The following is a 60,948-nucleotide window of genomic DNA, read 5'->3' on the forward strand; positions in this document are numbered from 1 at the left end:
TGTATATGTATATATATATATATATATATATATATTTAACTGCCACCGTCGGCCGGTATATAATGCATTAGACACCCTGCTCATGTATGTACATGTGCATATAGCAGACAAACATGAGCAGGATGCATAATGTAGTACATACAGACCGGCAGCTGTTATATGTTACTATAAATCTGCTGTATATAATATACCCCCTAAGCCTGCTGTATACTACTAGTATACAGAAGGTTTGGAGCCAGGGGGTCTACATACAGCATATATATTAGTCAGGCAGGCTCAGGGGGTATATATTATATACAGTAGTATACCATTCCAATAACACTTGGCTGAGGCATCTCAAAGACAGGTTCTTCCATACTAGTGTGTTCTTATTCTTCGAGAACCTTCTAACCAGCTTCTTTTCAGCATCTAGAAAAGTATACACACATTGAAGAGTAGCAGTTTATAAGAGAAATTACCGGCCTGTTTCACATAAAGCTCCTGTCACCAGAGGTGGTCAGGCCGTGCTCCGTGCGCAATTTCAACTTCCTCTCGGACGCCGTCGCTGCTCACCCACCCCCCCCCCCCTTCTACCTCCTGGACAGTCCCCATGCTTTCTGCTTTGTTTTGCAGTGGATAAAGCGAGAATAGACCAAGCGTTCCAGTAGTTAGGAACTAGCAGTGCTGGATGGGTCAAGAGTTGGGTTTTTCAGTAATGGGTTTATAATGGCACGTTTACAAGAGGTAGGAAAGATTTTCAAAGAAAGGGAGGTTAAATACTTTAGTCCGATGACTAGCGACAGCCAGGGAGAGGGACTGGACGAGGTGCGAGGGGGATAGGGTCACTAGGGCAGGTAGGACGAGAAGAAAGCCTAGAGACGACTTGTCATTGGGTCAAATGCTAAAAGTGAAGAAGAGGGAGTGAAAGGGATCAATGTTACTAGGGGACTGGGAGATAGACGGTCTAGGAGTTGCTAAGCTTTAATGGCATGTAGATTTCTGTATGTCTGATACGTAGGCATGTTCTTAAGAGGCAGAGCATTTGTGATAGTCAAGGAGAGAAGGTTGTAATCAGGGAGCGGGAGAGAATTATTAAAGTCAGAAACTGAGCAGAGACTGCAGAACACCAGGTCAAGTGAATGCCCATCTTGTGTGTAGGAGAGTTAGTAAGTTGTAATAGACCTAGGGAGGAGGTTACAGATAGAAACTGGGAGGCAGATGAGGAGATTGGGTTTCAATGGGGATGTTAAAGTCACCCATGATGGGAGTTGGTGTTTCAGATTATGGGAATTGTGGAAGCCAGGCAGCAAAATGATCCAGGAATTGATGTGGTGAGCCCAGGCAGCGGTAGACAACTGCCACTCAGAGGGAGAATTGGTGAAAGAGTTTGAGGGTGTGGACTTCAAGAGAGGGAAATGTGAGTGAGGGGAGCGGGGGAATGACCTGGAAAGTAGTGTGGGGAATCTAGTATGCATACTCCTCCACCCTGCCTGTTCCCTGGTCTGGGGGCATGAGAGAAGTGGAGACCACCATAAGATAGAGCAGGAGGGGAAGAAGTCAGACAGGCGTAGCCATGTTTCTGTAACAGCCAGGAGGTTGAGAGAGTTAGAAAGGAATGTCGTGAATAAAGGTGAGTTTGTTGCACACGGACCGAGAGTTCTAGAGCGCACAGTTAAGAGACAGGAAAAGACATAGAAGGAATGTTAAGAAGATTTGCAGGGTTTCAATGTGTGGAAGGTATGGGGTTGAGCTTAGCAGAAGAAAAGGGAGGACCAGGGTTGGGAGAGATGTCCATGGCAGCAAAAAAGCAGGAGAATGGAGAAAGTCTGCAAAAAGTTCAGCGATTTATAAGAGTGACTTGTGTTGGGCAGTGGGATGAGATGGTTTACGATGATTCAGGAAAGTGAATAGTGCATTGTAAACAAACAGCTACAATGATGAGTGAGGCAGTAAACATGGTGTGATTTTTTTTTTTAGGAACTAGATCTGTAAAAATGTAATAATTACAATGCATGCAAGTTTGTTTCTTTAGTCCACATAGCTTACCTGTCACTTACCCCGTCTAACGGCCATGTCTAACCGCAGCAACACAATGTCGTGGACAGACCGGGGTTCTTTGGGGTCATCGATGTTCATTGTGGCTTGGACTGTTTTAAGGAGCTGATCCACGTCCTCAGCCGGCAAAAGATTCTTTCCACCCCAGTCTTCTTCAGAGGATTCCTTGGAGGAGCCTAGCTCCCCTTCTTCCTCAAACATATAAACATCCTCACTAGAAGAGTCAAATAACCTTATTCTACCATTAGAGGTACTAGGTAACTCACGCTTTCTTTTAAAAGATTTAAGGGAATTCCTAACCTCAGCTCGTACCATAACTTTAATACTAGTGGCGAGGCTAGTGGATTCCTCTGCCATGACTTTATCTAAACATGGCTGGAATCATTTTCTTTTATAAGAAGCTGCCAGTTTCTTGCTACACACAGCACATTCCTTGTTAGGGGACATGTCCGACTTTTTCCTGGGACCCTCTCTGACCTAAGAAACATGTACTATACAAAGGAAGGACAAGCTTAATAAAAAATAAAAAAAAGTTACTTCTACCATGTTTCTAGAAGATTCCATGCCGTTTCAAAGTACTGGAGTGTGATAGCTTAGCGCGTCCTGCTGCTTACATGCTGGTCGCTTAGTGGAAAAGGAGCCACCTTTGTTCAGGCCTAGGATTGGCCGGGGAGGCCCTCTAACTATGATGCACTGTAGCCACTCCTCTCCGCTGGGGTCTCCGGAATATGGCTTCCTGGGACGTAGGCGCGTACGGAAGTAGTCACTAGTGCACCGGAAGCAGCCTCAGATGCTGAGCCATGTGTCCTGGCTCCCACAGCACCATGACCCCAGGACAACCATCTCCTCCCAGAGGAGGTCCCACCCGCGACGGGACCTTGCTACCTCCGTAGAGGGAAGAGGTGACCAGGAGAGGGGGGAGTGATCTTATTAACATGTATAAGTATATGTCTGGGGTTAATACAAAGAACTAGCACATACATTCTTTCCAACCACTCTACAAAGGACCAGTGGACATTCTTTGCGTGTGGAAGAAAGAAGTTTCAGACATCAATATAGGAAAGGGTTCTTTACAGTAAGGCCCCATGCACAACAACTTATTTTTGCAGCCGCAAATCTGCGGGTGAATTGCGGGCCCATGCACACGACCGTGGTTTCCACGTCCGTGCATGGCCCAGGAGCCTGGACCACAAAAAGAACGGACATGTCTTATTACGGCCGTGTTTTGTGGTCCAGGCTCAGAGATGAATGCACGCGGACATGGCCCGCGGATGACACTCCGTGGCCGTACACACCACTACGGTCGTGTGCATGAGGCATTAGAGTTGTCAAACTAAGGAATGCCCTACCCCAAGAGTTAGTAATGGCAGAAACTAAGTCAGCATTTAAAAAAGGCTAGATGATTATTTACTGATGAATGGCATTGAGGGTTATAATTAATCAAGCAATAAGAGACGTGTAATTGAGAGGTTGAACCTGATGGACTTGTATCTTTTTTCAACCTATGTAACTTCAGGTGTACTAAAAGGTTCTAGAACTTAACAGATTTATCAACAATGCAACTTATATGGATTCAGATAGATAATTTGCGACTAGCTTAGTGCTCCAAACAATAGTTATAATTCTAGTACTATTTTATTAAATGACACGTTATTGTTATATGAGAAGTGAAGCTACATTAACTTTACTATTATATGTACTGTGTTTCAATAGGTTTCACTATTTTGCTTTTGCGTGGAACACTGCATTCTAAACTCTCACCCCTGCACAACCCCAGGGCCTATGCTGGAAGTCCCATTCAACAGTAATAATAGTTGAGTGTGGTGTTTACATCCCTGTACTGTCCAGAAGTTTAGCAACACTGTACTGCGACAGAGAGAAGGTATAAAGTTGGTCCGACATGGCCTTATGTCCCTCACAGAGCTACTGCTTTTGAGATATTTACCCGTGCCTGGAACATCTGACGTGCTTGTGGCTATAGCAGCACAGCACAGATCTTTAATTTCTCTAGAAGAAAAGGGATGGATTGTTTACATTGCAAATGTAGAGTGCTTCGCTTTAGCGCCCATCTCACTCATCTGCCCGATCAGGAAAAGATTGATTACTTACCGGTAATCGTTTTTTCAAGAACCTATGACAGCACCCCTGGAGAGACGTCCCATCCGCTGGACAGGAAACCTGAGGATATAAAAATGCACACCTCTCCACACACCTAATCTTTAGGAAGAACTCAGGATGAGAAGTAGTTTCGTTTATATGCTGTTTTGTTTTTTTGGTGAAATTCCCTCACACTATATATATATATATATATATATATATATATATATATTTTACAGAAATGCTTGATTTTAAGATTAGTGATCCAGCTTATGAGGATCATTTGCTACAACCATGGGAGGGTAACAGCGGGGTGCTGTCATAGGTTCTTGAAAGACCGATTACCGGTAAGTAATCAATCTTTTACCTATTCACCTATGACAGCACCTCTGGAGATGTAAAATAGAAACCAATATTTTTAGGGTGGGACCACAGCTTGTAGCACCTTTCTACCAAAGGCCAAGTCATAGGCTGTATGCAGTTGTAGTCGGTAGGGTTTAAAGAAGGTGTGAGGAGAACTCCATGTGGCAGCCTTATATATTTGGTCTAGGGATGCGTCTGCTCTCTCTGCCCATGAAGAAGTGGACACGGCCCTGGTGGAGTGAGCTCCGAAAAACTCTGGGGGCTTGATCCACCTCGCTATGGTGGCTTTACTGGCTGCCGAACCTTTGTTGTGACCCTGAAACTGGACAAACAAGTTTTCTGAGGATCTCAGATCCTGGGTAGTCTTTAGGTACTGGACTAGGCATCTTCTTACATCTAGGCAGTTAAACTGTTCCCTCTGATTTTTTGGGGAATCACAAAAAGAGGGAAGGACAATATCTTGGTCTAAGTGAAAAGGAGAGACCACTTTAGGAAGGAATTCTGGAAAGTTTTTAGGATGACTATCATCTAGCAGTAGGGTATGTGGAGGAAAGGCAGAGAGGGCCTGAATCGCACTCACTCTACGGGCTGATGTAATGGCTAACAAAAATGTAATTTTTAGTGTCAGCATTTTCAAGGAGATAGTCTATTGGTTCAAAAGGTGGTTTTATCATAGCCTGGAGAACAAGGTTTAAGTCCCAGGGAGGAACTGGGGATCTTATCTGGGGTTTAAGTCTGCAGGCTGCAGTTAGGAATCTCTTGATCCAGGGGTGTTCTGCTAATTTGAAATTGAAGAAGGAACTTAAAGCAGAATCTGAACCTTTAACGTAGTAGGCCTAAGGTTTTTATTTAATCCTGCCTGGAGGAAATCCAATATTAAGGGAATATCTGGTTTGGTTAAAGGATTAATATCCCTGCCTGCAAAATTCAAGAATGCCTTCCATGACCTCAGATATATTTTTGAGGTAAATCGGTTTTCTACTGGCTAGTAGGGTGGAGATGACCGATTCTGAGAATCCTCTTTGCCTAAGGATTATCCTTTTAGTTTCCAGGCTGTCAGATGGAGCTTCTGAATGTCAGGGTGTATTACTGGGCCTTGATATAGAAGATCTGACATGTTTGGGAGAACCCATGGTTGGTGTGAAGACATTTTCCTTAACCACTTGAACCATGGTCTCTTTGGCCAGAAGGGGGGCTATTAGTATCACACTGGCCCCGTCTTCTGACCTTTTTTATTACTCTTGGGAGGAGGTTTGGGGGGGGGGGGGGGAGGCGTATCCTCTCTTGACTCCAACACTGGGAGAATGCGTCCATTGCTGTTGGGTGGTCTGAAGGGTTTAGGGAGAAGAATCTCTGGGTTTTTCTGTTTTCTTTGGACGCAAATAGGTCTATTGATGGGGTTCTCCATTTGAGGATGATTTCCTGAAATACTGTTGTATTCAGGCACCATTCTGATTGGTGAAGCCTTTCTCGGCTTAGGAAGTCTGCCACCTGGTTGTCCTTTCCCTTCAGATGAACAGCTGATAGAGTCAATAGGTGTTGTTCTGCCAGAGAAAATATCTGTGAGGATAAGTCCATCAGCGAGGCCGATCTCGTACCCCCTGCCGATTTATATAAGATACTGTGGTCGTGTTGTCTGAATATATTTTTAAGTGCTGACCTGAGATTGCATGTATGGATCCCTTCAAGGCCTGAAGAACTGCTGCCAGTTCCCTGAAGTTGGAGGATCTTTGAGCGGTCTGCTGATCCCACTGACCCTGAAGGAGAGGAGTTGTAATGAGCTCCCCAACCCCAAGGACTCGCATCTGTGGTCATGTTGAGAGTAGGGGTTAACTTCCATGGAATACTCCTCATAAAGTTTTCCCTGTTCAACCACCATCTGAGGGACAGCCGTGCTGCGGAAGAGATGTGTAAGGGCTGGTCCAAGGAGAGACTGCTCCTGTCCCATTGATTTAAAATGTCCCACTGTAGTGGCCTGGATCTGAAGTGAGCCCATAGTACGGCTGGGATGCATGATGTCATGAGGCCCAGGACTGACATAGCTTTTCTGAAAGAGGTCGTATGGCTCAGGTAGATCTCTGATATCCTGCTTATCAGGGGACCGATTTTTTCTTCTGGAAGGAAGGACATCAGCTTGGAGGAGTCCAGCAGGGTTCCTAAGAATACACATCTTTTTGATGGGTTTAGATTTGATTTTTTTACATTTATGTTCCATCCTAATTTTGTTCGTATATCTCGGACTATTTGTATCTGTAGGGTCAAGGTTTGAGATGTTTCTGCAACCAACAGGAAATCGTCCAGATATGGGATCAGGAGTATGTCGTTCATCCTGATGGTCATTTCCACTATCAGTTTTGAAAATACCCTTGGGGCTTGTGAGATGCCAAAGGGGAGGGCTCTGTATTGTAGGTGAAATACAGACCCGTTGAGTGTCACTGCTACCCTTAAGTATCTTTGATGACATATGGGTACGTGATAGTAAGCATCCTCTAGGTCTATTGAGGCCATCACACAATCTCTGGAGAGGAGATTTATAGTTGATGCGATGCGCTCCATGCAGAATTTTTTGTAGGTCAGATAAAAGGTTTAATTTTTTTACATTTATAATGACCCTGTGTTTGCCTCCTTGTTTGTTCACAAGGAAGAGAGGGGAATAAAAGCCCTGACCTGTCTCTATGCTTGGAACTTGGATTAGGACCCCTTTTTTTAATGAGTGACAGAACTTCTATTTCTAGAATCTTTTGTTGGTCTGGGGGAAGAGATCTGAACTCTAGTACGTACCCCGTTTTTATAATTCCTAGAATCCAAGGATTTGCTGAAATCTTTTGCCAATCCTTGGAAACAGGGAAAGACGACCCCCCACTGTAGATCCTGTGGCGTCATTGTTGGTCCCTATTTTTAGGGTCCTTCTGGGGCCTGAAGAGAAAGGACTTATTCTTCCTAGAAAATTTTGAAGGTCTAAAGTCCTGTCCCCTAGGGTTAGGTCTTTTGTTATTAGGAGCTTTGGACGAAAGGAATCTCTTGTTGGCCTTGCTTGTGCAGGGAACCCTTTCTTACTATCTGATGCTTTTTCCAGCAGGTCATCAAGTGGGGGCCCAAAAAGGTAATCTCCTGAGCAGGGAATAGCACACAGCTTCCCTTTGGATCCGGGGTCCCCTTTCCAGGTTTTCAGCCAGATAGCTCGTCTAGCAGAATTTGACAGGGCCGCTGATCTGGCGGAAAGGCGTACAGCATCTACTGAGGCGTCTGCCAAGAAATCTGCGGCCTTGGAAAGCGTTGGAAGGGAGGCTAAGATCTGATGCCGAGGGGTCTTGTCTTTTAAATGTAAATCCAATTGTGCGAACCAGATATTCATGGATCTAGCCACACAAGTGGCTGCAATGCCTGGTTTAAAAGCCCCCGTAGAGGCTTCCCAGGTCTTTTTAAGGTAGAAGTCGGCCTTCCTATCCATAGGGTCAGACAAGGAGCCTAGATCTTCAAAGGGAAGGGAGTGTTTCCTTGATATCTTGGCTACTGGAGCGTCAAGTCTAGGCATGTTGTCCCAGTCCTTGCATGCCTTGTCCTCAAAAGGATACTTCCTTTTGAGAAATTTGGGAATACTTGTTTTCCTATCAGGATTTTTCCATTCTTTTTTTAATGAGGTTAGATATGTTTCTATGGATAGGAAAGGTTCTATTCTTCTCAGGTCCTAGGCCTTGAAACATTATGTCCTGGACGGGCCGAGGTTTTTTAGGATCATCTATATTCATAGTCGCCCTGTTTTTAGGAGTAGGTCTATGTCCTCAGTTGGGAACAGATTCCTTTCTCCCTCATCCTCACCTGAGGAATCAAAGGAGCTGTACTCCCCTTCTTCACCTAGTTGGGGATCCTCTTCAGCTGAGGAATCAGAATCCATCCGGCTAGAAGAGGCGAACGGAGGATCTCTTTTCCTCTTAAGGGACCTTAGCGAGTTCCTAACTTCAGCCCTTACAATATCCTTGATACTGGTGGCTAAGTTTGTAGATTCTTCTGAGATGAAATTGTCTAAACATTTCTGACAGAGCCTTTTGTTATAGGAGGATGCGAGTTTTTTACATATCGCACATTCCTTGTTATGAGCCTTATCCTGTTTTTTCCTAGGACAATCCCTGGCCTAAACATATGCTCAAGAGAAAGGGAACAGTATTAGGTAAGGAAGAGGTTTTTTTTTAAATATCTTACCCCATATTCCTGGCGTCCTCAAGTACCGGACTGGAGGACTTGGCATCCGAGCGGTCAGTGCGTCTTGGTGCTTCTCCTGGCGTTTACATAATGGAGGAAGAAGACTGGAGACCGAAGCTCCTGCTGTTTCTGGCCTAAATAGGCCATGGATTGGCTGGGAGGCCCTCGGCTCCGGATGCTGGAGCGCCTCCTCCCCATGTGGGTCACCGGAACACCGCCCCCTGGAGTGTTGGACGCATCACCGCCCGGAAGTGACGCGTCGCAGCGACCGGACGTGCCAGTGAGGGCGCCGGAAAGCCACCAACGCTGGGCATGGTCCGGCAGAGCCGAACGAGACCCCGGGAATCCGCTCCCCACCAGAGGAAGGCCCACAGTGTGGACCTTAAACCACCTCCTTTTGCTGCAGCAGGAGGGAGGCGATGGACCGGGAGAGGATGGAGTACCTGTACCAGACTCAAGGTTGCTCCCTCCAAAGGAGACTTATACCTTTCAGAGCACCCCTAGTGGAATAAGGTGAGACCTTGCTAGGGGGTCTGCAACCTCGGGAGAAGTGCTTTTCCTCAGGACAATCCTTCCATCCGGAGGACAGGAAACCTGACTGGGTGTGTGGAGAGGTGTGTCCATTTTTATATCCTCAGGTTTCCTGTCCAGCGGATGGGAAGTCTCTCCAGGGGTGCGGTCATAGGTGAATAGGTAAAAAAATATTTTGCCTGACAAACCAGTTTCAAGTCACCTTCAATTGGCTGCAGAACATAACTATTTAAAACTTTGATGGAAGACTTTCTTTAATACGGTTTCAAGGTGTGTATGTTCTTACATTGTACCATACACGTAAGCAAATACACTAAGGGACAATGCAGACTGTATTTTATTTTAATATATCATCCATATTAGAAACGACTGTACAGCTCTACTCCTGTCCCCTGTAGCCAGGGGGGGGGGGGGAGAGGCTGCTTCATCGTGCGTGCGTGTGTTTTAGAAAATAGATTGTATAATGCTTATATAAAGATACACAACAGATGCACATGAATAAGTTACCATATAATAGTTAAGGCAATGCAGTATTTCAATATAAAATATAACTCCGTTCTGCCATTCATATACAAGCCAATTGCTATTTTGATAGAAGATGTAAATAGATCACCATCTAGTGGTCAGTTATACTTCGGACAAACGTATGACCCAAAGTAAATTACTGACCATAGCCAATAAAGCAAGCAATGGTTAAAAAAAATAAAAGAAGTCTAATTATTTCACTACAGACAGTACTGCGAACGCTAAACTTTATTTAACTTTATTTATATAGTTAACAATGCTAAAATTTACCTCTTGCTTTGACAAAAGAAAAATATAGAAGCTCTTTATCTGCTTCTTTCTAAGGGCAAGAAAGTTCATATATATTATATATACATACACAAAATCAGCTCCCATACAGAACAAAAAAAATAGAACAAAGAAAGAGGAGAAAAGTGCTTTACCGCCCAGAGGCTGCTACCTGGAATCCTCTTCACAGGCAAACTGAAGCTCCAATGATACCAACACTACAATAAATGCTATTGGTCCGTCTAGTAGACAAGGGCTGTACTCCAGCATTCATCAGGTGTTTTTAGAAGCAGTTACCCCAAATTGAGGTATTAGATTTTATTATTAAGCTTCACACAATTTAATATGAAACAAACATTTTGCTCTAGTAGCAATAAAGCCAGAATGAGTTTGATTATTTTCTCTAAGCAAAGAGAATCAGTCTGTAGACGTTGTCAATATTATAAAGAACAACCTTTACTTGCATCAGGACTTGTCTATGTTCATGTTTAAGGCTCTGTTCACATCTGCGTTGGGGTCCTGTTCTGACATTCCATCGGCGCTTTCCGTCAGAACGGGACCCTGAACTCAAACGGACAGACGGAAACCAGAGGTGATGGAAACTAAAACCTCAGAACGGGACCCCAACGCATATGTGAACGGAGCCTAAAACCAATTTTTTATATTGTTATATTGTTCCAATTAATCGAAAATAAAAACAAAGCAACTTTGCAAGGTGTGGATTAAAAAAAAAAAAAAAACTTCTACTGTTAAGCATATGCAGCTCTTATGCAAACCTGTGTGTCTATGGTTACAGACTACAAAAAAAAAAACCCAGTATAGTTTGATCCGGCAGTCACGTGTTACTCCCATCTTTTTTTACTTCTTGTTATTGTACATGGGGTAGCTTACCATGAAGTAGGGAGAAGATAGGCAAGCGTATGACTGCAGAAGAAGAATACACAGGATTTGTTCGCCATGTAGATACATAAGTCTGCATGAAAGCTGTACACACATTTATAGAAAAGAAAATAATTTTAGATGCATTAGAGAAATATATATATTTGAAATTAAACTTACTGTGTGTTCCGATAAACTTAATAACTAACCTAGGACACTATTCAAAGTGAAGTCACTCTTCTAAGATATAATGCACCATATTTCTTTGAGGATCACCAACTGTGGCAATGTCCTACAAGCCCATTGAAAATCGAAATTTCCAGCCCTGACTTTGATAACTTAAGAGTGAACCACCCATCACCAAAACTTGGCAACTAACATGACAACACTCCTTGATTTCTTGAGGCCATGTTTTTCTTTTGCTTTTCTCACTTGGGCTCTGCTGCACTGCAGTAGAGAAAACATTGGTTTATCGCTTCACTCCATAATTTATTAGCCCTCCCGTCCCCTGAAGCAGCCTCAGAGGGCAAATAACTGGAGGTTTGCTAAGTGCACTCGAAATAGGGGGAGGGGTTTGGAATAAATATATTTGTATAAAAATAATTTTAAAAACTGCAAAAAAAAAAAATCCCTGCTGAGCTCCGCAATACTTTCATTATGTCTAAGTGTATCTACAGCAATTAAATAAAATTATTTCGAGATCATTCAGGTTTCAGACAGCTATAATACAGTCATATTTTTAATGTCCAAATTAAAGCCTTGTTTTTAAAACCTGGTTCTAACTTAGATCATCATAGTGATGGTGATTCAAGTTTCACTTAGTAGCACTGTGGGTAGAGGCTGTGTTCATATCACCGTTAGTTTCCGCTGAGGGGTTCCGTCAGAGGTTTCCGTCGGGTTAACCCCTCAGCGGAAAATCAAACGGAAACCTCCGCTTCCGTTTCCCTCACCATTGAACTCAATGGTGACGGAAACCTAGCTAATGGTTTCCATCTGTCACCGTTGACAGGGTTTTGTTGTTTTGGATAGAATAGTGCAGTCGACTGTGCCATTAAATCCGTCAAAACAACGGAACCCTGTCACAACGGTGACAGACGGAAAACAATCGCTAGGTTTCCGTCACCATTGAGTTCAATGGTGAGGGAAACGGACGTTTCCGTTTGACTTTCCGCTGAGGGAACCCCTCAGCGGAAACGAACAGTGATGTGAACAGGCCCTAATCCAGATCTTGTGGCCTTAATACTATCCTAAAATGTAACTTTTTTTTACAGCTGTCTGAAACTAGCCGTTGCAACACACGGTTTGCTCCAGTGGTTAGTGAGGGGGGGGGGGGGTCAGCTGTTCACGAAAACAAAAAATAATGTTATAATAAGTATTGCGGTAGATTAGGTGCTGGGAATCCTCATTTCATTATCACCTAGTGGGGACTGTTAAAAGGTGCTTAGAAGAACTGTAGTAGAACACAGTGGCCCCAGTGCTGCCTAGTTACTAAAAAGAGTGGGGAAATTAAGAGATTTTTCAGTTGTTTCGCCTGTGCAATATGCTTTCCTGGCAGAAATGACACAAACATCATTGTGCTGCACAGTAGAATTATTCTGCCAACCAGTTAAAACATACCTCCGAGGCAAGAATTAATTATCTCAGCCTCCAATACCACCAAGCAACCTGGTAGACCAAATGTAAACACACAGGCCCAATTAGAACCCGTGCTTTAAATCAACATGTGCCAATCAGTGAATACGCTTTATAAAGAAAAAAAAAAAAAAAAACAGACAATAAGCTTGGTCAATTGTATTTGTCATACAATGTCTACAGTACATACAGTTACAGATGAGCCTAGTACTGCTTCTCAGAGTCTGAAAAACCGAGGCCTGAACTAGACATCACAGACTGGGGTTAGGCTTTAACTATACTGATAGATTGAGAATATCTTGACAAAGATGCAATTTCAAGCTGTTCTCCTTACTTAAAATTCAGATTAGCATTATCTAATGGCCAAGTAGGGATACATTTAATAATGGATTTGGGCACCTTGGTATCATACTTCGTGACATTCCTCTGCAATACACACAACTAGATGACCCCATTGGGGGCTCATGTTACATATTACTCAAGGTGTTAGGAAAAAAAAAAAGGAGGCCTCAACGGTCCTTTCAGAAGTGATATACTGAACTCCTGCAGCTTCCAAAGCAAATATGAAAGCTCAGGTTCCATGAAGTCTCTCCCCACCAAGCCCAAACACTGTTTTCCGTCTTATGCAGGAGCAAAGAATGTAGAAAAGTTATAGGGCAGTCAATAGAAGGAAAAAAACAACAAAAACTGAGAGCTTTATCTTAGTATCCCATCTTTAATAGCTTGTTCTTTCAGCGGATTCAGAGGGGTGGGCTTGGCTGCCTTGCTCTGTCCATCTGGAAGGATGATTGCCTACTAGTTAGAAGTAGCTGTAATTGGGTTTTCCAGATCCAAGCTGGAGTGGAGATTGTTGTAACATAACTTGCACACACGGCTAGGCTCAAAAAGTTGCTGACTTGGTACAGGAACCTTCTGGTTACAGCAGCTTGAGCAGAAAACATTTCCGCAATTCCTTTAAGAGAAAACAAAGCGTTAAAAACGGACACATTTTTACAATTAGTAAAATGAAGCTTCTAGGGTCATTTAACACACCGGGTCCATCAAATGCAAGTTCAAGGTGCTTTGTATACTATAGGTCCTTAACACTACAGGAAGAAAATGGTGGCAGGATACTTGGCATCTTAATTGCCAAAAGACACCTCATCTCAGACATCACTCAGTACTTTGCAGTTATTGGTTGAAGCTGTACCTCACAGGCGTACTGCTCTTTCTGATCCCTGCATGCACTTGGCATATTATACTGGTAATACTGAGAGCTCTCTGCTCGCTTTTAGCTTCTTCCTGCACCAGAAAGCAGAGAATTACCTGAAAGGAAGCAGAGAGCAAAAACTTATTACCAGCATTCTGTGCAGAACACATGCAGGGAGTGGGGAGAGCAGGAAGCCTGTGGGGTGCAGCTTCAGCCAATAACTGCAGAGCACTGAATTATGTCAGAAGGGGCATTGTTTTGGCCACTTCTCTTGTACAACCTAGCAAGATGCATCCATTTTTATTATTTCCCGTGGCGTTAAAGGGCCTATATTGTATAGAGCAATTTGAAAACTTGCATTTGAGAGACCAATGTAAAAGCAGTAACAGCCCTGGTATGTTACATGACCCCCAGTAGATCCACTTCACTAATTATGGAAATTTTCACTATAAAACGGAAACTGTAAAAAAACAAAGAATGTAGAGCTTCCCAATGGTGTTATTTCATCATTTGTGTCTCCCCGCTGTTGGTCAAGTAGTGACCCGTACATGTTTAGGTTCTTAATCAAAAAATACCCCTGCAAACTGGTGAGACAGCAAGGCTCCTGAGAAGAACCTGCAGTGTCAATCACTTTGCTAGTGGCTTCTATCAATTGTTCTCTAGAGGCTCATAGGGGGAAGATGTGGGGGCATGAATAGATAAAAATAAGTGAGACCTAAAGCCTTGCCAGTACCTTTGACTAAGGCACAAACCATATTCTATACAGTAAAAGACAAAACACAACCATAGCAAAGGCAAACACTGGACAAAAGCCCTAATAAAACACTGCATATCAGAGTTGTTACAGATAAAATATAGCAACAGAAATGTGTTTTAATGGGGATACGCCTCCCCTCTCACACAGGGCTGTTTAGGATTACTACTCTTTTGCATGTGGGATATGTAATGCACTAGACAACACTACAGCTTCTGGTAAATATGCACTAGGAGACAGACATGCAAGTAGGAGGCTCAGAGCACATGCAATTAAGTCAGGGGTCTCAAACTGCCAGGTAAGTGGGCCACATATAGAATAAAATGGCAATAGAATCAAATTGACACAATACAAAATTATTGTTAACCCCTTCGCACTGTGTGACGTACTATTCAGTCATGGTAATCATAGCGTTCGCGCTCCATGACGGAATAGTACGTCACGGGAGGAACGGCCATTTCGGCTGTCTTCCATACATACACACACGAGCTGTGACAGCTGCTGTCTCGTACAGCAGTTGCCGCAGCTCCTATAGCGGGGACCGATCGCTGTGTCCCCGCTGATTAACCCCTTAATAGCCGCGTTCAATAGCGATCACAGCTTCTTAGGGGTTAAACCACCATCGAAGGGCCCGCTACATGAGCAGGCAGCGATGGTTGCTATGGCAACCGGACGCCTAACAATGGCAAAGTCAGGACCCACTATGCTTGGTGTCAGCGAGTAGCTGACAGCTCTAATACACTTCACTACGCATGTAGTGCAGTGTATTAGAATTGCGATCAGGGCCTCCTGTCCTCAAGTCCCCTAGTGGGATAAAGTAATAAAGTAAAAAAAAGTAAGTTGTGTAAAAATAAGAAAATAAAAGTAATAAAAGTAAAAATCCCCCTTTTTCCCTTATCAGTCCTTTATTAATAAAAACAAAAACTGTACATAATTCATATCGCCGTGTCTGTAACAGCCTGAACTACAAAATTATTTCAATATTTATCCCGCGCGGAAGTACTGCGGCATGCGGCACTGATAAGACATCTGAGAGGCCTCCCTAAGACTCTGCTTGGGCAAACACTCAGAAGGGATGAGAGCAGGGCACATTCTAGCAGCAACATATTGTGTGCCAAGTACAAGACGAGAGATGTCCTTGTATTGACAATACATGGCCACACCAGTACACATGTACCTGTACGAGGTACCAGTACAGAGACCCCCAAGCCAGACTGCATCCTGGACTACAATAGGTACATGGGAGGGCTGGACTTGTCAGATCAAGTCCTGAAGCCATGCAGTGTGGTATAAGAAGCAGCCGTGCACATCATACAGATGGCATTGTACACTGTGTACGTGCTACGTCGATGTACAGGCCAGAGTGGAACTTCCCTGTAATTTCAAGAGGTGGTTATCAAGAACTTAATCTTTAGGAACCAAGAAGGGGGGCACCCAGTACTTCTCGAAGCGAGGCCACACGCATCGTACCAGGGCAACACTTTCCAGGAGAATTTCCCCAAACTGGCAAGAAGGGAAAAAGTCAAAAGAGGTGCAAAGTCTGCTATAAGAGGGGGATAAGGAAGGACACAATATATCAATGTGACATGTGTCCAGAAAAACCAGGGCTCTGTATGAAAGAGTGTTTTAAAATGTATCATACATCCCTTGATTTTTAATCTACCCCAGTTTTACTTACCCTGATGCACTCCGCACAGCTTACCCCCTAATCTTTCCCTTCTGAGCCCTGCTGTGTGCCCAGGCAGCCGTTAACAGCCACATTGAGGGTATTGCCATACCCGGGAGCACCCACATTACAGTTTATGGGGTGTATGTCTCCGGTCAAAATGCTTACGTGTAGTTTTTAAAATGGGGTCACTTCTTGGGGGCTTCAACTGTACTGGTACCTCAGGGGCTTCTGCATACATGACTTCACACCAGAAAATTCCCAGTAGGCCAAATGGTGGTACTTTCCTTCGGAGCCCTCCAATGGGCCCAAAAAGCAGTTTATCACCACATTAATAGCGCTAGATTTAAAATTTGATAGAATTCTCCACGTACTTATTTCAACAATCCAGTTTTCCAGTTTAAGGGTCGCTAAATGCAGTCCGGCGGCTCAATTGGCAGACACACATGTCAAGATTGGGCAGCCCCTCCGTAGATGCAGCCACAGTGCCCTCCGCAGACGCCTCCACCCACCAAAAAGGTGAATTGCGCCATTGGGGCTCCCTCTAGAAATTGAATCCCCAGCCAGAGCATTGCCGCCGCTTTGGCTGGGGTTTCCTCTGCTGTTGGAGCCCCTGACATCACTGTCCATACACAGTGACGTCAGGGGATCCTCCTGGACTGGAATGTGATACCAGGGGCAACCCCAGAGCAGAGCGCTAGTATAAGCCCTGCGCTGGAACTCTGGAGAAGCCACTGACATCACTGTCGATATATGGACAGTGCTGTCAGGGGCTTGCCCAGAGCTGGAGTACTGGAGCAGAGCCGCTTCTAGAACTCTGCCTAGGATTCCAGCTCTGCTCCTGACAACACTGTCTATATATGAACATAGATGTCAGGGGCAACCCCAGAGCTGTAGTCCCGGGCAGAGCGCTAGTAGGCTCTCCCTGGGACTCCAGCTGTGCTCCTGACATCACTGGGACTCATGCTCTGGGGAAGCCCCTGACATCACTGTCGATGCATGGACAGCGATGTCGGAAGCTTCCCCAGAGTCCCGGAGCAGAGTCTATACTAGCGCTCTGCCTGGGACACCGCTCTGGGGAAGACTCTGACAACACTGTCCACATATGGACAGCGATGTCAGGGAATTCCAGAGTCCTGGAGCAGAGCATGTACTAGCGGCTGTGTCCCGCGGGCCGCAGATGACAGCCCCAGGGGCCGCATGCGGCCTACGTGCTTGAGACCCCTGAATTAAGTGCTATAGACAGACAACACTCAATCGCTTTAACCCAAATTTCTAATCAAGAAAGTTTTTATTGGGTAGCTGTCAACATGCATGTCTGTTACATAGGAACTTCTAATAATTTACAACTAATAAAACGGTCATCCTAAATTTTATGGGCGGACAACCGACCGGCCAGATAATTTATTTTTACACTTAGAGCTGTGTACAACCCTGGGCAGTAGTCAGCGCAAAGGCTATGACCTCTACACAGCTGTTTGTACTGCCTACTATTAAATACCATCAGTCATGTGTGCAGCTTCAACATAATAGCGAATGAGATTTTTAAAAATATAAATTCAATTTACAGCGTTTCAGATCAGAAAAAAAAAAAAAGTGTTGGAAATACAGCAGGTTTGACCTGGTGTTGCTTTAAAGCATGAGCACTATTGATAAAATTGGATTTTTTTCACTCACCGTAAATTCCCTTTCACTGAATTCATAGGGGACAAGTTTGTACAGAAACAGTAGTAGAAGACAAGTCTCTGGGTCCCCCCCAAAAAACAAAACCAGAACAAAAAGTTCCGGGCCTGCAAAAAAAAGAAAAAAAAGAAAAAAAAAAAAAAAAAAAAAAAAAAAGAGGGCGGAATCGGTGTCCCCCAATGAGAAACATATTTCACGGTGATTACAAAAAACATTTTCTTGCTTATATCATTGGAAGACACAGCACCATGGGGTGTCCTAAAGCAGTCACAGATGATGGGTGACGGGGAAAATAAAAAATAGACATGCGACCCACCTAACACAGCTGCCTGTAGCACTTTGGCCTCCTCTGATGCCAGTCTGGGTCACAAAAAATTGATCTGGTAACATTTTGTAAAGGTGTGCACCGAAAATCCAGGCAGCAGCCTAGCAAAACTGAGCAGATAAAGCTTGATGCCTGACCGCCCAGGAGACACAAACAGCCATTGTGGAATGGGTAGTAACCCAAAAGGGAGAAACCTTTTCCGAAATCACAGACAGAATCCAACAAGCAATGGTGGCCTTGGACGCTGCCAAACCCCTTGTGCTGCCCTTCAAGGAGAAAAAAAAAAAAAAGCCAGAGCATCTAAACTACTCTGATGCAGATTGCTCTTACCAAATAGAGACAACGCAGAGCCCGCTCCCTTGGATGAGATGGGCAAAATAAGGAAGGACTGACCATTTCCTCGTTGATGTGGAAGTCAGAGACGAGACGTGACCGGACAGACAACAACTTAATCCTTACGAATCAGAAAAAGTGACTTGCAGGACAGAGTACAATATCGAAAACCTGTCATCAGGACGTAATAGCCACAAGAAAGCAACCTCCGAAGAATCGAGACAAAACAGTATTTTCCGTAACGGTTCAGAGGGTAAGGACTAGAGAACACCCAGAATCCGGTTAAGATCCCACGGTTCAGTGGGATGATTTGAGGGAGAAACAGCGTGATCCCCTTTTCAAAAGTCTTTACCGGAGAGCAAAAGGCTAGCCTTTGCTATAAAAAGGATAGACAGAGCAGAAACTAGACCATTAAGAGAAGCTAAGCCATGTATCTGATCAAGACCTGATTGCAAGTAAAACAGGATCCTAGGTGTAGAATGTACAATGGGCTGGAAAGACAGCTGATTTAGGTTTCCTGGCCATTAACATGGTTTGGATGACTGGTTCAGAGAGAATTCAGACCTCAAAACAGTCACGCTGTTAAATGAATTTGAGCTAGTGGGGTGGAACAGCGGGCCTTGGGAAGGGAGGTTGTATCACATATGTCACGGGGTGTTTGCAAGTAGATGAACTAGGTCTGCCTACCAGGCTCGGCAAAGCTAGTCTGGAGCCACCAGAATCGCAGGAATGCCCTCTACCTTGAGCCTGTTAAGTACTCTGGGCAGGAATGGGAGGGAAGAGAGATAACCCTGTCCAAGAAGCGACCAAGGCATCGAATGCGATAGCCCTGGGATCCAGTGTCCTGGCCACATAGGCTAGGACATTGTGGTTAAGAGATTCACATCTAGAGTGTCCCACCTCTGTCAAATCTGAATTAAGATTTTCTGGTGAGGGGTCCATTCCTCCAGATCCAGCCTTTATCCGAGTAAGGAAATCTGCAGCCTAATTATCCACTTCCAGCACATGGACCGCAGACAGAGCTGAAACGTGATTCTCTGCCTAGTGGAGAATCCGAGAAGACATCTACAGTGACTGATGGCTCCCGGTGCTGCCTTGATGTTTCAGATAGGCGACCACCGTCGAGTTGTTGGTTTGGAACCTGATCGGACGACCTTTGAGAAGGGCAGGAAGATGGCTCTCCATTGCAGAAGGTTGATTTGCAAGGTTGCCTCCTCTAGCGACCAAGTACCCTGAACTGTGGGAAAGTTCCCAAAAACACCAAGCACTGAGCTATAACCAGGTAGGACCTCTATCAGTTGATGATCCACCAAAATCACTTCAGCGTGTCCAGGGTGATGTAGAAACTGTAATAGTTCTCGTCCTTGGAGGAAGCCTTCACCAAGATGTCATCAAAGTAAGGGATGACAGCGACTACCCTAGCGCCATGAAAGTCAACAGGACCTTGGTGAAGGTCCTTGAAACTGCGGGGAGACCAAATGGAAGGGCAACAAACTGGAAATGATGAGAACAGACAGCGAAACGGAGGGAACACTGATGAGCCCTTGCGATAGGGATACGGAGGTAGGCATCAGGAATGTCGATGGAGTAAAGGTATTCTCCCTGTTCCAACAATGCGACCACTGACAGCAGAAATTTTATATTAAAAAAAAAACAAAAAAAAAAAAACAGAAGTGCGATCCAGTGTCTGAGGTGGAGTACACAAAAAGAAACAACGTGGGGAAGGGTTTGAGAATTCTATTTTGTACCCGGTCATAAGGCTAGGCAATTTTGCCCAAAAATAAAATCTAGATTTTTTTTTCTCAAGACTATGGCCGATTTTTCGATTTAAATCTCTATTTTCTTATTACGGTTAAATAAACTGACAAAAATGCCAAGAGATAATTTAATAAATTATTTTCTTTATATACAGTAAATAACCTAACATATTACTATAATAATTGTACGTAACTTCACAACTTTTAAACCTTTGCAAATACTTCATCAGAAATACTATTGAAAAAATGTCTAAACCAATTATAATTTCTGTTAACCTGTTCCCCGGCAGGGAACAGGTTAACAAAACCTATAATCAATTATGCACTTCATGCACTAACATCCCCCTCTGCCAGTCACCACCTCAGCCGGTCTCCGACATTGCAGGCGAAAGCAGTGTAAATTGCAGCAGGGCCAGGCAGATCGCACCGAGCGGGCACTCTGGGGCGAGATTACATTATAGTGTCTGAAGTGTCAGCAGGACCCTGTGCAGTATTTGCCCCACCATGGGTTTTTAAATAAAGAACATTAAGGCCCGATTCAATCGACCGTGACAAACATGGTACATGTGAACGGGACTCCTGGCATCATAGTCATTTAGGCTACAGTTACACGACTGAAAAAAAAAAAACTGCCATTGACAATTATCAGTTTTTCATGTTCATTTTGCATCAGTCTCCAAATGGATTTCCTTCGTCAGGGTTTTTTTTGTCCCAATCCCTTGAAACCACCAGTGCCCATGTAGATCGTGCCGCAACACTACTTGTAGAGCGCACCACCCCCCCTCATAGAGCGCACCACCCCCCCCTCCTCATAGAGTGCACCCCCCCCACCCCATCCTTCCTGTTAGCAGCCATTGCAGCTGCCACTAGGGGCTGAATCCCCGGCCAGAGTTTGCAGATACTGACCAGGGATACTGCTAGTGGGAGCTACAATAGTGCGATCCGCACGGGGGGGCTGGGGTAGTATCTACAGGTTCCCCACGGAACTGCTGTTCTGCACTATCATTTTGTTCACTACAAAACAGCAGTCCTGTGGGGAAGCAGAGACCGAACTGGGCGCAGCTTGTCAGACACGGCAGACCAGGCAGTGATGGGGCGGAGCACGGCGCCACTAAAGAAACGATTGACATTTCTGTTTTTGACAGAGTCCTTGAGGGCGAATTAGATTAATCGCCCAGCCCTACCCTGTTAAAACCACCCTTCTAAACACTGGCATCGTCCATACGAACAAGTCCTCTCTCCTGAAAGCAAAAGTCGTTCCCCCACTCAGACAGCAGTTTAGTGTGGGAGACCCCTTCAGGTTGAACAGGTCATGGAAAAGGAGGCCTTCTAGAGCCTGGGACGCTGTTGCCAAGCAGGCTTCGGTTTGATAAACGGGCGCCTGGAAACAATAGGATGGCTAGATCTCTTGTCTTACCTCTGGAAGGAGAAAAACCTCTTAAAAGGAAAAGCTAGGAAGGGACCAAAACCTTTGAGAACGGAAAGATGGCTGCGGACATTGGGGTACCGTTTGGTGGCAAAAAAGAATGTTTACCGCCAGTAGCCCAAGAAATTTCATCCAGACGTTTTCCAAAGAATCTGCCCCCAACAAAAGGAAGTCCAACAAAGGATTTTTTGGAAGCCGGGTCTGCCACCAAGATTTTTACCAAATTGAACGTCTGATAGCTATTGAATTAACAGATGCTCTGGCAGCAAAACGGGCTGACTCAAAGGAGACCTCAAATAAGAATCTGGAAGTATGGATAACCTGAGAAGCGAGGTCAACAAATTCTTCCTGCGACACTCCTTCAGAACTACCGCAGTGAAGTGGTTTTGCCCATACTGAGCAGGCCTTGCTAACCCACAAGGCAAATGCTGGGCGCAAGGCAGAATCTGCTGCAACAAAGGCAGACTTGGTTTGGGAATCCAACTTTTTGTCAAGGGAATTACGAAGACTGAAGAAATGTAGCTATTGGAGATTTTATACCCATCTTCCGAAGTCTTCAGATGTATGCAGGGTCACCTCTTCAGTAGCCTCTCACATATAGTGGGGCACTGCCACTCGACCTGGGGATGCAAAAAATAGGTTCGGTGACCAGCGTTGAGGAAAGCAAAGTAGAGGACTGCCTGACTGCCCAGCACCCTCAGGTGGTAGACTAGGCTGGTAGTCCAGGATGACAACCTGCCTGCAAGGAAAAGAAGTAAAACTAAAATAAAAAATAGCAGCAAGCCTGAGCTAATCAGGTCATGTCTGCCTCCTATGGACGCTAGGCTAAAACAGCTAAATGAGCCAGTGTCTGTGGGGAAGTTATGGCCTTCCTGGACGAAGCCAAGTCTTTTCCTACATAGTGTCAGCCTCCTAGTAGCAAGGGCCTATTACCCATGGTTCTGTGTGCCCCCAACGATTTTAACAATTAATGTAGTGGTATTGACTGAAGCACTGCTCAGATGGTGCACCAGTATTAATAAATATTTCTCAAAAAAACAAATAAAAACTGTATAAACCGGACCTTGGGCCTCATACATACAGCCTTAATAGAGCACCCATGGATGTTTTTTTTCCTCACAGATTCTGCATAAAAATCATGACATGTTAAAATCGCATGCCATATTAGCGTTTTGATGCGTTTTATGGTACAAACGCGCGCTGTTTTTACCATTGCCTGTTTAAGAAAGAGGTAAAAACCGCCTGAAAAAACGTGGCAAAAAAAAATGCCTGTGCTGCAAAACCACTTAAAAAAAAAAAAAAAGTGATTTTTCCAGGCACAATTTTCTGCCTGCAAAAAACTCCTAACAGGGTCTAGGAGAGAACAAGGTGCCATAGAGGCAACACAAGGGTCCATGATACAACACCTTTTGTGCCTGGACAGCAAGTGCCAGCTGTAGCCAACAGCCTGCTGTAACAAAATGCCATGGTTAATAGATGGCGTGGTCAATAGTGACTGTGGCATCTAAGTGGTTAGGAGATTGCTCTGTCACCCCATCAGCGTGGTCGCAGGATACACTAGTATTGCAGTATATTATTAGAAGATCAGAGATTCAGACATTCAAGTCCTATAGTGGGACTAAACAAATAAACAAAAAAGTAACACTATTTTACCAATAAAAATACACTTCCGTTGCAAATATATATATTTTACACAAACATGGGTTGTTAAAATTGCAGCAATACCAAATTATATCATATTTAAATGTTTATACCACTGGTGAACAACATATAAAAAGTTAATCAATGCATTATATGTACCCCAAACTTGTATAGTTGGAAAATTTGTTGCGCAAAAAACAAGCCCACATACAACTACGTCGATCAAAAAATAGTAAAGTTATGGCTATTGGAAAGTGGTGATGCAAAAACAATTTTTTTTTCTATGAAAAATATATTTGATTACTTCTGCACAATAGCCAACAAAAATGTACATATACGGTATCTGCTTAAATGTAATGACCGATAAAATAAGAGTTAAAACTATATTTATGTAATATGATGTACGGCGCAAAAATTGTGGAAATGCTTCCCCCCTCCCCCAAAAAAAAAGCAAATACAAAAATGAATCAAACCAATGAGTTAAAAGGTACACCAAAAGGGCACTACTGAAAAATATAACACGTCCTGAAAACGAATGGAGCCCTCATACAGTTACAGTGGCAGGAAAAAAACCCAAAAAAAACAGTTTATGTCTCCAAGGATGGGATGATGGAAAAACGAAAAAAAAAACATTTGATGCGTCCGGGAGGCCAAAATAGGCCGTGGTGTTAAACGGGTTGTACCTGAATGGACAACTATCACCTATCCACAAAATAGATGAGTGACTAAAAGCTGGGGGCCCCACCGCTGGGACACCGCCCACCATCCGGAGACCATTCCTCCTCACTGCACCCAGCACAGTTAAGAGGAGCTTAAATGGAAACAGCCGAGTGCTGTACTGTGCTGTTTGCATCAGTCCCATAGAATTTGAATGGAGCGGCGGTGCACATGCTTGACCACCGCTTTATCCAAAGTCCTCCCCACTGCAGTCGAGGGGTCCCAGTGATCAGACAATTATCACCTATTCTGTGGATGGGTGATAATGATCGATACGGGGAATACGCCTTTAAGGGGTTAACCAGAACAAAGGCTATGGAAAGCAAAATATGTGAAATCAATAAACTATTTTTCCACCTTATTTCAGCTCTAGTTATCAAATCTATAAAAAAATATATATATATATATATATATATATATATATATATATATATATGTTGGTTTTTTTTTCTAACAGATTTACAATACCTCTGAATGCTGCTGCTGTCAGGCTTCATCCCCGATTCCTGTTGCTGCCTGCTAACAAATAACAATCTATGTAGTATGATCCATGACAGTTCTGCAGATATTGGTGAATACCATTGCTTAGCAAGCAGTAGCAGGAAGCAATGCCGAGGTCTGACAGGCTTTTTCTGTATTGCTTCCCAACAGTTAATGAAGTTAAAGCTGGATCCTCGTAATGTTTTTTGTTTTTTTCTTTAGGGGAAAAATGATTCCACCTGTAAATTTTTCAGCTTTTAAATAAGAGTTCATTTCAAAAGGTAAAAAAACAAAAACAAAACTGAACTGAATTGTTCAAAATGGAATTACTCTTTGGACAGTGAAGGGCCTGTGAGGACTAAGGTCACAATCATGTTTGTTACGAAGTTACCCGTAAAAGCCAAGTGGTTTATGCCAAAATTTGATTAAATCACACTCTGCAGATCAGTCGCCGGAATGGATATATTTTGGGATGGTATATGGAAAAGCGTGGCCGTTTTGTTTCTGAAATGATTGTGACTGAAAATCTTTTTTTATTCATCTGAATGGTGTTTCTGAAGCATTTGCATGGATTTCTGCAACAAACCTGCCGCGTGAGTATAGCCAGTGGGATTGAGTAATTAAGGTGGTGTTCACATCAGCGTTGCTTACCGTTGAGGGGTTCCGTCAGAGCCCCTCAACGGAAAGGCAAACGGAAACCTTAGCTTCCGTTTGCCATCTCCATTGATCAGTCGACTGCACTATTGATTCAGTCAAAACAACGGAACCCTGTCACAACGGTGACAAACAGAAACCATCAGCAACATACAGTCACGATTGAGATCAATGGTGATGCAAACGGAAGAGGTTTCCGTTCACCTTTCCGTTGAGGGGTTCCCCTGATGGAAAGCTCTGACTGAACCCCTCAATGGAAAGCAACGCTGAAATGAACAGGCCCTTAGATGTTCAAAGAGTAGCAAGTAAAATAAAAACAAGCAGCAGTCGCTTATGATCTGTTAAAAATAAATCAAACTGCCAAATAAAAAAAAATATAGATGTCCTATGCATTGAAAGTCAAGTAATTAACAATAATCTCGTACAACACATAGCTCTGGTGGTCACCATAAGTTTGCACATATTAAAAACACAAGCAAAAAAAAAAAAATCAAAAAAAGTGGGTTTCCTACTCGACTTAAAACTCACTGCTGAATATTTCCCACTGTACACTTTTCTTAGGACATGTTATTAAATGTGTGGGGCTGAAAGGGGCAGATGCGGTTAGTTCTGGCGATTGGAAAAGTACAAACTGTCTAACCAACCTCAATAAAAGCTCACCACGTATCAGCTCCGACTTCTGTATTCCTGCAAGGAAACATGGCTGAGATGGAGGAAGGATTGGTGTTGTAGCTTATTTGTGTGCTAGTGAATGTGGTAACTAAGTGACATTCAAAATAGCAATAAGTCATCAGTGGGTAAATGAAGTAAGGTCTTAGAGACTCTTGGCATAGCTTACCTACAATGGTGTTTCCTACTCGCCAACCAGAACGTGCTGTCACAGTTATAACAATTAGCTGCTAAATGGTCTGGAAGCCATCTTGTTACCTGCAATAAATGTCAAAATAGCAAGACAATATGAATTTTCTTAAAAATCGGCAACTTGCATGAGCCAGACAAAAGGTATGTTTACAATGCCCTTCTCATCCCCTAGATGGCGCTGTCAGAAGTTTTGAGGCCTCAAAAAAGCTGACAGATTCCCTTTAACCTGTAGGGGCTACAATAAAATTTCAAAAAATTTATGTTACAAGAATTTATTGCCCATTTAAATGTTCTTTATTTATATTCAAATTGGGCAATACCTTTAAAGTCTATGTACACCTTTCAACTCAAATTATTTTTAAATGAACCAAGTTGATGAACTTAGATGTGATTGTTTTTAGCTAGATTCTGTGTGTCAGAAACACACAGGACCAGATTTCAGCCGAGCTATCAGTTCAGGTGACCTGACAATGAGTTTTGACAGCAAGATACAGCTTCTTTATGTACAGGAAACAAAAGCTGTAGCTTAAGTAAAAAATGTAATTCAATTGAAAAGTTGGTTAAAATCATCTAAAACATGGTTTTATAAAAAAAAACAAAACACATTTTTAGTTCAAAATGAGCACATGGGCTTTAAAGGGGCTGTCCAGTCTTAAGAAATTCATGGCCTGTCCTCAGGATAGGCCGTCAATATATGATCGGTGGGGGTCCAACTCTGCACCCCTGCCAATTAGCTGTTTTGAAAGTGCTGCGGCACACGTACGAGCATGGCTTCCCCTTCCTTCCTTACCGGCTCGTACTGTGAATCGCCAGCACAATTTTAGCAGCGGTTCACAAAACTACAGCCTATTCCCATGCAAGTGAATAGGAGAAGGCTCGAATACTGTGAACCACCGCTACAAGTGTGTTTCGGCGACTCACAGTACAAGCCGGTAAGGAATTAGGGAAAGCAGCGAACATACAAGTCAGAGCTTCTAAGGATAGGCTGCCAATTTCTGATCACTGGAGAACCACTTTAAGACTATATTGGAGCAAGATGGTGACATGGGATGTGATATTACACATCTCAAGCAATAGCAAAGATACTTCCAGCAGGGCTAAATGTGAAAGTCCTAGGCAGGACAGACAATAGGAAGATTTATCAAAACTAGTTTGATGGGAAAGGGATTGAAAAATGGAAGTCATTGAAAGAGGAGAGCTGAAACCGCATTGGTTGCTTTTGAAAAGTCTCCAACACTTCCTTTGTGCTAGTTTTCATAAATCTTTCCATTATGCGTTTTGACTAGCCATACAGCCTAAAGCGGCACAAGAACGTATTGTGTGTCACAGGTTTCCAAAGGTTCACTTTTGCCGAGATTTACTGCATACTATTCAAAATGGTCTCAGCTGCTGCTTAGCAATATACTTCCAATTGGCAAATTTGTCTATTGCTGAAGAGTAATGCCCGGCAGCAAAGCTGTGCAATAGCGGACCTATGCTTTAATGATGTCTCCCGTATGTCCAGGTATTCCTCTACAACCATTGACTAGTGGTACTCATATGCACAGGAGCCATGATGTGGCAATAAAAAGAGGTGCATTGAGCGAGAGGAAACGGAGGCTAGGTAATTAGAAAAATATTTTATATATATATATATATATATATATATATATATACACACACACACACATACATACATACACACCCACACACATATATATATACACACCCACATATATATATATATATATATATATATATATATATATGTGGGTGTGTATATATGTGTGTGGGTATATATGTATATATATATATATATATAAATAATTTATATTTTTTGCTTGGGACTGGACAGTTCCATTAATTACTAAGGTGATGGAGACCTAATGATGTCAGTTTTGTTGTACCTCTGTGTCCCGTTTGTCCACCTGCTCCCAGCTAGCTTCTGAGAAGAGTTCTGTACTGCAGTTTGACAAACAGCTAGGATCTCTGTTGCTTTCAGAATCATGAATAGAGGTCTGTAAAGAGTAAAAATTATGTGACAGCTATCTATAAATGTAATTTAAGATCTGTCTATGAATTCTTATGTATTCAATTATTTGACTTTTTTTAAACATATTATTCAATTGAAAAAACACCTGTATTTCGTTTTAAATAACCAAAGTATTGGCATCTGCAGATCGTATTGTGAAGCAATGGCAGCAGTGATGCTAGGGTCAGAATCATAACTGGCACCTGGGCCCCATGACATTTGATACGACATACAGCAGTACAGAACAGGACTTTGAGCACTACAATATCAGTAGTACAGTCCCACACTGTATAGACTACTCCCACAAATCATGCCAAGGTTCATTATCCAAACTTCACACTTTAGGTTGTGCCTATTGGAACTCACCACCTCATCTGTAAAATCTCCATTGAAACGCAGAGGGCCGTTATGTAAATGGCTTTCAAGTTGACAACGCAGCTCTTGCACCTGCTTCTTTAAAGTTTCCACTTCCTGCTGATGACCGCTTTCCATCTGCCTCAGTCTCTGCTGGACAGCATCCACGTACAAAGGCATCCCATCGTCATCTAGATGATTACGGGCTGGTTGCTCCGGGGTACTCCCAATCCGGTGCCTCCCACAACTGTGCAAGGGGCACTTGTGTGGAAAGTTTCTGAGGTGTGCCTGGGGGTTATTTGAACTAGAGTTCTGCCGTGAGAGTATCTGCTTCCCTCGACGATTGTCCACGCTAAGACATGGTCCATCAACAACAGGAGAAGATTGGTCCCTATTACATACATTTTGGGTGTTGCATTCAGTAGGGGTAAAGGCACTATGAATTTGGGGATAAGAATGCGTCCTTTCATTATGGTTTTGCAACCCCTTCAAACCCATCATAATTATGCCCTCATCCGACACCTGTTCTGATTTCAGTGAAAGTTCATTTGCCGCTGTCACATGGTCTAGCTTGCATGGCCATGAAGTTGAATGGTCATCTACCAAAGTTTCTGTGGAGCCTTCAAGGACAAGGTGTGGTGGCAATTTCTGTGAGAAATCAGAACTGCATTGGTTTTCCCCTTTTAATACATACAAATCAGATTTTTCACTGTCCTCTAGATCAGAAGCATCAGTAGACTGTTCTCTAACAACCTGACTTACTCCTTCACAAACCATAACAGCAAGACTTTCTTTTTCAGACTGGTTAAAAACACCAGTTTCACAAGGTGGTTGGTCAAAATCTGTACATAGTTGTCCACCTGTAGGGTTTATTTTTTGTCCTTCCCCATCGGTTTTCCCTGAGCCGTCCTCACTCTTTGATGCATTACTATTGATAGAAGGTTCCTCCGCCTCCTCCTCCTCCTCCTCTTCCACTGTTTTTTCAGAGTCCCATGTTTTTTCAGTTTCTTCAATTTCAGCCTCTTCCTCACCATTCACAAGTTTTCCATTCTGCTCTTCTCCTCCCCCCTCCTCTTTGCTGGCTTCTTGCAGTATATTTTCCATTTGCCCTTCCCCTACACCTGCAGCCATGGAAAGCTGAGCACCCAATAGTCGTTTCTCTTCCTCTTGGCACTCTTCTGCAGAACTCGCCAAGCCATTCAGTTCTAATGAACGCCGATGTTCCTGCCACTTCTCATTTAGACTGGGGTCACTGCTGCGCCTATTTACACAGGGTACACTTATGTCACAGGCAGTTGGAAGATCATCATATGAACGGGTCTTGGGTAATCTAGGGGGGGGGAAAAAATGTTTTTATTTTTATTAAGTAAAACGATACATTGACCAATGTTCTGTTATAACACATGCCTTCTCTGTGCAAATTGTGTTTTAAAATTTTACTGTAAAATTAGGATTTGTATTGTTTCCTATTTTCCACTGACTACAGATTTTCCAACTAAGACCTACAAAACCTGCAGAATCTGGTATATACGTACGAAGCAGCCCTTAAAAATGTGAAAACTGCCATCTTGTAATTACAATTTTTTTTTAACTTGATCCCTCCTCCTTTAAAGACCTAAAAAATTGTATTCGGCCCCTTTGTGATCAGATAAGACATTAAATAAAACATACATTTCAATCTCTCACCTGCACAGATGTGGCTCCTCGGCAGAAGACCCAGAAGTTGGGTATGGTGTACAGGATTCTTCACTAGGTGTAGATGGGGAGGAGCCAGGGAGGTAGACTGCACTCCACAACATGAGATTACGCACGTGGCACACAGGATACAGCACCTGTAAAATATAAGGAACATTAGGGAATAGCCTGCAGCTTGACAGACCTTTACGTGTTATATAGCATCTGTATAGCTGACACTATGTAATACACACGATTTACACAAGATATTTTATAGGGCATGCGGCTTACGGTTTCTGATTGAGAGGAATAAAGCAAGTTCTTGAAGGAACGGTTCCCAGCTCTTAGCAGTGACCAAACTGAGCATGTCCGCTCTTGAATATGTTTTTCACTTCTCTCCTTGGCATTGTTACAAAGAAAGGTCCCGAACAAACAGGAGTAGGTGTGCTGCACCAATTTGACCTGAAAACCCCAAGAAAAATGTACAGCTGGTAAGTAACCATTGAATGCCAATACACATCTGCAAATTGCTATACATCTGTCATCTAAGATATGCACAACTGCAGTCCACTCAAGGAACCTGTAAATATTGGTCCTTAACGATCACGCTTTTCAAATTCCATATACACTACCGTTCAAAAGTTTGGGGTCACCCAGACAATTGTGTTTTCCATGAAAACTCACACTTCTATTTATCAAATGAGTTGCAAAATGACTAGAAAATATAGTCAAGACATTGACAAGGTTAGAAATAATGATTTTTATTTGAAATTATAATTTTCTCCTTCAAACTTTGCTTTCGTCAAAGAATGCTCCATTTGCAGCAATTACAGCATTGCAGACCTTTGGCATTCTAGCTGTTAATTTGCTGAGGTAAATCGGGAGAAATTTCACCCCATGCTTCCAGAAGACCCTCCCACAAGTTGGATTGGCTTGATGGGCACTTCTTGCGTACCATACGGTCAAGCTGCTCCCACAACAGCTCTATGGGGTTGAGATCTGGTGACTGCGCTGGCCACTCCAATACAGATAGAATACCAGCTGCCTGCTTCTTCCCTAAATAGTTCTTGCATAATTTGGAGGTGTGCTTTGGGTCATTGTCCTGTTGTAGGATGAAATTGGCTCCAATCAAGCAATGTCCACAGGGTATGGCATGGCGTTGCAAAATGGAGTGATAGCCTTCCTTATTCAAGATCCCTTTTACCTTGTACAGATCTCCCACTTTACCAGCACGAAAGCAACCCCAGACCATCACATTACCTCCACCATGCTTGACAGATGGCGTCAGGCACTCTTCCAGCATCTTTTCAATTGTTCTGCGTCTCACAAATGTTCTTCTGTGTGATCCAAACACCTCAAACTTCGATTCGTCTGCCAGAACACTTTTTTACAATCTTCCTCTGTCCAATGTCTGTGCTTTTGCCCATATTAATCTTTTAATTTTATTAGATAGTCTCAGATATGGCTTTTTCTTTGCCCCTCTGCCCTGAAGGCCAGCATTCCGGAGTCGCCTCTTCACTATAGACGTTGACACAGTAACAAGAATAGACTGTCGAGTTTCACATGAAAGCTCTCTTTTTCTAGCCATTTTGAGAGTTTAATCGAACCCACAAATGTAATGCTCCAGATTCTCAACTAGCACAAAGGAAGGTCAGTTTTATAGCTCCTCTAAACAGCAAAACTGTTTACAGCGGTGCTAACATAATTGCACAAGGGTTTTCAAGTGTTTTCCAATCATTCATTAGCCTTCTAACACAGTTAGCAAACACAATGTACCATTAGAACACTGGTGTGATGGTTGCTGGAAATGGGCCTCTATACACCTATGTAGATAATGCATTAAAAACCAGACGTTTGCAGCTAGAATAGTCATTTAGCACATTAACAATGTATAGTGTGTATTTCTAATTAATTTAATGTTCTATTCATTGAAAAAAACTGCTTTTCTTTCAAAAATAAGGAAATTTTTAAGTGACCCTAAACTTTTGAACGGTAGTATATAATTTATTCATTTAACGATATGTTTTTCTTCTATATTCATCTTTCTATTTAGAAATCCTATTAGATTCTCATTTAAATCAATGGGTGCCATTTTTCCGTATGACAAAGGTGTCTTTAAGCCCGATTAGCTGAGTGTCACTATGCAGTCTTGGCAACCACTCCACTAAAGTGTTATTGCACCCGCTGATCAGATTTAGAACAAGAATCTAATAGATACTCCTCTTTAATAAGTCTGTCTAGTAAACTGAAAATAAATATAAACCATGTGATAAAGAGGCTAGTGCTATTGAGAATGTATATTTGGGTCACCTTGTGCAGAACACTTACCAGAAAAGCCTCATTGAACTCGAAAGAACAAGGGAACTGTCTCTGCAACTGGTGAACACAGTCTAGCCACTGCAGGAAGACGGGACAGCGCTCATTCAGGTCTTCAGAGTTTTCCCCATGTCCACAGCGATCAGCAAACTTATGCCCAAAGTCCAACCACTCTGTTTCCACCAACACTTGGAAACCCTAGGTGTGTCAATGGCAGAAAATTATGACCAGGTTTTCATAGTAGCTAACCATTTATGTGACAATATAAAAAAAGGGAACACAAAGTGGCCTTTTAACAACATCCGATACTTCTGATGAGTGTTTGTGGTAAGATGTGTTTAAAAAAAATTGATGCAGTAACATTACATAGGCCCAAAACATAGCATCCAAATGAATATGTTCAATATAAAGTAATGGCTGCCAGTTCTAATAAAAACAATTAAATTCATGTCACTTATTTGTGACAGGGATATTGAAGCTGGCCACAAAGTGATTTCAAACAAAAATTGATGATTGATCTCGGCCTTGATCTGTGGCCTGTTTGGGCTTCTATTGATAGGATGCAGGTGTGTCATTTGGCACAAATCACTTTCCAAAACTGCACCCGACAACGTCCGGAAAAATCCAACATGGCAGATAAGCTTTTCCAGATATCGGTCTTGGGTCACACAAAAAAAAAAATGGTCCAGACACTAGTGTATGGCTAGCTTATCCCATACGAAGCATGTAAATGGGCTGTCTGGGATCTTGGCATATAAGAAACTTGCCTGATGGCGTACTACGCCATAATAGGATTATCCTTTCTTCTGATGGGGGGAAAAAAAAGAAAAACACGAGAGAGAGAATTGAGCAGCAGAAATAAGAGGGTGACTACTTTCAAATAAACATTAATTCCTGAATAAGTCGTGTTTGTACAAGTCAGCGCAAAACAAATCTAAAGGACTTATTTTTTTGTGTACGGCAGCTCTTAATAGGATTTTTATGTATATAGCCAATTCCAAGGCTGAGAAAGAGATTAATGACTTCCAGATCACTTATTCGCTATAAAAATAAAAAAGGGGCTGCAGCCCATGTTGCGTCCGGCATATCATTGGCCAGAAATTAGAATTCTTTATATGATGTACTGACAGTGAATAGGTTAAACGGTGTGTTACCTCTACAAATTTGTTTGTGTGCCTAGCATAGAACGACGCAAGTATATCTATATTTATTGGTGCCATTCTGTGCAAACTTTGCGCAATTCCAGGATTTTTCTTTGCTGCATCATTCCACATTTTATGTAAACAAAATAATTTGACCAGTTTCTCAGTTGACCTCTCACATCAAATTTAAAATCTTTGAAACGGCCGTCCAAATTCTACAATAAATTGAATAGTGTTTGGGGATTCTTCATTTGTAACAGATGTGGACGTCTACTCTTTGCGATTCTTTACAGAGTGGAGGAGTTGCTCTTCCAGACATGGTTTTATTATTGGGCTGTCCAGCTGTCCCACCTTACCTGGAACAACTCTGAATTAGCCAGCCATGAATTAATTAATCCATCCATCCATATTCTGATGCCCATTCTCATCTTGCCCATCTCCTCGATGGGGATTTGTACGTAGATCCTGCGCTCACACACTTCCCCCCCCCCCCCTACTTCACATCAACCCCGGACGATTGTTTCGGTAACTCGTATGCGCTCTCCTGTGGGACAGAATTACTATATGCCCCTGTGGGACAACCCAGCTCTGACAGTTTACATGTCTCTTGTGCCTGCCTTTGGAAGAGGTTTGGGATTTAATATATAGGTGCCATTTGTGATGGTAATAACTGTTTCAACAGCTTCAGGATGATCGAGGCGATAAGTTGAGGCACTTCTCTATGTCCAGTTGAGGCAAACCCAATTCTCTGGAGCCTCCTTTACTTTAAAGGACTTCCACATTCCCAAAATCCTTCTGCAACCCTCGAGAAAGGAGCACAATATTGATGCTCTATGGAGACTTCAATTATAGAAACAAAAAGGCATCCCCTGGCTGTAGGAGTGACCTGGGAATCTGATGGCCATATAACGGACGAGAAGTGTTCCTTAGCTTTAGGGACTCCCAAGTCCGTCTCACCCAATTATAGAGCATACGACTCATTTTCCGTAAACGTACAATGCCCACTTGGCAAAAAAGTAAAACACGCACAGTTGTTCATTAAGACATGCATTAGCATAAAACTAATATAGGTCATAACTCCGTCAAAAATGATCGTTTTTCTAAATAAAAAACACTTCTGTAATCTACATTACAGCGCCGATCACATCATATACAATATAGGCCACTAATGTGGTGACAGAGCCTCTTTAAGTAGTCTGACGCTGCATCTGTTCTACGACTCCTGAATTTTTTCCTTTGCTCCTATATGTTGATTAATGTAATTGATATCCTTCCTCTGTGTGACTATTGCAAATAAAGTTGATTAATCCAAATATCCTTTATATGGTAACAATATATTGAAACCATTCCTGTCCATGCAATCTCGTTGTCTTATTTCTGGTTGAATGAGCGATGTCCTAGGAAAACTAATTATTTTATTGTATGTCTGCTTTCCTGCAGACAGCATTGTGAGTAACAGTGGAAACCAAATACCTCAATGCTAAACTCATTTGCTTTGGGAAGAGGGACCCGCCAGGGATGCCCCTTGTTCCCCATTTCTTTTTGCCTTAGCCATAGAGCCTTTGGCATGCATGATTAGAGATACGAAGGAGATAACTGGCTTTAAATATGGCAACTTGGAGGAACACATTGCACTTTATGCAGACGATATGCTGCTTTTCTTAAGAAATGTAGGCAGGTCTCTTCACCGGTTATGCACTTTATTGCACAATACGGTCGATATTCTGGGTTATCCATAAATTGGGACAAATCAGTCATCCTGCCACTAGATTCTTCAACTAGGGAGATATTAGAGGGAGACACCCAGTTGCAGTTGGTATCCTCATTTAAGTATCTGGGTTTTCATACATCACCTTGCCCTAGGGACTTTATAACACTTAACTTGAACCCTATGCTGGCACGAAAGTAAGAATATGGTGTGGACTCCCACTGTCGGTGATTAATAGGGCCAATTTAACCAAAGTAGTGCAGATGCCCCGATTTTTATACCTTTTGCAAAATTCACCTGTATTCATTTCTGAAGAACTCAAAGATGGTTTAGGTTGCTTATTTGGAAGGATAGATCAGCTAGAGTACGCCTAGAAACACTACAAAGAGCCAAAGAACAGGGATGACTGGCAGTGCCCAATCCTTGGCTTTATTTTCTAGCAACACAGGCCCAACAGATGAAGGAATGAGGCCAGGAAACCATTTCCTACATAGCAGAGAAACTGTTGGCTTGGCATGGGGGGAGGCGCCCTCTGAATTTGGCAGAACCCCAGATGAGAAACAAACATTATTATTGTTTTTCATATAGTGGCACAAGATCAACGACATGTAGGACTTGAAAACTTTTAACAACTGAACACCTTTACGGAAAAATTTGAAACTTGGGGGAAGTACAAGCCTTAGAAGGATTTCTCCCTTGGGAGCGGTCAGGTGATCATAGAGTCTCGCAGCTATTTTCAGGGGACAGCATTAAAAGTTTTGAGCAGTTACGGGAAGAATTTGGTTTAACACATCACTTGTGCTACCAGTATCTCCAGCTACGCCATGCCCTGGAGGTGCAGTCTAGAACGACTTCTATTAGTATCCCTTCATCCTATACTTGAGATCCTGATCTTTGAGATAATTCCTTTCGTAGTGCCCTGTGAGATCTATAGGCACTTCTCAAATTCATACCATAAAAAATTTCCTTTGCATATACGAGCAAAGTGGGAGATGGATGTGGTGCCTTTAACTGATGAACGATAGGGGGGGTGTATTAGTGAATACACCCGGATTATCCTTGAGTGAGGCCCAGAGATATTCTCAGATGCTGTTAATTCATGGAGTTTATAGAACACCTGTTGGAATTAGAAGAGATGCAAACTGTCCTCGCTGTGACATGGAGAATGTTCACCTCCTACATATGATGTGGGAATTTGCCCTATTGGGTCCTTTCTGGAACGAGAGAATAGCTTTGATACATAGAGTATACTCTCTCTCGGTTCAGGCAGATCACAAGGTCTGTATTTTGGGACTGTTGGAAGACTGCGAGACCACGGAGGGAATTTCGATAGGAATTCTTAGATTATACCAGGATAGAAAGTTGATCGCTCAACATTGGATACAAGCCTCCCCCCCACCGACGTTAACAGAATTTATTCCTAAAATGAACACTATTAGATTGGAGAAGGGAGTGTAACATAAAAGAAAAGCAGATGCTAGATTTGAGAGAATATGGGGGCCGTGGATGGATAAAACGGGAATGCCTTCACCTCACTTACAAAGGTCTTTATTTGCTATATCTGAAAGGACAGATTGCGATATAATGCCATAGTTATGGAATTACCAATAGATATGTAATTTTAAACTTCATTATATATGTTAAGTTTGATTAATATACATATAATTAATGCCAAAAAAGCAAAGTATTGGAGCAGCACTGTGGTTTCACGCCGAACAAGGCCGGTGCTATGCTTCAAACAAAGGAGTGACCCTTCCCTGTATGATGAACGTCAGAGAGTAAGCAAAGCAGCACTCAAAAAATCATTGGATTTATCCAACATCCACTACAACATTTCACCTGCTCTATGAAATGCCTACATAGTGAAGGTGAAACGTTCTAGTGAATGTTGGATAAATAACCCCAATGATTTTTTGAGTGCTGCTTCGCTTTCTCTTTGACGTATAATTAATGCCTATATTGTCGCATTGATAATTGCTGTAATAAAACTGCTATACAATTTTCTGTTCAGGAAAGGTAGGTTAGGGAGGTTTTCAGGGGGGGGGGGGTTATTTTTTCTGTATGGTTTTAGATTTGTAAAACTTAATATAAAATTTGATTTAAAAAAAAAATACCTCAATGCTCCTGTAATAAGGATCCAACAGAAGCATGGAGAGAGCAACAATTTGTGGTGTGCGGTCCCATCCATCTGAGCAGTGCACAAGAACAGGTCGCTGATCACGATCCAACGCGTGCACTACCAGCGAAGAGGACTTCAGCAGCATAGATAGGTGTTGTAGCCACTTAGTTCCCTCCAGGGCAGACAGCCAACTAAGGAGGAAAAGCAAAACAACCCTGCTTTTAGCAATACTGTTTAAGTCAACTTGAGTAGATATCTCCTGCATAGAAATAGAGGCGTAAATACAAAAATTACTTACTTAGCTGGGTCTGGCATCTGTGTGCATAGCAGCCGTAAAGACTGGAAGCTCTTGCGGATGGAGTGTATATTAGCCATTCCCATAAACACTACTTCACAGTTCGGATAATACTCTAAAGAAAAAAAAACAAAAAACTTGTACCTGGTACAAATGATATACGATCAAAAATACAGATTAGTAGCATTTATTTCAAAATCAAAGGACATGTCAAAACACACTGCATATGCAAATGTGATATCGCAATGAGATAATGACTTTCTACCCCTCCACTTGTAACCTGTGTGGGGCTGTTTGCGATCTCAAAGATCTCTAACTAAGCCGAAGTACAAGGCGCAGGCAGCAAGAACAGCAACCTGCATTGACTTCTGATATTTTGCAGAGATGGACAATATATCTGGGAGATCAACGTATCTTCAGTTTGTGCAGAGGGCTGTGTGGCTGCCTGCAGCTCTTAAGTGCCAACTGTTCTTTGTGGACTCAAACCGCGCCAAACTGACTGCAACTTTATTAACCAATGTAAACCCTGCAATTAACCCTTAGAGGAAGTGGGTTCTCCAGTTAAAACCTTTGTTAAGATTTACATACCTTCTATAATGATCACAGCAAATTTTGTTTTTCATAAAATATTAAATGAGGTTGTCTCAAAGGCAACCCCTGTCCATATGCCCTATTAGAGCATATGGACAACATGGAGGTGGGTCCTGGGGCCACCATCAATGGTTGCCATTTAATACTAGATTTCCTCTGCAGCAGTTGCTCTGTCTGGCCGCTGCTTTTCCTGCTTGCCGGGGAGCGGCTCCAAAGTTGTCAGAAGGGAAAAATTATTTACGTAAAAATTGGCAGCTAAATTGTCTGCCTTATTTCAGGATGTTGGTCTGATGGTTGGATTCTTGCACAGTGACCATTACAAATCCTAGGAATGTGTACTTCCAGCTTACCCTACACCCAACCAACAGTTGTTTTTATTTCAGCATACAGCCAAGTTCTCAAATCCTACACGTTGTCCCAACATTCATTTCACATATACTGTATGTTATTAATGTATTCATTTTGTTGGTGCAATGGAAGTTTAAAATGGAATCCTGATTTAGATGACACCACAATACATAAAAATCTCTTTATATCTGCAGTCTGTTATACAAGCAGTGTGTTGTGTTACAATGACGTAATGTCGGTGGTCTAGAAAATACTAGTGACTTAGGCTTCGTTCACATCTGCGTTGGGGACCCGTTCTGACGTTCCGTCGGAGCTTTCCATTGGAACGGGACCCTGAACAGACACAAACTAACCGAAATGGAAACCTCTGGTTTCCGTTTGTATCACCATTGATTTCATTGAAACACAAAATAGGCAGCAAATCCAGTAGTTGGTGTTCAAAAAAGAAAGCTTTACTAGCCCAAATGCAACGTTTCGTAGTAGACCACGCTATTGCTTCCGACAAAACGACGGGTCCGGTGCACAACACTGGTCCGTCACCATTGAAGTCAATGGTGATGGAAACTGAAACCTCTGGTTTCCGCTTGTGTCAGTATGTGTCTGTTCAGGGTCCCGTTCTGACGGAAAGCTCAGACGGACCGTCAGAGCGGGACCCCAATGCAGATGTGAACGAAGCCTAAGCGGTGTACACAACAGCATAAGTAGACAGACAACAGTCTCTCTCAACACAAGAGACAAAGACTGTATTGCCAAGTGCACTTCTACATAGGCAGGCAGTGAAAGTCAAAATTACTCATTTTACGTAGTGCTACACTGAATAAAGGTATCCCAATCTCCATGTATTAATATGGTCTTTATAACTCATAAGCATCCCAGATACAGCGGGACAGATTATGGAAAATATCCTGTTGGTCTAGGATGCCACACTTCTCTCCAGTCTCTTCTATTTCATGTATTGGTATGTAAAAACTACGCTGGGGCAGTGAGGACAATAATAAAATAACCATTTCATATTGCAAGTGAAGGCGGAGTGAAAAAAAAAATGTATGATTGGTTTCATGGGCAACAATATTCCAAAACCAGACTCACCAGGGCATTCACAGCCTCCACCTTTGGCACGGTTAGCCACCGCAGCAGCATAAGACCGTGCGTCTAAAATCAACAACTTTTGCGGTTGGCTCTCAGAAGATGGGGGTACATTAGACAAGGAGGAGTCTGTAGGTTAAAATATAGGACAATTACACAACAAAATAAAAGCAACAATCCTTTGACAATGACAGACACATTGCTAATATAATCATTGTATTAATTGGCAGAAAGAAACTTGGCAATGTTAGAATAGGACTTACCAAAATCAATATCTGTAAGCACTCTTCCATTAATATGGCTTCGAGAACATGAGCCATTGGTCATTTTTCCTGTACTGCTTCTACTGCGGTCAATGGCACATGCCTTGGCTATGGATTGAACAAGGTTCTCATCATCTGCATTTCTCCATCCCCACCAACTAACCTCAGGTTGCCCACATCGAGCAATAACAGCTCCATTACTCTGGTGCCTAAGCGAGAGAAGCCGACATGAATGCAATATACAACAAACTCTGTGTAGTAAGTGACAAACATTTTATGTAAATCTACAGATTTGGGGCTGATTTCAGTCATTAAACAAGCCTCGATCACCAATGTCCAACTATTATTCAGGATCCGTGAAGTTGAAACCAAATAAGGGAAAAGTTACCCAACTAAGATAAGTGGCATATGAGGCGCTGAAGTTTGCTTTCAATATGTGCCAGGCCCCAATTAAGAAAGCAAGATCATACTTGTTCAGTTCACGTTAGAGTCACAAGAGGTGTTTAAATATTAGCTATAGACAATTGTGAGGACTTGAGCTCACAACAGCAATTACATCGGTCCAAGACCAGAAGTGGCATTACAACCAGGGATTGCAGAGAAAGAGGGCATACTTAACACCACATAGGTCCCCGTCCCCCTGCACTCTTCACTTTCAGTATTTGACACAACAACAGAAGCCTCTAAGCTTCTCTCTTCTTCTTGTCCTACCTGCACTAGTGATACTTGTCCCTCACATCTCATCCAGTCTCTCCCCGGCTGTCACTAGTCACTTAACCTCTCTTCTGGAATCTTTGCCTCTTTTTAACATGCCGTTATAAACCTATTACTGGAAAAAAAACCAAAAAAACATCTCTTGTACTACTTCTCGTCTTCCACTTGCTATCGGGGTTCGTCAGGGATCAGTTCTAGGTACTCTCCTCTTTTCGCTCTGCACTGCCCCTATTGGACAAACCATCAGCAGATTTGGTTTCCAGTACCATCTCTACGCTAGGACACCCAATTATATACCTCTTCCCGTGACATCACCCCCGCTCTATAACAAAACACCAGTGATTGTCTGTCCGCTGTCTCTAACCTCATGTCCTCTCTCCATCTGAAACTGAATCTTTCTAAATCTGAGCTTCTTGTGTTCCCACCATCTACTAACCTGCCCAAACCTGATGTCTACATCTCCACGTGTGGCACTACCGTAACTCATAGGAAGCACGACCGCTGTTCTGGAGTTATTTTTCGCTCAGATCTTTCCTTTACTCCTCACATTCAATCACTTACATGCTCCTGTCATTTTCACCTCAAAACCATATCCAGAATCCACCCTTATGTTTCAAAAACGCTCATGGTCGCTCTGATTCACTCTAGTCTTGACTACTGTAACTCATTACTAAATCGGTCTTCCCCTCGCTAAACTCTCCCCTCTCCAATCTATCTTTAATGCAGCAGCCAGGCTCATCTTCCTGACCAACCTGTTACACCAATGTCTCTACCATGTGCCAGTCACTGCATTAGTTGCCCATTCCCTTCAGAATAAAATTCCAACTTATTACACTCACCCACAAAGCTACCCACAGTGCTGCACCTCCTTACATCTCCAACCTCATCTATCTACCAGCCTACCCATGCTCTACGTTCTGCCATCTGCCTTAAATTAACATCCTCCATAATCCAAACGTACCACTCCAGTTTCCAAGATATTTCTCAAGCTGCACCAGTCCTTTCTGTATGGGGTAGTGCATTTCAATCAGATTAATTCACAATATCCAGAGTATTAAGCCTGCCCTGAAAACACATCTTTTTAGACAGGCCTATAACAAACTAATCTGACTCCTTTCCTTTGCCCCCGTTTTAAATTAGTCATCAGAACCCGACGCCTTCATTCAGCAGTATCCCCCCACACCCTTTGCACCCTAATGCACTTCATATCTGTCATACACAGATACTGGCTGGTGACCGGCTCATGCAGCTTTATGTGTACTACCCCATTTGTATAAAAGATGGTACTTAAGCACTTTTTACATTGTTTCCCCCATTTCCTCATCGATTGTTAGCTCTTGTGAGCAGGGCCCTCACGTCTCGTATGATTTGTTAACTCTGTTTGTTACCATGTAACATCTGATATGGTCTGTACATTCACCCTCTGACTTGCAAAGTTCGAATATGTTGGTGCCATATAAAGATTATTATTGGCAAAATGTACCAAAAGTTGTGCTGTTTGGCAAAACCACTATTGTCAAGTGTGAATAAGGTCCTACTACCTTTCGTACAATCACATAAACATGTCTCATAGGACAGAATGCAGCGGCTAGGTGTTTCCCCAAAATATGGCACTACACCTCCAAAATAATTGTTAGTAATCAAAGAAAATAGAAACTCTGAAAAGGTCATTTGAAAAACAAGAGGACAGGGAGTCATGCACTATTGAAGATAGAAAATAATCTTTATTGTAGCAAAAAGCTAACACATGGTAAAGCGCAGAAGATCCAAACAGAAATAACTGTCTGCAGCTATACAATGTTAAGACACCACAAGGTCTCAAAACATTTGTAGAATCACAAAGCATATGCAGAGACTTACAGGGGCATAACTAGGAAAGACTGGGCCCCATAGCAAACTTTTGACTGGGGCCCCCCCCCTTGTAGATAGTGCCTTTTTTTTACAGCCCCCCCTGTATATAACACCATACAGCCCTCCTGTAGATAACTCTATACATCCCCCTGTAGATAACGCCATACAGACCCCTTTGTAAATAACGCCATACAGCCCTCCCTGCACGCAACGCCATACAGCCCTCCCTGCACGCAACGCCATACAGCCCTCCCTGCACGCAACGCCATACAGCCCTCCCTGCACGCAACGCCATACAGCCCTCCCTGCACGCAACGCCATACAGCCCTCCCTGCACGCAACGCCATACAGCCCTCCCTGCACGCAACGCCATACAGCCCTCCCTGCACGCAACGCCATACAGCCCTCCCTGCACGCAACGCCATACAGCCCTCCCTGCACGCAACGCCATACAGCCCTCCCTGCACGCAACGCCATACAGCCCTCCCTGCACGCAACGCCATACAGCCCTCCCTGCACGCAACGCCATACAGCCCTCCCTGCACGCAACGCCATACAGCCCTCCCTGCACGCAACGCCATACAGCCCTCCCTGCACGCAACGCCATACAGCCCTCCCTGCACGCAACGCCATACAGCCCTCCCTGCACGCAACGCCATACAGCCCTCCCTGCACGCAACGCCATACAGCCCTCCCTGCACGCAACGCCATACAGCCCTCCCTGCACGCAACGCCATACAGGCCCACCCCCCCCCCCCGTAGGTAACGCCATACAGGCCCCCCCGTAGGTAACGCCATACAGGCCCCCCCCCCGTAGGTAACGCCATACAGGCCCCCCCCCCCCGTAGGTAACGCCATACAGGCCCCCCCCCCGTAGGTAACGCCATACAGGCCCCCCCCCGTAGGTAACGCCATACGGCCCCCCCCCGTAGGTAACGCCATACGGCCCCCCTGTAGGTAACGCCATACAGCCCCCCCTGTAGTAGCCACAGCGGCAGCTAGCGGAGCCTCCGGCCATGGTGGGGGCCCATGCCGCCGGGCGACACGGGCTCCCTCATGCCGCGGGCCCCGTAGCAGCCGCTACGGCTGCTACAGCGGTAGTTACGCCACTGGATACTTATATTATATAAGACACTAGGCAGACATACAATTGCTTACATGATATAAACACTATGCAACCGAACATAATGTTGTGCAAAATAGTATAAAACAGAAATAATAATTAGTTCCGCAGAACCAAGAGGTATAGACACAAAGATAGAATCACCTATAGGTATTTAAGTGCAGTGAAACAAAAACCCACATCGGTAAGATGCTGGGAAATTAGGGAAGTGTCCCCCAAATTCGGGACACTAAGTCCCACGTTTTTTTAACAAAGTAATGTCTTACCCATTTAGTGTGATGAAGGTATGCCAGACAAGCGCCCCGACACGTGTTTCGTGTAAAATAACTTTCTCAAGGGGTCAATGTGTACGATATCACTATATTACTTATTTTGTTAAAACATTGGAGGGTCACAAAATCAGGCGTGTAAATGGACTGTACTTTTGGATTACCTGTATACTACAGCAGGAATACGTTTCCAAGAGCGAAAACTGGCAACACTCTCCAATTCTGGGTCTGTTATCCATGCTGGGACAATTAGTTCTTGTGGATAGCTAGAACATAGTCTTCAACGGTAGAAAAATTTGTCTTATAAAAAGTACACTATGAAATCATAGCAAATGCACACAACTTTATATGTAGCAAAATATAAATAGGCACCGCTAGAATCAGTGGCTTGCAAAAAATTCACTTTCTTGGTGTTTTTCCCTTCGTGTTTCGCTGAATTAAATAGATTTTTGGGGGGTTTGATATACACAATATGCCTACCACTTTAAAAAAGGTGCAAAATATTTTTTTACTCCGACACAAACAATAAGGGTTTGTCCAAAATTAGAAAAACATGGCTGCGTACTTCCAGAAACCGCGACACACCTGTCCACAGATTGTGTGTGGTATTGCAACTCCGCTTCATTGAAGTGATTAGGACTGTGCTGCAATACCACACACAACCTGTGGGCAGGTGTGGCACTGGTTTTGGGAAAAAGGAGCCATGTTTTTCTCATTATAGACAATCTCTAAAGAAAATTACTAGAGAACGTTAACCACAGCCTGTTTTCGCCTAATGGACCAGGCCATTTTTTTCAAGTCTGACACGTGTCACTTTATGTGGTAACTTTGGAATGAGTTTTTTCTTCAAGCGATTCGGAGACTGTTTTCTCGTGACACATTGTAATTTAAGTTAGTGGTAAAATTTGGTCCATACATTGTGTAAAACTCCAAAATTTAGAGAAAATTTGCATTTTTGCAAATTTTGAAAATGAAAATCAGTTTTTTCTAATAAAATGTAGTGTTAGCTCATATTTTTCAATTTTCACAATACATAAAGGAGAAAAAAAAGCATCCCAACATCAGTTATGTGAACTCTTCTGAGCAGAGCAATACCCCATATGTGGTAATAAACTGCTGTTTGGACCCATGGCCGGGCTCAGAAGGGAAGGAGCACCATTTGGCCTACTGGGGATTTTCTGGTGCGAAGTCATGTATTGGAGCTCAAGTCTTTTGGAGCTCAAATTTTGCTGGAATGGTTTGCGGCGCCATGTCACATCTGCAAAGCCCCTGTGGGACCAAATCAGTGGAAACCCCCCAAAAAGTGACCCCATTTGGGAAACTACACCCCCGAAGGAATGTATCGAGGGGTATGGTGAGAATTTGGACTCACAGTTTTTTATTGCTGAATTTAGTGGAATTATGCTGTGAAATTTAAAATGTAAATTTTTCTGATAGAATAAAGGAGAAAAAACACCCCAACATTTGAAAAGCAATTTCTCCCGATTACAGCAAGACCCCACATGTGGTAATAAACCTTTTGGTCACTGCAGGGCTCAGACGGGAAGAAGCACCATTTGGAATTCAGAGCTTAAGTTTTAAGGTCTTGGTATGTTTAGGGTCATTGTCCTGCTGGAAGGTGCACATCTGTCCCAGTCTCAAATCCCTGGCCAACTAACAGGTTTTCTAAAGAACTGCCACATATTTACTGCCATCAATCTTTCCTTTAATCCTGACCAGTTTTCCAGTCCCTGTCGGCGTAAAACCTTCCCACACCATAATGTGACCATCATGCTTCACTTTGGGAATGGTGTTCTGGGGCCGATGAGATGTGTTGGGTTTGCGCCACACACAGCGTTTCCCATGAAGGCCCAAAAGCAGAATTCTAGCGTCATCTGACCAGAGAACCTTCTTCCATGGGTTTGGCAAAATCAAAACTTGTTTTTCCATGTTTTTCTTTAAGCAATGGCTTTTATTCTGGCCACTCTGAAGCAGTGTACAGCTTGTAGTGGTCCGAGGGACAAAATTAAACTTTTGTTGTGGATCTTTGGAGCTCTTTCAGTGTTCTCATTGGTATCTTTATTGTATTTCTGATTAATTCCCTCCTTGCCAAATATAAATTTTGGCGGATGGCCTTCTCGTTAGGTTAGTCATTGGGCCAGATTCTTTCCATTTTGTTATAATGGATTTAGTGATGCTCCGTGGGATGTTTAAAGTTTGTGATTTCTTTTAATTAATTTATAAAACCCAACCCTGATCTATACTTCTCCACAACTTTGTCTCTGACCCATTTGGAGTGTTCCTTGGTCTTCATGTTGCTTGCTTAATGGTGTTGCAGACTCAGGAGCCTTTCAGTTCTGACATGTGACACTTTGATTGCACACAGGGGATCTTTTGAAGTTAATTGGTTTGACCCGAACTTATTTAGGCTGGGTGCACACGGTGCGATTTTAACATGCGTTTTTTGGTTTTGGTAGATAATCTCCCATGTCTCTCATTGGGAGTTCACTACAAAAAACCGCATGCTAAAAATGCAGTGTGCACCCAGCCTTAGAGGTCTTATAGCAAAGGTGATGAATACATATGCACTCAAAGCTTTTCAGATTTTATTGGGTTTTTAAGCAAGGTTTTTTTTTCGTTATTTCACTAACAGTTTGGACTATATCGTCAGGTCCATTACATAGAATCAAAATTAAAATCCATTTTAATTCAGGGTTGCAATGCAACAAAACAGCAGAAACAACAATAGGGTTGAATACTTTTGCAAAGCACTGTAAAGAAAAAAAAGCAGGGTGCTACACGTGGGAACACAATTAATATCAAAAACAGAAGGACACATTGGCAGGGGGATTTTCTACTACACAAGTATTCTAGCCAGTTTTGGCATAAAAGTTGTTTGTGGGAAAATTAGCAACATTAGAGCAGTTTCCACCGCTCACAGCACTTTTCTAAAAAAAAAGTAGGTGGAGCTGAGCAGAAGGGCTGACAAATTTACGCCAGAAACGGGTAAATTATAAAGATCTTCTTTAGCTGGTAGATGGAGTAGATTTGACTTTCTGGAGCAGGGACGGCCAGAGATGCGCCTAGTTTTGCTTTGGAATACAAAGTATTCATATTAAACCCAATAAAATAAATGGAAAAGGTGCAAGAACTATATATAAGGTTTACTACTTGGTACTAAACATACTTGTGTGGGTTCTAATAAAGCTTATGTACCTGAATTTTTCATTGATGTTAGAGATTCTCCAAGCATTATCCACGTCAAATCCCATTCGTTCCACTTCATTCTTAAAGCGCGAGATCACATGATCACCTGCAAAAAAAAAAAAAAACCTAAGATGAGCAATAAAAAAGTGCGAGACATAAAAACTAAATATGTATATGTATCAATACTTCAGTTGTCCATCTTGACACAAGAAAAAAAAAAAATGACAGTACACAAACACATACACACAGGGGGGGGTGCATAAGTAGATATACAGGGGGAGATTTTGCAAACAGTCTAATTACAGTTTTAAATGAAGACACACAAGGAGATGGCATTATTAGACAAATAAATGGTCCGATGAAGCCAACTTCAAACTTTCAGGTGCTGTTTATAGGCACAACTGTGTTTATTACTCAGCAGAAAACACCCTTGCAACAATTGAACAGTTGAACCAACTTGGGGTTACAGTTTGGGCAGCTCTTTCATGGAAAGGGGTAAATGGACCGATCTTCTACAATACAACGGTTACCTCAGACTTGTACCTCAACATGCTCCAAGAAAATGTAATACCACAAGTGCAGTTGGAACATGAAAATTTAGACTTCTATTTTCAGCAAGATGTAGCCCCTCATTATGCTTTAGAGGTGCATAAATTTCTTGACGAAAAATTACCCAATAGGTGGATAGGTAGACTAGGCTAGACTTTACCCTGATGGAATTTTTCTTTTGGGGAGTTATAAAAGATTAGGCATATTCAAGAAAACCACGCACGGGTGATAACACGATTCAGTCTATAAAAAGAAGCATGCCAAGAAATGAATGCCAAAGCGTGAGTGTAAAAACTAGATTACAGCAATGTGTAAATAGTGAGGGCTGCCAATTTGAGCATATAAGAGATAGTAATGAACAATGAATTGTTTTGTTATTGTATAAAATACCATTTAAACTGTATACCTACTTATATATATATATATACACACACACACACACACACACACACACACACACACACGTATATATACATATACACACACACACGATTTGTTGTATGGCCTTATAGTAGGATAAAACAGATTATTTTCTAAATAAGCAAGTTATGAGCTAGTCTCGGCTACTTTTGTTCCAAAAGAACCTTGAGAGGAGTCTATGAACCAAATGAAAAAGATTGTGGGAGCGCAATAGGAGCCATTTGTATCGCATAAAATCTTAGGCATAACGCAAGACTTTAATAGATTCTTCCTTCCTATCCAGGAAAGCAACGGAATATCGCATATTTGTGTTAATCAGTTAATCTGTGAGAGAAGTGGTGAGTAGTTCAGTTGGAATAAATCTGAGCATTGTCTAGATAGGTGAATAACTAAATATTTTAAGTCCCAGACATAAGATAGGTCGTTTGGCTGACCGCTATCCTCCTTCACTCATTAACATGCTCCTCTTAGCGTCACCGAATACGAATAGACAAACTATTTGTAAGGAAAGATGAACGATTTCCCCCGAAAGGAGTAGTCCGGGCAGTCAGTCAAAACGTATGAATAAGTGAATAAAATGTATGCACACCTGGTCGGCATAGGTCTCCATGCTGTTCTTTTTCACTGGCATAAACCTCCATGCACCAAGCATGGTAAGCAAAGGAGAAGAGATCTTCGATACGACTAGGTGGCCGCAGAGCAGCATTGAGACGTTTCTGCCATTCCTGGACCTGTTCAAAGTTGAAAAACTGGCACCTGGGATTAAAGAAAACCCTTATAGAATGTTGATAAGTATTATAAAGATCTTGTTAAAAGATATTGAAACTTACTTTTAGTACAATTTTACCTGATTATTTTGCAGTCCTTACAGGTCAAATGGAGCTGAAAGGGATCACGACACTCTACAGATTCTACCAGCTGCAGTGGAACCTACAATAAAAAGATTAGACTTCAATTACTATACAACATGACTCCACAGTATTCAGACATTTACGAAATTCTGAGCTGCCTATTAAAGAGGATCTGTCACCCCTCCTGACAGGTCTTTTTAGAAAATACTTAAATTCCCCATAACAAGTCTGGTGCACCTCTTCTTAGAACGGTTGTGCTGTTCCTGTTACTTATTCTAGGCATTTCTGAACAAATTGGCAACTGGTTGTTACCAGTCTGTGTCCAATCAGCACTAACAGAGCCAGATTGTGTAGAGAGACACCCCTTTGGCAAGGTCAATGGTTACGCCAGGATAGACAATTTTGAACGGAGCTTGCTGCTCACAGAGCATGCAGTTAGTGGGTTACAACTGGAGGGTGAAGACATGGGTGAGCAGGATCAGGTAAGTAGCTGGGTTAATGTAGTTAGGGGCAGTAGAAAGGGGTCAAAGACAAGCAAGGCCGATCCGGTTTCTGACATTCCAGGCAAAATTGCCAAGTTGGGTGATGATGCGAGGGTGTCAGTCTCAGAAATGGCAGCCCTAGTGGATACTGATCTCCCTAACAGCCGGGAGAACAGCCCAGCTAGTAGTCGGCGGGATGGTAATGCAGGTAAGCCAAGACAATTGATAGTCGTAGGGGATTCTATAATCAGGAAGACGGATAGAATTATTTGTCGCCAAGACCACCTCAACCGAATGGTTTGCTGTCTCCCTGGTGCCAGGGTTCGGCATGTGGTGGAACGGGTGGACAAATTGCTGGGAGGGGCTGGTGATGATCCAGCTGTCGTGGTCCATGTCGGTACCAACGACAGAATAAATGGTAGGTGGAGGAGCCTTAAGAATAATTTTAAAGAACTAGGCTACAAGCTGAAGGGAAGGACCTCCAAGGTTGTATTCTCAGGAATACTGCCTGTGCCATGCGCATCACAGGAAAGACAGCGGGAGCTTAGGGAGTTAAATGCATGGCTGAAGTCTTGGTGTAGAGGAGAAGGATTTGGGTTCCTAGAGCACTGGGCTGACTTTTCATTGGGGTACAAACTGTATTCTGCAGATGATTTGCACCTAAATGGAAGGGGGTCCGCTGTGCTGGGGGAGAGAATTCTAGCTGGGGTGGCGGAGTATTTAAACTAGGGCTGAGGAGGGAGGTCAATGTAGAAAAAAAAGGGGTAGCCAGGTTAGAGAGGGGTCAGACTATATTGGTGGGGGAAGAAACAGAATGTGGGGAGAGGACTAGACAACAAGATAAGGAGATCCTTTCGTTACAAAACATCAGTGTAAATAAAAAGGACCGATTAATGTCAAATCACATTTCTGATAATAAAAGTGAAAAACTGACAGGCAAGTTAAAGTGTATGTTCACAAATGCCAGAAGTCTAGCAAGCAAAATGGGGGAGCTGGAGGCCTTGATACTGGAAGAAAATATAGCTATAGTTGGTGTTGCTGAAACATGGCTGGACTCTTCACATGACTGGGCTGTAAATCTACAGGGTTTTACACTTTTTCGTAAAGACAGGACAAATAGGAAAGGTGGTGGTGTATGTCTGTATGTGAGAAGTGATATGAAGGCGAGTGTGAAAGAGACAATAGTGGGTGAAGACTGAGGAGGTTGAAACCTTGTGGGTGGAACTAGAAAGGGAGGTAAACACTGAAAAAATTACTTTTGGTGTAATCTATAGACCCCCCAATATAACTGAGGAGATGGAAGTTCAGCTATATAAACAGATGGAGCGGGCTGCACAGGCGGGTACGGTAGTGATAATGGGAGATTTTAATTTACGGGATATTAATTGGTGTCATGGTTCGGCTTCAACTGCAAAGGGGAGACATTTCCTCAACCTGTTGCAGGACAATTTTATGGGCCAGTTTGTGGAAGACCCGACTAGAGGTGAAGCTCTGTTGGATCTGGTCATTTCTAATAATGCAGATCTTGTTGGGAATGTCAATGTTCGTGAAAACCTCGGTAACAGTGATCACAATATAGTTACATTTTACCTATACTGTAAAAAACAAACGCAGGCTGGGAGGGCAAAAACATTTAATTTTAAGAAAGCCAATTTCCCCAGGATGAGGGCTGCAATTCAGGATATAGACTGGGAAGAACTAATGTCAAATAATGGAACAAATGATAAATGGGAGATTTTCAAATCTACTTTGAGTTATTATAGTGCAAAATTTATTCCTACAGGTAATAAGTATAAACGACTCAAATTAAACCCCACATGGCTTACACCTGTGAAAGGGGCAATACATGACAAAAAAAGGGCATTTAAAAAATACAAATCTGAGGGTACAGCTGTAGCCTTTGTAAAATATAAAGAGCTTAATAAAATCTGTAAAAATGTAATAAAATTAGCAAAAATACAAAATGAAAGGCAGGTGGCCAGGGATAGTAAAACAAATCCCAAAAAATTCTTCAAGCATATAAATGCAAAAAAGCCAAGGTCTGAACATGTAGGACCCCTAGATAATGGTAATGGGGAGTTGATCACAGGGGATCAAGAGAAGGCAGAGTTACTAAATGGGTTCTTTAGCTCTGTATATACAACTGAAGAAGGAGCAGCTGATGTAGCCGGTGCCAGTGCTGTTAATATATCAGTTGATATACTGAATTGGATGAATGTAGAGATGGTCCAAGCTAAATTAAATTAAATAAATGTGCACAAGGCCCCGGGACCAGATGGGTTACACCCTAGAATTCTTAAAGAGCTTAGTTCAGTTATTTCTGTCCCCCTTTTCATAATATTCAGAGAATCTCTAGTGACTGGTATAGTGCCAAGGGACTGGCGCAGGGCAAATGTGGTGCCTATTTTCAAAAAGGGCTCTAGGTCTTCCCCGGGTAATTATAGACCAGTAAGCTTAACATCCATTGTGGGGAAATGTTTGAGGGGCTATTGAGGGACTATATACAGGATTATGTGACAATAAATAGCATTATAAGTGACAGCCAGCACGGTTTTACTAAGGACAGAAGTTGTCAAACTAACCTAATCTGTTTTTATGAAGAGGTGAGCAGAAGTCTAGACAGAGGGGACGCTGTGGATTTAGTGTTTTTGGACTTTGCAAAGGCATTTGACACTGTCCCTCATAGACGTCTAATGGGTAAATTAAGGACTATAGGTTTAGAAAATATAGTTTGTAATTGGATTGAGAATTGGCTCAAGGACCGTATCCAGAGAGTTGTGGTCAATGATTCCTTCTCTGAATGGTCACCGGTTATAAGTGGTGTACCCCAGGGTTCAGTGCTGGGACCACTATTATTCAACTTATTTATTAATGATATAGAGGATGGGATTAATAGCACTATTTCTATTTTTGCAGATGACACCAAGCTATGTAATATAGTTCAGACTATGGAAGATGTTCATGAATTACAGGCAGATTTAAACAAACTAAGTGTTTGGGCGTCCACTTGGCAGATGAAGTTTAATGTAGATAAATGTAAAGTTATGCATCTGGGTACCAACAACCTGCATGCATCATATGTCCTAGGGGGCGCTACACTGGCGGATTCACTTGTTGAGAAGGATCTGGGTGTACTTGTAAATCATAAACTCAATAACAGCATGCAGTGTCAATCAGCTGCTTCAAAGGCCAGCAGGATATTGTCGTGTATTAAAAGAGGCATGGACTCACGGGACAGGGATGTAATAATGCCACTTTACAAAGCATTAGTGAGGCCTCATCTAGAATATGCAGTTCAGTTCTGGGCTCCAGTTCATAGAAAGGATGCCCTGGAGTTGGAAAAAATACAAAGAAGAGCAACGAAGCTAATAAGGGGCATGGAGAATTTAAGTTATGAGGAAAGATTGAAAGAATTAAACCTATTTAGCCTTGAAAAAAGACGACTAAGGGGGGACATGATTAACTTATATAAATATATTAATGGCACATACAAAAAATATGGTGAAATCCTGTTCCTTGTAAAACCCCCTCAAAAAACAAGGGGGCACTCCCTCCGTCTGGAGAAAAAAAGGTTCAAGCTGCAGAGGCGACAAGGCTTCTTTACTGTGAGAACTGTGAATCTATGGAATAGTCTACCGCAGGAGCTGGTCACAGCAGGGACAGTAGATGGCTTTAAAAAAGGGTTAGATAATTTCCTAGAACAAAAAAATATTAGCTCCTATGTGTAGAAATTTTTCCTTCCCTTGGTTGAACTTGATGGACATGTGTCTTTTTTCAGCCGTACTAACTATGTAACTATGTAAGTTGTCAATTTAGTCTTAAAATTCCAGGAGGAATAACAGAGGAATGAAACAGTGCAGAGTTCTAAGAAAAGATACTCTAGCATTATTATCACATGGGAAATACAAGTATTTACTAAAAACAGACAAGTCAGTAGAGCAGACAGGTCCTCTAAGTCCTTAATGACCAGCCTATTATAAACCTTAATGACCAAGCTATTCTTTAAGTTTTTCCATCGTCGCATTCAAAGAGCTATAACTTTTATTTTTTCGTCATCGTTGTAGAAGGTCTTGTTTTTTGCAGGACAAGTTATATTTTTTAATAGCACCATTTTGGGGTACATAATTTATTGATTAACCATTAACTTTTTTTGGGGGGGGGGGATAGGAAAAGAAAAACACAATTTCACAATTTTTTTGCGTTCTTAATTTACACCGTTTACCATGTGGTATAAATAACTTCATTCAGCGGGTTGTTACGGTTGCGACTATACCAAATTGATATAGATTTTGTATGTTTTACTACTTTTACACAGTAAAAACAGTTTTTCCAAAATTATTTGTTTTTGTGTCTCCATATTTGAAGAGCCATAACACTTTTTTTTCAGTCAATGCAGATGTATGAGGGCTTTTTTCTTGCAGGATGACTTGTAGTTTTTATTTGTACCATTTTGGAGTATATGCGACTGATCACATTTAACAGAAAACAGCAATTCTGGTATTTTTTTATTTTATTTTATACAGCGTTCGCCGAGCGGATTAAAGAACATCACCACTTTATAGGGTTCGTTACAGATGTGGTGATGCCAAATGTGTAACTTTTTTTTCCATAATAAAGCATTTTATATGGGGAAAAATTGTGTTTTTCATTTTTTTTCCTTTGGGGTTTTTATTTACTTAACTTTATTAAAAACTTTTTTTATTAGCTCCACTAGGGGACTTGACTGTGATCGTCGGATCGCTTTTATAATACACTGCAATACTTCTGTATTGCAGTGTGTTATTGCCTGTCAGTGTAAAACTGACAGGAATCTGCTAGGCCATGCCTCTGGCATGGCCTAGCAGGCATTAACTAGAGGCAGACCTGGGGGCCTTTCCAGCTTCCATAGCAAGCACCGACACCCTGCGATCGCATAGCAGGGTGCTGGTGGGGTGAGAGGTAGCATCCTCCTTCCAAAACCACTTTGATGCGGCGCTCGCTATGGAGTACCGCATCTAAGGGGTTAAACGGGAACATTTCAATCCACCCACTCGAGCAGCGCTGCTCCAAGTTCTCAGCTACCTCTGGTAGTAGAGAGCAGGGAGTTTTAACTGCTCCCAGCAGCGCAGATTTACTCTGATGCAGCGCCGTCAAAAGGTGTATGTATCAGAATAAAGCCCATTAGTGGCCTCCGTGAAAAGGCGTGTTGGCGGACACTATTGGGTTAAGTAGCTTTGGTTCCAGCGTGTCTCAATTGGGTTCATGGGAAAAAAACATCTATACATTAAAGGCCCTTTTTCAATTGACTATGACCACCCGAATGATTGTTGGTATGAGTGTTCATTTCCAATCATTGCCCAGTGAACACATGCACAGCGATCAAACGACTAACAATAAAACACTAATCTTTAGTTGATTGCATCTTATATGAGGGCATAAAAGTGATAGTTTGTCAGAAACGCTTCTCTTCATGTAAACAGAGGATGTGATGCCGACAATAATGTAAAGTATATAAGAGGGGGATTGAATGAACGATTGTTCATACGAACCCCCTCTTAATCACTGCTACATATAAATGAAAGTAAACGAGCGCCGATCTGTCGTGTAAAAGGTCCCTTAGCGGTGGTAAAATGATATTCTACAGATTTTTGTGGGATATGTGCGCTGGAATGACTGTTTGGAATTAGCACATCCTGTGCACATATTAAAAACTGGTTTATTAGGATGCTGCGAGATCAAATTTCCAGAAAAAGATGGTCGGATTTATTTATGTGCATTCCTACAGCCCCATTTACACAGTTTTAAAATAATTTTAAAAAAATAGTCTTAAAAGGTTAATCATTGAGCACACATACATACATATCGTTGAGTAGCTTTGTGAATACATTACCTAGTTACTAATGAGAAACTACATCTTGTATTCTAGCCAGAGCTGCATTTAGCTATGCTGGTGGTTACTGGAGATCCTGCAATGCAGTGACAATGTTTTCAGTTTACTGTAAAGCGTTTGGTATAAAGACCGCACTTCCCGCAAGCTCTGTGCAGACCTTGAACCAGCAAGGATTGCTGAGAAATTTTAGTGCTGAATCCAGCAGAATTGTGTAAGCAGCTCTTATAATATAAGCTGTAAAACAGAATAAGGACATAAAGAATGCAATGTATTTACAAGGTTACTCAACTCTTATGTAGATTCATGGTTTGTAAACACTTGCGTTGAAAAGGTTAACATATGCTTTCTTTTTAACCAGAGGATCAAGTCTTTACTCTGTTTTCTGCTGCCCTGGGAATCCTCTAACTATTTAATAATTTTCTACATTATATAGGATTTTTCTACAGCCCAACATGGCCGCATGTCCATAATAATTTATATGCAGTAACATCTTACATTGATCGTGGACTCCTTAAATTTAATGTTCAGACGATAGTTGGAAAGAGAAATAACGGCATCCTCTGCTCGACCCACAAATTCCGTGCTCTCTCCATGCAACTCTTGGAAAGGAACCTAAGCAGAAACATGACAAACAAACCCTAAGAGTCATTCAAATGAAATAAAGAAAAACAAAATTGAAGGGGTTATCCAGAGACCTACAAATGGTGATCATTCTTGATATCTGCAAAGATGTCACTTACCAACATGCTTTCATTTTCAAATGTGTGCAGAATCGCCTATCCAAAACCCGGCCATGTGGTGCCGGCAGGCTGTAGTTTCCTCTTACTCGATGACACAGCCCCATGTGACTGAGGGCTGCCTCCCGCTCCCGTTCGTGTCAGTGACTTAGAGCACGTGATCTAAAGGGGCAGGCACGGCGACTGCTCCGTTCTGTGACGCCAGTTACTTAACAGATTACAATTGCCAGCCCCTTGCGGTCATGTGACAAATTCGTGACTAGCCGACCAAGGAGAAAGGGAGCAAGGACTGACTTCATTCTAGGTTTTTTTTCCACATTGATGAGAGCCTAGTCCTGAAATGTGACTAGCTTAGCTGTAGAATAGAGTATTAGTGCCAGCCCCTTCTGGTCACATGGTCAGGCCTCAGCTCCCAGTAATGTGGAAGAACAACATGCCGGGATTTGTAGTGTTTTGTGCACACTAAAAGACTAAAACGGGAAGTAAACCAGCAGCGTGGCTATATCAGGGAGTGGTATGTCATGAAATACAATTTTATCAAGTTGATTATTCATAGAAGGATGCCTAATGGTGTTTACATGTATATGGTAGGGTTGTCACGATACCAGAATTTGGACTTAGATACCGATACTTTGTGTAGTATCTCGATACTCGATACCAAAACAATACTTTTGCCAACAATAATAATAAATAAAAAAAAAGTTCTGCCATTAACTGATGTGAGGCACGTGGTATGAATTTTGAATGTGCCTCACATTAGTAATTAACCCCACCATGGTCCTCAGTCATAGTAGACAACATTGGGTTAACCTCTTCACGCCGAAGGACGGATATATCTGTCCTCTGCAGCTGCTAGTTTGCACAGGACGACGGATATATCCGTCCTCTGATCACATGGGTACTGACAGTGTACATACGCAATCAGCGGCAGGAGCACGGCTGTTATAAACCGCCTGGCTCCTGCGGCAACTGCAGATCGCATAGTGAAGTCCCCTGGAGGGACTAAAAAAAAATGTAAAGTAGTTAAATAAAGTTTGTGAAAAAAAAATAATAATTTACAGTCAAAACCGAATAAAAAAACTTTTTGCCCAAAAATAAGTTTTATTTAGTAAAAGTGCCAGAACAAACACATACACATATATGGTATCCCCGCGATCGTAACAACTTGAACAATAACATTAACACATTAATTAAACCGCCGGATGAACGGCGTCCAAAAAAAAACGCAAAAAACAATGGCAAAATTCTCTCTTCTCCCATTCCCACCCATAAGAAAATTAAATAAAAGTTAATCTATAAAGTCCTATGTACCCCAAAATAGTACTAATGAAAACTACACCTTAGCCCGCAAAAATCAAGCCCACATACGGCCACATTGACTGAAAAATAAAAAAATTACGGCTCTTGGAATGTGACCGTGAAAAAACAAAAAATAATCCTTGGTCATTAACGCGCAAAATGGCCTGGTCCTTAAGGGGTATATGTGAGGTACATGATAGGGTTAATTACTATTAACGTGAGGCACATGGAGGTTCAAAATTCCTAATACCGCGTTAATAAATGAAAGAAAGCAGTTTTATTTTCTAACAGCTTAAACATCATAATTGACTATAAATTACGGTTGCGACGATACCGAATGTGTATATTTAATGTATTGAGAATTATTTAAATTTTTGCTGTCAAAAAAAAATTTGTTTTTTATTTAACTACTTCATTTTTCTTTAAACTTTAATGTACTGGCATATATCTGATAGTACACAGGCGGCAGTTTGACCAGATTTTGTGTTAGGGAATACTTAGGTCTGTCCTGACAGCTCTGGGGTCCTTTAATGAACCCTGGGCTGTCTGCCCATATATGTATGTCCCTCGATCGCTTCACAGGGATTCCCTGTGACATGAACCAAATGGCATCCTCCTTCTCATTTACCCCTTGAATGCTGTGGTCAGCTTTGATCGCAGCATTCAGGGGAATAGCGGCGGCGATGAGGTTTCTCTGATCTCCGTCGTTAGAGCGCTGCTCCGGCTGTGTAATACAGCCATTGCCCCGCTGACAATAAGTGTGTGCGCTCGGTCAGCCTGAGGTAATGCGGCCGGCAGTGCACTAATGAGCGGCAGCGCAGGCACTGAAGACAGGAGAACACAGGGGTGTTTTGTAGTGCGCCCTCCATGTTCTGTCTTCAGTGCCGGCGCTCAATAGTTCACGCACTTGTCAGGACTCCGGAGCGGGGCAATTGCTGTGTTACACAGTCACAGGCCCGCTCTAACATTCATGTATTACAATGCTAAGCTGTGCGACCGCGCAGCAAAGTATCGAAATACATTAAACAGTATCTGTTTGAGGGTGCACGGTATCGAAACAGTATCGAAGATTTGATGCATCGTGCAACCCCAGTATATGATACTTTGTTTTTATTTTCCTGCTGCCAGATAATATCCTAGAAGTCTTAAAGTGGTTATCTGTATACAATGTGACTACTTGTGGCCTTCTTACCTGAAGATTTTCGTCTTCTCGGATCAGCTGCTTGCGAGGAAAAATCTGGTTTGCTTGGATACACTCGATACTATTTTGACTTTCTTCATCCTAAGAAGGTATGGAGTGTGACTTTCCCATATTTACAACAATCCAGTCATATTATGGAAGACACAAACATGTAATATCTTACCATGTTTTATCCAGAACAGATATGGAAGGCAATGGTGGATGACAGCTCTTCCGAGGCCTTTCCACCACACAGAATTCTCCTAGGATACAAAGAAAGAATACTATTCTAATAGATCTCTTTTAAAAAAAAAAAAAAAATTTTAAGAGGCAGTATAGTAACCCTATACCAAGCATTTTTATTCCTGGTATTTACAAAAAATATTCTGGATTTGCAGAGGATTGGGCTATGTACACACAGGGCAGGTACAGGGAATTCTGGCCGAAAAACCGCACCAAATTGTGGTTCAGTTTTTCAGCCGGAATGTCCACTGTGGAAAACAACCGGTTTAAAGTAATAAAAAAAAAAAAAAAAAAGAGAAAGGCTATACTTACCCATAGACATGACGGCGTGTCCCTTTGACTTCCTGCAGCCCGACTTCCTGTGATTACGTTCCATCCCACGTGACCGCTGCAGCCTGTGATTAGCTGCGGGACTCACATGTGATGAAAAGTCATCCCCAGAGGCTGGGCTGGATGAAGAAGCAGAGCAAGTATAATTTTTTTTTTTTTTTTTTATCTTCCCGAGTTGAAATTTTTACTTCGGAATCAAAGCTTTTCTACCGCAAAAATCGAAACATCTTCTATTTGTTGCAGGTTTTACCTCCCCATTGAATTGCTGCGGATTAAAAAACTGCACATCAATCTATGAACGCTTTTTTGGCAGATTTTTTTTACGCAGAATATGGATACGATTTGTTCAAATCACATCTACTCTGCTGCTAGTGTATTACGCTGCAGATTTGTTACGTGTGAACATACCCTTAGAAAAATTATGGCCAAAAAAAACAAAACACACGACTCATGTACAGATGCGTTCTCCCTTTACTTATCTAAACCCAACATATCCCGAGATGTGTGCTGCGAGATTTTAAACATCTTGAAAAACAAAGCCTCTACCTCCACTCTATGCCTGCAAGGCATGCCATCTTGACGCCCATGACTCATTGTTAAAAAAAAAACATACATTAACGTACATGTTTTTTGGGATGGAGCAAGACTATTGAATTGGTATCACGGCAAATTGTATAACAAAGGGGTTATCCATGGAGACAATTTTTGCTGCAGGCAGTGCACGAGCAAGGAGTTATATGAAGGAACACTAAGAAAATGGGGTGGGCATTGAAGCAATCAAAGAATGAACGGGGCGGGCATTGAGGAGGCTGTGGACCAATAGGATGCCTCAAACCCAGGTATACGTCAGAATAGGGCTGGGCAATTAATCGAAAAATAATCGACATTCAGCGCAAGTGATCGACGTCATCCTGCAAATTTTGGTTTTATCAACTATTATTTTCTGGTTTAAACTGTATTTGCATCTTCAGGACACAGATACAGTTGAACTCAATGGTAGAGCAGGAGACTAATGTCCCTGCTCTATCATTCACTATGTAACACCAGACGCGAGGCAGTGACATCGCGACTGCCTGCGCCGAGCTGCAAAGACCAGAGGAGCAGAGGGATCCGGTCCACTAGTCATTGAAACAGGGTTAGGCGAGTATGTCTATTATTTTTATAAGGCACTATTGGGGCAGCTGTGGGGGCATTATACAGCGTGAGGGCAGCTACTATTGGGACATTATACTGCGTAGAAGTCAGTTATACGGGGATTTTACTATGTAGAGGTCAGTTATGAGGGGCATTATACTGTGTGGAGGCCAGATATAGGGGCAGCTATGGGGCATTATACTGTGTGGGGAGCACTATGAGGGCAATATACTGTGTGGGAGCAGTGTCAAGGGGTATATTATATACAGTAGTATACAGCGGGCTCAAGGGATAAATATGAATTCAAAAGCGTAGCATGCAAATAGGGGGCGAGGCATGCAAAAAGGGGTGGGGCCTAAATAAACTTTCAATAATCGTTATCGAGGTTACATGTTTAATCGGGATTTTGATTTAGATCATAATTGCCCAACCCTACGTCAGAAGTCGCGGGTTTGAGGCATCCTATTGGTCCACAGCCTCAATGCCCACGCCGTTCATTCTCTGCTTATGCTTCAATGCCGGCACCATGTACTTCGCTTTCATGCTATTACTCGTGCGCGGAGCAAATTTTATTTGCAGAGTTTGATTATTTAGCAGTACAATGTAGAAGAATGCATGCTGGGAGTTGTATTTTTACAGCTGGAGCGCCACAGGTTGCATATTGCAACAGCCATCAAGAAAAGAAATGAAAATAAATATGCTAGGCAAGCATACGTATTATAAACGTTGCTACGAATGGCATGTACATTTGCCATAACAGATCCTTTTTAAGTATACATACTTGATCTGG

General features: G+C 42.4%; 1 protein-coding gene across 6 annotated transcripts; it reads right to left on the reverse strand.

Annotated features, from left to right (window-relative positions):
- Nucleotides 1–10,297: 10,297 nt before the first annotated feature.
- MTMR3 (myotubularin related protein 3) lies at nucleotides 10,298–58,716 on the reverse strand. Of its 6 annotated transcripts, none has more exons than XM_075829718.1 (20): nucleotides 58,636–58,716; nucleotides 58,464–58,553; nucleotides 55,731–55,847; nucleotides 48,881–48,963; nucleotides 48,623–48,789; nucleotides 47,074–47,170; nucleotides 44,043–44,156; nucleotides 39,922–40,130; nucleotides 39,662–39,787; nucleotides 37,637–37,748; nucleotides 37,334–37,529; nucleotides 32,382–32,567; nucleotides 30,345–30,515; nucleotides 30,066–30,211; nucleotides 28,392–29,709; nucleotides 27,901–28,011; nucleotides 25,992–26,080; nucleotides 25,814–25,840; nucleotides 24,488–24,535; nucleotides 10,298–13,480 (listed from the first exon to the last, which is right to left on the reverse strand). In XM_075829718.1, exons 1-20 carry the CDS (start codon nucleotides 58,636–58,638, stop codon nucleotides 13,324–13,326), a joined length of 3,567 nt encoding a protein of 1,188 aa, XP_075685833.1. In that variant the 5' UTR covers nucleotides 58,639–58,716; the 3' UTR covers nucleotides 10,298–13,323. The 6 variants fall into 6 exon arrangements, with proteins under 6 accessions (XP_075685833.1, XP_075685825.1, XP_075685848.1 ...); XM_075829710.1 differs by having other exon boundaries at nucleotides 24,488–24,538; XM_075829733.1 differs by lacking the exon at nucleotides 25,814–25,840.
- Nucleotides 58,717–60,948: the final 2,232 nt, after the last annotated feature.

Source organism: Rhinoderma darwinii, chromosome 1 (genome assembly GCF_050947455.1).
Source record: "Rhinoderma darwinii isolate aRhiDar2 chromosome 1, aRhiDar2.hap1, whole genome shotgun sequence".
NCBI classification, from domain to species: Eukaryota; Metazoa; Chordata; class Amphibia; order Anura; family Rhinodermatidae; genus Rhinoderma; species Rhinoderma darwinii.

Bases quoted from the DNA above. Each gene is read 5' to 3' on its own strand.
- MTMR3 (XM_075829710.1), bottom strand. The intron at 26,081-27,900 runs GTACAACAAAAC...CATTTATTGCAG, and splicing joins TGGACAAACGGGACACAGAG to GTAACAAGATGGCTTCCAGA. The intron at 13,481-24,487 runs GTATTGTAAATC...TTTCTCTTAAAG, and splicing joins GACAGCAGCAGCATTCAGAG to GAATTGCGGAAATGTTTTCT.